The sequence below is a fragment of the Vulpes vulpes genome, chromosome 8, assembly GCF_048418805.1.
Source record: "Vulpes vulpes isolate BD-2025 chromosome 8, VulVul3, whole genome shotgun sequence".
NCBI classification, from domain to species: Eukaryota; Metazoa; Chordata; class Mammalia; order Carnivora; family Canidae; genus Vulpes; species Vulpes vulpes.
In genome coordinates, this window is record NC_132787.1 from 4,628,409 (window position 1) to 4,685,696 (window position 57,288).

A 57,288-nucleotide genomic window follows, 5' to 3' on the forward strand; every position below is an offset into this window, starting at 1 on the left:
GGAGGCCATGGTAACCTGGAGTTTCAACACAATGGTGGAGGTGGAAGGAATTTTAAGTCCGTGCAAGTGGCATCACTTCTCCTTAAATAATCTTGAATAGTCTGTTTTGATAGGAGGCGGGAGGCCTTACGCAAGTTTGTACACTGAGAAGAAAGAATATGAATTAGAGACAACTAGTGAAGCAAGGCTTGGGATTGAAAAGGGTAATGAGAGGGGCAGCCCTGGTGGCTCAGCAGTTTAGTGCCTGCCTTCAGCCCAGGGTGTGATCCTGGAGACCCCGGATCGAGTCCCACGTCAGGCTCCCTGCATGGAGCCTGCTTCTCCCTCTGCATCTCTGCCTCTCTCTATCTCTCTCTGTCTCTCATGGATAAATAAATAAAATCTTTAATAATAAAAAAAATGAAAAGGGTAATGAGGAAGGCAAAAACCACAATGGAGCTATCTGAAGGCTCTGCTCTGGGCACAGGCTAGATAGGAAATCAGTTTACGTCAAGGGCAGACAGACTGGAAAACCGAAGAAATAAAAAGACTTGAAGTTCTTTTGACTCCCAAGTTCTGGGGTAGAAATGAGAATGTAAGAACATTTCCAAAAGGAATGATGTAAAGGACGGGGGGGGGCAGAGGAAGGGGGGAAAAAAGGCAGATGTTACACTTTTTGAAAGTGCACAGGGGAGCTGGGAGAATGATGCCTCTATCATTCAGGGAAGTGAGAAAGCAGAGGCAATGGAGTTCTTGGTTAACACACCAAGAGAGGCTGGGAATAAAAGGGCTGGTGATATAGGAAAGCTGGGTTTTTTAAATCACAGAAGAGGGCTTTTGGGTGAAAGGTTTAGGAGTAGAAGGACAATGGTAAGAGCAGTACGCACATGAAAGCAGGAGAGATGACAAACATCCAAGGGGACTGTTATTTGGGGCGATTACCAAGAATAAGAATGAAGTCAACTAGCAAGGCTCAAAGCTCAAAATGGCATAGTGGCAAGAACAGCACTCTTCATAGTTGAGTTTTACCTTGAATGCACTGTTTTCAAATCCTCTTCACAACTTTGCAGAAAGACCCGCAGGTAGATTTCCTGTGCGCTGGCACAGTGGGAAATCAGCCCTGTGCTAATACTATGCCCACTGCGCTTGAGGAGTTGGATTGCATTACTATAGGCTGGTTGCCCAACAACCCTTCCCTCTGGGATCTCTGCCTCCCCCACTTTGGGCGTTTTTGGTGGGGTTGTTAAACAAGGGCCTCTGCCTTCCCTATCTGAGAGGTGCACGCGTGCGTGGCCAAGAACTGGCCAGAGTAACCCTTTACCTGGACACAGTAATTGGTCTAGGAATGGTCACTGACCAATGAAAAGTTCTGGTCTTTACAGAGTCTTTTCAGGGGATTTGTACAGATGCTGGGACAGTCTTCCATCTGAGATCATGAGATAACACTGCTACTCCTAAAACTGCATACGTCCCCTTCATGGGCGCTAAGAGTTCAAAATATAGAAATCCAGTCTGGTAGTCAAGCAGTAGAAAACTGGTAGTCAAGGGCCCATCTCTGCAATTCATCCCCTATTTAAGTAAACAAAAATACCAAGACACAGACATGGCAAAATATTTAATCTCTGTAGGTGTGCCTCATCCTCCCATTCCTGTTGTGACTCAACAGCCTCCCCAAAACGGCAGTACCAGAGAAAATAGGGGGCACTTTTTCTCAGCAGGATTCGAAAACCATTAAGGCCCTAGTTCTCTTGACTTGGAAATGATTGTAGGTGAGATCATTCCACAGCACGCCTCAGGCCTCTCTGCTCCAGGAGAAAAACCCCCAGTTCTATGGGACTCCTGAGGTCTTCTGTTCTTCTGCGGCCTGGCGCTGAGAGCTGCGCCGCTGGAAATAGCGGTAGGCTCGGGCACTGCAGAGGTAGCCCCCATACACAGTGAGGAGCATCATGGAGGTAGAGAAGGTCTTGTAGCCAATGTCAGCTAGTTGCTTGGCAGTTGGCATGTTGTCCCCTACAAAGACAGACTGGATTTAGACCCAAGGATAAGGCCTCATCTGCCCAGCCCACTTCTCTGTTTAAGGCCATATCACATCTTCTGCATCCTTAGTCTGTCTGTACTCTGAACAGCCCCTACACACATGCAGATTCTGTTCAGGAACTCTGAAGATTCAGAAAGACAGGTGCCTGGGTGGTTCAGTCGATTAAGCATCTGCCTTCGGCTCAGGTCATGATCGGAGGGTCTTGGGATCGAGCTCCACATTGAGCCCCAAATCAGGCTCCCTGCAGGGAGCCTACTTCTCCCTCTCCCTCTCCCTTCGCCATTCCTCATGCTTGTGCTCTCTGGCTCTCTCCCTCTGTCAAATAAATAAAATCTTAAAAAAAAAAAAAAAAGATTCAGGATGATACATAAGCTCTGCATACGAGATACAGAAATAGGTGCATTTCAATGATGTTACAGGTAAAACGTGGCCTTCTATATTTGTGGAGACAAATGACTGGTATGAACCACCCAGAAATGTTCTTAACCGATCTATTACTGTAAGCACATATCAGTTTTTCTGGCTAGTAGGGAATTAATGGGGTAGCCAGGGATTAAACATTAGCAATGAATTATTCTCTCTAGGAGGATCAAACGGGAACCTTCTACACAATAACCAATTTGTTTTCCCATAAAAACAATCCTATTCTTGATGGTGAAGTTCCCATGTTAGCCCTCAAGCATCCATATAAGCCAAATACACCTGAAATAATGCCAACAGTATATTTATTTCAATTATACTTAACTGTCTACAGCATTAATTCTAAGTTCCAAACGTAATACCAAGAACCTAACCCAAGGGTTAAATAGAAACTTACTGAGTCCCCAGCAAATTGTTAATTCACATTTGCATAAGATAAATTATTGCTAATTTAACTGTTCCCTGGATATTCTGAACTAGGGAACAAGATAAAATTTAGCACAGGACACTTTCATCCTCAACAAAACATTCTTCCATTTGGGACTAGGAACATGTTCTCAGGCTCCTCACTGTTGAGGGAACTGACATTCAAAGACTGAAACAGAATAGGTTTCTTAAAAGTCTTGAACTTGAAAGAAAAGCTCAGGGTTAGCTGGTTTCAGGGGGTCTAGAATAGGGTGAGACACATAAGCACTTCTCCGAGTGCATCCTATGGACTAACCACTGCTATTGAGCCAGTCCTGGAGGGTGGAGCCCAAGCTGAGCTGAGCCCCAGCTTCCTTGAATCAAAATTCCAAGTGACTACATTAAATAAGGTCAAAGGAGAAAGAAAACCAAATGGCACAGGTTCAGATAAGAGACAGTTGTGGAAAAAAAAAAAAAAAAAAAGAGACAGTCGTGTTCAGGTTATCTGAGGTTTGAAAGGACCCCAAGCTGTGAGATGTGAAGAACACACACACTCACACAGGGCAGGACACTAAGGTAAGCAAGCTTCCAGCAAAGAGACCTGCAACCTTCAACATCTTCCTCATTTACTCCTTCTCCACCTGTCCCCCATTACCCTGGCTCGATGTTAATCAGCTACAGGACTTCTTCAAGGGGCTGGAGGAAGAAGGCTGGAGGCATTCACCAGCTTATAAAAGGATGGTATACTTTGCTTAGACAAGTGACAGATGACCTACTAACAGATGTGATTTTGCTGTCTAGAACTCCACTTCATCTCTTGTCTAATCCAAACCAACATTTCTATTTTCTTTTTTTTTTTTTTTAAGATTTTATTTACTTATTCATGAGAGACAGAGAGACAAAGGCAGACGAAGAAGCAGGCTCCATACTGGGAGCCCGATGTGGGACTCGATCCCAGGACTCCAGGATCACGAACTGAGCAGAAGGCAAATGCTCAACTGCTGGGCAGCCTCGGTGGCTCAGCGGTTTAAGCGCCACCTTCAGTCCAGGGCGTGATCCTGCAGACCCGGGATCAAGTCCCACATCAGGCTCCCTGCAAGGAGCCTGCTTCTCTCTCTCTCTGCCTGTGTCTCTGCCTCTCTCTTCTCTCTGTCTCTCATGAATAAATAAATAAAATCTTAAAAAAAAAAAAATGCTCAACTGCTGAGCCACCTACGCGTCTCCAAGATTTCTATTTTCACACTAACCAAAACTCTCCACAGACCCTGAGCTAACGCAGGGCAGTAGAAAAGGAGAGGACAGATGTAGCAGTTATTTTGGAAGTAGAACAAAGATTTATTAATGGAATGGATTTGGGCAAAGCTGGAAATATCTCCAAGGCAGCCAATCCGTTAACTCTGTGGATTGGGATACTGTTAATAGGACTAAGAAAAGAAATGAAACAGACGTGTTTCACTGTGTGTATGAGAGTGGTAGTGGCAGTGAGTGGCAGTCAAGAAGATCATGAACTGGGTTCTGGACCAGAAATTAAAATTAAGATGCTCAACCCAACACTCATGTGATGAGGTCTACCAGGCAGATATATATAGATATATATAAATATATATATACATACATACACACAAATCTGGACAGATCTTGGGAGAGGCTAACCTACTGATACAGAGGTAACAAGTGACACCAAAGCAGAGGATAAGACCGGAGACAAGGATCCCTAGGTGGCTCAGTGGTTGAGTGTCTGCCTTTGGCTCAGGGCGTGATCCCGGGGTCCTGGGATCAGTCCCACATTAGGATCCCTGCAGGGAACCTGCTTCTCCCTCTGACTATATCTCTGCCTCTCTGTGTGCGTCTCTCATGAATAAATAAACAAATTTTAGGGGGGAAAAAAAAAGGCCAGAGAGAGAAGCCAAGGGAATGCTAGTTTGAAGGATAATAATGAGTGAACGAATGCAGATGGGAAACTCCAGAAACATGTTGGGTGGCTTTTTCATTCAACTACATCTCTTCCCGGGATCCCTGGGTGGCGCAGCGGTTTGGCGCCTGCCTTTGGCCCGGGGCGCGATCCTGGAGACCCGGGATCGAATCCCACGTCGGGCTCCCGGTGCATGGAGCCTGCTTCTCCCTCTGCCTATGTCTCTGCTTCTCTCTCTCTCACTGTGTGCCTATCATAAATAAACAAAATTAAAAAAAAAAATCAACTACATCTCTTCCCCTTCCTGATTGACAATAACTGCTGTATCAAGTCACTGCCACTGATGGAGGCGTGCTGTATCCTTCCCACCTGTTGAGCCAGAATGAAAACTGGAAACCATTACTGCAAGTTAAGGTGCCATGAAGGCTGGTCAGATGGGATAAGTGGATGGGAAAAGATGACTAGAGGACATGTAAACAATCCTACAGAAGTCAATTTAGTGCACTGAACTGGAACAGGCATTAAATAACGGCACAGATTCTTTTTTTTTTTTTAAAGTAGGCGCCACGCCCAAGATAGGGCTCGATCTCAGCACCCTGAGATTGAGTCGCATGCTCTACCTACTGATCCGGCCAGATGCCCCAATAAAGCACAGATTCAAAGCCAGGGCTCCAGCAGGTCCACAAACCCAGCCCCTCCAATGCAGAGGCATTTTTCAGAGACAAAAAACAGATTATTCGATTATACCCCCTTCACCTCAAAGGTAAGAATTCTTGTGATTTTTCTGGTTAACAGAATAGAAGTGATAGGGCAGTAGCTTGAGAAGGCAAGACCAAGGGCATTCTAGTTATGTTCTGCTTATTGATAAGGAAGATGTGAATATGCTTTAGAGAGAAAGAAGCTGGTCGCCAAACACAAGATAAAAGAAAAGGTGGGCAGGATGGAACAAGATCCAGGATGGCCCAGGAAAAGGTGAACTTAGACCCGGGTAGAAAGATTCACCTTAGAAATGACACTTGAGGTGAGCAGAACATTCTCACCTGAGAGACATCCATTTTCTCAAAACAAAATAAAACAAAAAACAAACAAAAAAAGCTCAATGCTGGGTTTGTTATGGGGTGATGGAGTTAGACTCAAGGTTTCGAAAAACGGAAAAAGACGTAAGTACCAGTATAGAAAATCCCACAGAAGTGCAAGCTGTGAGGTTCTGGCTCTTCTCTTTTTCTGCCCTCCCCCCGCCCCCCCCCCCCACCCCACCCCATGGGAGCATCTCAAGGCTCCGGGTTCTCCTCTGGAAAATCATTTCCTCAAATGTGTTTCATCCACCTCAGCTTAGACACGATGGATCTGGGATCCCAGGGTGGCGCAGCGGTTTGGCACCTGCCTTTGGCCCAGGGCGCGATCCTGGAGACCCGGGATCGAATCCCAGGTCGGGCTCCTGGTGCATGGAGCCTGCTTCTCCCTCTGCCTGTGTCTCTGCCTCTCTCTCTCTCTCTGTGTGTGTGACTATCATAAATAAATAAAAATTAAAAAAAAAAAAAAAGACACGATGGATCTGTCCACCTTTTACTAGTGCTATGAAAGCCACAGAGAACAAGGCTTCAGTCTCTGAGCAGCCTACGGTCTGGGGAGGGGGGGGGGGAGCCAGAGATCCCACATTCGGTTACACAAGGTAGGAGACGGGCGGTGACCAGAAGAGAAGGAGCGAGGCGAGAGCTCGGAGGGAAGGGGGGTGGGGGCCCAAGAAGTTGGCAGCCCCCTGGGGAGGGGGCGTGGCTGTGTCCTTCAGAAGGGCGGGCAGGAGGGGGGCGGGGACAGCGTCTCAGGGGCTGAAAGCAGCAAAGGACTGAGGCCGTTTCGTCCGTAAGCACCAAGGACCCGGGAGAGCCACCGGCCAAGGCGCCGCTGACTGTAAGGCAAGGAGCGGTCGAAGCGTGGAGGACCACGGCGGGCCCGGAGCCTACGGCCGCAAGCGGGGCCGAGAGAGCGGCTGGCGGGCCGCGGCGCAGCACGCGCGGGGGCCTCAGGGCACCGAAGGCCGCCGCACGGGAGGATGGATAAGCAAAGGCCGGGCCCAGACGGGGCGCCTCCGCGGACTTGGAGGCCCCTGCACGGCCCTCGGCGACCGCCCGGCCGCCGCCGCCGCCTGCGCCATTTCCTAGCGCAGCCCGACGCAGCATGCCGGACCACGTACACGGGGGCGCCCGCTCCCGGGGCGCAACTGGTGCGGAAAGCCCCCCTTTCTGCCTCCCACCCGTCCCGCTTACCCTCTAGACTCGGCTCCCGACCCGGAGAAAGGGCACCACACGCCCGTAGCAACACAAATACGCCCACTGAGGAGACCGCCCGCGCACGCCGCAGCTCGGCCGGCTGCCGCCTTTGCGCTTCCGGGCCAGTCACCCTTACTACGCATGCTCAGACCGGTCTTCCTCTCGGGGAGGCCTGTTGAATTCTGGGGCTTGTAGTCCATCTCCGTCGGCAGAGAGGCCGTGGTGACTGCAGCTCCGGAGCCGGATACACGGTCACACTAGGGAAAGACGGGCCTTCTCGCCGGCTCGGAGGCAGCCAATCAGCAGCCTCGGCGCGGTGACGCCTCCGGGAGCTGGGTAGATTCTCGGGGGATCCGCTCCTGGAGGGGGCCCGCGCGCCCCCTGGAGCCCGGAGCGGCCCTTCAGCGCGTGGCTGGCTGGGGCGGCCGAGCGCGCGTGGGAATCCGAGGCCGGCCACGCGGCGGGTTGGTTTCCGCCGCACAGCGGGGGGCGGGGCCGGGGGCGGGGGGCGACTGTCTAAGGGCTGTGGCCCGGTGCGACCTCCGCGCTTGCGGGAGTCGTGCGAAAGCCCCAAGACGCGCCGGGAAGGGGACAGCCCTTGGGGTAGAGGGACCGCGTGGGCCCCCCTGCCAGCGGCCAGCAGCAGCTGCGGTTTCCAGGAGGGAGCTCCTCCTTGGGTGTTTGTTTCCTTCATTTTCCCCCCGTGACATGCCTGGAAACACATGCAGTGATTCACCACAGCACAGGCACTGCCCCAACTCCGCTCTGGAAAAAACGCGATTTATTGAGTAGACAGGTAGTAGGCTTGAATGGAAGGCTCCAGGTTGTTAACCGCGGAGTGAACAAAAGTAGGCAGAGGTGTCGGATTATCTTACCAAGGTCACAGCTGCAGCCGAAGTTGAGAAGAGCTGCCTCCCTCCTCCCTGCCCCGACCTTGACCTCCTGCCCCCCCCCCCCCCCCCCCCCGGAGTCAGGCAGTGCCCCAGCCTGCGCCCAGCCAAAGCTGGGGTGGCTGTGCCCGGCTCCTGCAGCCGGGTCCAGGCAGCTCTGCCCTTCGCTGGTGAAACAGTGAATCCTCCAGGTCTTGGGCTGAGAGGAGCGGGCCTCCCGGACTTGGCAGGGAGTAGGAGAGGATTAACATGACGCTGCCAGAGCCTCAGTGTGCCAGGTGCTGCCACATAGGAAGCTGAGAGCCCCTGCTGAACGTGGCTGGAACCTGGCAGGCCCGCAGGGCCTATTTGTAGCTAGGGGCCCGGACTGCTGACCTGTGACATTCCCTGCCTGCCAACCCATCCTGGAACAAGGCCAGTTCAGAACACATTCCCTTCTCCCCTTTCCTGCTCTTCCCTCCCCACAGCGGGTAAGGTGGGCTTTAATTTTTTTCTCCTTGAGTCTCCCAGCTCCTGAGGTGCTGATGTAGTCAGTATCTCGTGAGAAAGCCTTCCAGTGACAAAGAAGAGCTGGCCTTGTAATGTCAGGGGCCATCAACATGCACCTGCTCCCCCTTCCCTGCTCACAGTCCCCCATCAGCCTCTGGGCCACTCTCTGGCCCCCTGGCCTCCTGCTGCAGGTGCTGGTTAGCTGCCCTGGCTGCTCTGGGGGCAGCTGAGAAATAGGCACAGGGCTTGAGGGAGGAAATGGGTGAAGCCCAGGATGTCCTTGGGCAGACAGAAGCAGGAGGGACCCAGCTGACACCTCCCCCAACCAGAGCTTCAGAGAAGAGTGGCAGGACACACACAAAGGTCATAGGGAGCCGAGTGATCCGAGCCTGCTCTGAAATGGTGTAGCTGTCAGCAGATTAGGGGCCTGATCTCCAAAGAGGGTGCTGGCCAGCTGGGCGAGGGAAGGCCTAGAAAGGTCAGGCATGGTGGGGAGGAGCTGGCAAGAACTAGGAAGTCCCTGGGGAGAATGACAAGTCCTAGGGCCAGAGATGCCAGCATGGCAGCAACTCTGGTGCCAGGGCAGCCTGGGGGGGGGGGGCAGGTTCTGGGGGGGAGAGGAACAACCAGAGGTTTCTGAGGACGCAGATGTTGCTAGGAGAAGCTAGGAGGGGGTTGAGAGCTTTGTATTTTGTTAACAAACACTGAGATCCATTGATGCGGTGTGGGGCCTGGCAGAGGTCAGAGCAGAGGGGTCCCTGAGGCCTGTGTCAGCCCAGAAGCCCAGACCCCTCCCTTGGCAGCCCTTGCCTCATTCCTCTTGTGGCTGAGGTACTTCTTTAGCCATTTAACTGAGCTTGGGGATGGGACTCCTGGTCTGTGTGAGGCAGCAGTGGGTAGCTCTTGCCTCCCGACACCTCCACCCTCCCCGCCGCACACACACCCAGAGCACACGGCACTGGGGCTTGACACTACCCATCCCAGAAGACAAAGAGAAAGGCCCACTTCTGGAGAGGGACAAGGCAACTCCATTTCTGGTGAGATGTGGTGGCAAGAGACTAGAGGCTGCTTGATGGTTTGGTATCCCCCAGTAGGTAGTTGCACCCCACAGCCTCCTGTCCTCCATGAGAAGAAGCAGTTCCATTTAGGGTCCCAGAGATTTTGGGGGCCAGGTACCCCAGCCTTGCTGGAGTAGAGAAGCTGCCTGGCCTGGGCCCCAGGCCCACTCACAAATGTTCTGGATGATTCTGCAAGCAATGGATGAATTCACCCACAGGCTGGCTCTCGTAGCATATCTTGTACACAGCCATGAACAGAGGAAACCTAGAAAGGGGAAGGAAAGACCCAGCTCAGCCTTCCAGTATACCCCGACACCCTCACCCCCACCAACTCCCCAGCCACCTCCTAACCCTCCACTCCCCTACTTTCCCACATTTGAGCCCAGGCAGGTGCTGGCTCTGAATTTCTAATTGCTGAGAATCTGAACTTCCTAGTCCTGGGTTCAGGGTCAGGTTGTTTTTTAATTGCCCTCCTCCCTGTTCTATTAAACTTGCCTGCATGATTCCCCGGCATGATCTTTTTGTTCTAGATGGGCAAGTCACTTAACCACTCTAAAGCCTCAGTAAAAAAATAAAAATAAAAAATAAATAAAATTTAAAAAAAATAAATAAAAATAAATAAATAAAGCCTCAGTATCGGGATGCCTGGGTGGCTCAGCAGTTGAGCGTCTGCCTTTGGCTCAGGGCATGGTCCCGGAGTCCCGGGATCGAGTCCTACATCGGGCTCCCTGCATGGAGCCTGCTTCTCCCTCTGCCTGTGTCTCTGCCTCTCTCTCTCTCTCTCTCTCTCTCTCTCTCTGTCTCTCATTAGTGAATGAATAAAATCTTTAAAAAAAAATAAAGCCTCAGTATCATCAACTGTAAATTGGGACCAATATAACAAAGCAATAAAGTGATTATGTATTAATGTAAAGGGCTCAATAAATGCGTTTCCTTCCTCCCATCCCCTTGCACAGCTTCCTTTACCTGGAGGCTCTCCCCTGACCAGCCATGAGCTGATCTTCTGAGCCTGCTTCATACTCTCTTATTCTTGGATCCTCTCCAGACCAACAGAGCTCTGCTCTGACCGCCGCCCCCCCACCCGTCTTTGTGCTCCCTGAAAAGGAGCACCTTGACACAGAGACTGTCCTCCTCACACCTCAGCACCCAGGACAGGATTCAGGGCACAGGGGGGTTGGCCTCCGGATAGCGGCTGAGAATGGAGTTGATGGAGAGAGAGGTGGGACAGTCAGTTGAGTTTATTTCAGCTGCCCCAGAGCTCCAGTCCCCAAAGCAGAGGACAGGAGGAAAAGGACCAAAAGTGAGGCTACGTGGAGGGGTCCAAGCGATGTGGTATGAAGAACACTGAGCCGGAGGTGGTTCAAAGGCTATGAACTAGCTGGGGGACAGGGACAGACCAGACTCTCCAAGCTGTAGTCTCCGTAAACATAAGGTGTGCCCCCCCCAACCCCCAGGTCGAGGAGGATGAGAGGCTGAGGCAGCGAGCGCTGCCCCGGGGGGCCGGGGCGGACACCTACTTGTCCACCACCCCCTTGTGCTTGAGGACGTTGTGCAGCTCCCGGGCTGTCAGGGGCCCCTGCAGCTTCTGGCCATTCAGCATCTCTTTCTCCAGCTGCTCAATGGACTGTGAAGAAAATAGGACGGGTAGACGGCAATGCGAGAGGAGGGTTGACGTGGGAGGTGGAGTCTGGGGTTCAGATGGGGGTGAGGCCGTAGGAGGGTGGAAGGGCTGGGAATGCTCACAAGTCTTATGTTTGTGCTCAAGAGATGCCTCGAGCCACGTTCTTCTACCTTGAACCCATAGGGCCCGCCCTCCTTGCTCCAGTCTCCCAGGGTCCCACCTTTCCTGTGCGGGCGAAGGCCTCGGCCACCTTTCGGTTCCGCCCTCCGTAGCAGGTAGTGATGAGGTCGGCAACACCGCAGCTCTCCAGGAAGGTGTCACAGGACACAGGGCCGCTGCAGAAGAGCTTGGCAAAGGCGATCATCTCCATGAGCCCCAGTCGGATCACTGCTGCCTTGGTGTTGTCGCCAAAGCCCAGGCCGTCACAGAAGCCAGCGCCCACGGCCACTATATTCTTTGGAGAGTGGAGGTCACGGGTGAGGAAGGATCCCCTCCTGCAGGCCCCTCGGCACCTGCCTCCTGCTCCTTCCTTCAGCCGTGACACACCACTGGGTAAGTGAAGTACAGTGGGGGAGCTCCTCAGCTATTTCCACCTATTGATTTTCCCATTTGCTGTACCCCACTCGGCCTGTGCTCCCTGGTTCCCCAACCCTGCCCCATACTCCATCCTGAAAACCAGTCTTCTGCCCCCCGGGCCCTCCCAGCCATGCCTATGCCATTCCATATCCCTGATGTCCTTGGCTCTATCCAAGATCCAGAGTTCTAGCCATCAGTCTGCCTGGCTGCCCTGGATGTCTTATCTCCCATTAGCCTGGGTGCCTCCCCAGGACATCTCTTCCCCCGGACCGCCCCCTGGAGGCAGGGATAGGGATGTCCCACAAGGAGCTGTAGGAAGAAAGGAAGGAGGAGGCCCAATGTCTGAGAGTAACTGGCAGGGTGGAATGACCCTGACCTTACTGCGGCAATTCTTCGTCCCAGTGTGTGGGACTTGGTGGGGAAGGGGCCCAAGAGTGAGAGCCCGGAGCACACCCCATGGCTGCCTCTGCGCCCCTCTCACCTTTAAGGCCCCACAGATCTCCACCGTATCCACCTCTTTTACAACTGTGATGCGGAAATTGGGCGTCTGCATCAGCATTTTCAGAAGCTGTCCTTGGGTCTGGTCCTTGCAGCCTAAAGTGGGAAGGGGGCAAGGCTTTAAGAGGAGATTCTTGACTCTTCCCACACCTGCCCTGAGCAGGACCTGTACCCCTTTCCCTGGGTTAGGGGGTCCCAGTCCTCCCTCACCTCTGATGCTTGGGTCTCCTTCCTTTGCCTGATTAATGGGGAGAAGAGGGCGAACTGGGGCAGAGGGGAGAGTGGAGGGGGTGTAACAAGGTGCGCCGCGTGTGTAGGTGATGATAGGGCTCTCACCGATGGTTGTCTCACAGAACTTGCCATCAGCCACCTCGTTGGCAATGTTCGCCCCCATCAGCACACTCATGGGGATGCCAAGGTGCTCCCCAATCACTTCAGAGATGAGCTTCAGCCCCTTAGGGCCCTCGTCTATCCCCTGGGCACAGGATGGAGCTCAGGCCAGATGCCCTCTATGCCCAACTGAGGGCTTCCCCCCCAGAAGTCCTGCCCCTTCCAAATTCACCATTCATCAGGGTCCCTCCCCAGAGGCCCTGCCCCATTCCAACCCATCCAGAGCTTGCTGTGAGGAGGGTAGATTGCAAGTGAAAACGAATCCCTTAAAAGATTCGCCTTCCATGTACCTTCAATCGATCTACCTCTCCAAGGCCATGTATCCCCTCCATATCCCTAAACAACCCCCCACCAAGTACCAAGTACCCCAAACCAACTTCCATCCCAGCCACTGCCCCAAACCGGCTTCCCTTTCACATTCCTCAAACTAGCCCACTTCTCACACCCCTCGGCATCCCTTGTGTGCCTCCCAGATTCCTCAAGATGTTGGCCTCCAAACCAATCGCTTAACTACTCCTCCACCCGCCGCCCTCCCCAGTGGCCCCAGCACCTATTCTCAGCCTCCCTTAAGCAACTCCTCCTCTCTCTCTAAAAGACCCTTGGCCTACTTCTGCCGGTTTCTGTTCTCTCTTCCCCGAACCTGCACCCCACCCCCAGCAGTTAGCTGCACCCTCCCCATCCACATGGAGATATTTCTGGCACCTTAATAAGAGATACACCAATGGCATTTGCCTTCAGGTGGCCCTTGAGCTGACCACAAATCTTGCTGATGAACTGATGGGGCACCACAAAGATCAGGATGTCAGCGTCCGCGGCAGCCTGGACCACGTCTGGGACAGCCACCTGTGGGGGTGACCAGTGCTCATGGGCCTCACAGCCTTCTCCCAGCCCCCGTGGGAGCCTGTGCAGGAGATCTAGGAGCTCAGGAGTGAGGCTGGTGGGGGAGAAGGAAGGGCAGCTGGGAGACTGAATCTGGGAGGGCTGGACTCGGAATGAAACACCATATTCCCTCCTGTCGCCATCGTGCCCTCTTGCTCCAGCCGCCCGGGGCTCTTGAGGACTCCTGGGAGCCTCCTCTCAGTGCTCGCCTAGCCCTTGGCTGTGGGACAGCGAGGGAGGCCACAGGACGCCTGGGCTTGGCAGGAGGAAGAGGCCAGGTACGATTTCATCACCACCAGCGGCTTCCCAGGGCTCCCAGGCTGGGAAGGAGAGCCCTTCCTGCTGTCGTCCCTGCTCGTCCCCTCCAGGCTGGGAGCAAGCCACACGGTTTTGACCAGGGACCTTAAGTCCAAGGAGTAGCCTCCAAGTCAGTGAATAAGTAACAGGATTACAACCTGAGGCAGGTGCTTCCCAGACCCCCAGTCTTTGGTTGCCATGGAAACTAACTTCCTTGCCCTCTCCCCCTCTTTTCTGCCTGGGAGCCCCTCAGTGTATGGGGGTCCTGGGAGTTCAAGTTCTCCTCAGTCCCAGAAAGTGCCAGGAGAGCAGTCTGGGGGGTGTGCAGAGGGGGGCCCTGTGCCTAGAGCTGCCCTCCCAGGATGCTTCCCAAGTCCAAGTAGCAGCTGAAATAGCCCCCTCTCAGGAGGAAGCACCCTCCACTTCCCTCTCCCTTCCTTGCGGGGTTTTGGGGCTCACCACGTTGGGGGGCAGCTTGTGCCCTGGCAGGTATTTGACATTCTCGTGCTGCGTGTTGATGATCTCTGTCAGCTTTCTCCCCCCGACATCCTCCTCAAACACCCACATGGTCACCCGTGGGTCAAAGTGTGACAGCTGGGCTGCATTGCCGCCCACAATCTTGGCAATAGCTGAGCCCCTGGTGGGAGGGGGAGGACAGAAAGTGGAAGAGTCAGGGCGTGAGGGAGGAATGGTGGTGGGGAGGAGGCACAGGGTGGCATTAAGGGATGGCCCAGCAGCCCACCAGATTTACTTGCCATCGTCCTTGTGACCCCCCCACCTGTCCACCCTACACTTTGCAGCTGGAGAAGGGGCCCAGCCTTCTGATCTGCCCACCCACACCCCCCAACCCAAAGCAGCTTTTCAGGCAGGGAGCACTGGGGAGGCTCCATTCCTGTGGCAAACAGGTGCAGCTGCCCAGGTGGGCAAGGACGCGAGAGGTCTGGGCACCATCTGCCCTGCGGGGGTAGGCACAGAAGACAGCAGGGGTGGAACAGAAACTGGACGGCGTTTCCTACCCACCAAGCCTCTCTCCCTAGCCCCGTGTTCTCAGGGAAACCTCCCCTTGCCCCCACGCTCCTTGACTGAGCCACTTACCAGTTGCCGGAGCCTATAATGCAGACTCGCTTGCCAGCCATGGTGCCACTTTTCTAACTGATTCAGCTCAGTGCTCCGCGCCCCAGCTCCTCTGCCGACTAGGAGCATATAACTCCGCCGCACGTGGGTGCAGCCAAGTCCCGCCCTCCAGGGGCGGGTGGGGAGGCGGGTGCCCTGGGACACAGGGACTCTGGCAAAGCCAGGGAAAGGGGAGAAAAGGGTAGAGACAGGTGGGGAACAGGAATGGGCCAGGGGCCAGGCCCCTCTTCCGTTTAGGTTTGCCAGCTGATGGTGCTAGTGAGCTTCTTCCCCTGGCCCTAGCCCTCCCTCCCTGTAGTGGTCTCATTTTGAGATCTGCCAAGAAATAGCTCAGATGAGGGGCAAATGACTGGCCCCACTGGCCCCCCCCTCCCTTATTCCCTGCTGTCCCCCAGCACCAGAATAGATTGTTTTCAGTCCTATTAGCAGATACAGGAGTGCTTTCTTTTCCAAGGTAGGAATCACCCCACATAGCCTCCTAGGACCCCAAAGTCTACTCTGCAGGTTTGTCCTCTAGCAGTGACAAAGACTACATGTCACTGGCCCTACACTAGCTCTACTGCCAGGCTGTGTGTGAGGTGGGTAGGTGTGTGCTCACCTTTAAAGATAAGACCACATAGGAAGGACGCCTGGGTGGCTCAGTGGTGCAGCGTCAGCCTTTGGCCCAGGGCGTGATCCCAGAGTCCTGGGGTTGCCCCTGTGGGGAGCCTGCCACTCTCTCGGTCTCTCATGAATAAATAATAAAATCTTAAAAAAAAAAAAAAAAAAAAGACCACATAAGAGGTAAAGGGACTGCTTTGGGGGTATCCTAGCCCAAGAGTAAGAAGAGACTCCAGGAGCCCAGAGAGACAAGGTCATCTCAGGGACTCACCCTTGGGCCTCTCTCCTCACCTCCAAGGATCCTCACCTGATTGTCTTCTACGAAGAGAAGGTGGGAAAGGTCAGAATTAAAAGCTCTAATGCCAGTGGCTTACATTGCTCTTGCAGACTCCGAGCTTAAGGAAGAAAAGGACAGGAGAGGAAAGACAGTGACTAAAGGATTCCCTGTCCTTGAGGGGCTTTGAGCCTCCCTCAATCCTTTCTCGGGTTTCCCAGCTACCACACTAGGGGCTTCCTCAGGGTGGTGACTAGTATGCAAGCCCGAAAGGGAAAGGGAGGCAGGACCTGGGGCAGCTGTAACTTCTGCTGAGCTTTGTGGTCTCAGATCCTGTAACTGAGAGTAAGTGAGGGGTGTGATTTGGGACAGAGACTGGAAAGAACACATCGAGCAGCCCCGGACTCCATCTCACCCACAGCCATCTGTTTGACAAAGAAGAGCAGCAGCTCTGGTTTCTAGGCTGATCTGGAGTGGGGCAAATGCCCCTAACGCTGCAGCTGTCTGTGCACCTTGGCCTAGAGGGCAGACACCACTGTCTGCTCACGTGCTGACCTCCTGGCTTGGCAGACTGCTGAGTGGGTGTTTCCAGCCCTCCGGGCCACTGCCTGCAGGCAACAGCCGCGAGCACTAGGCCAGGGGGGAGTCTGTGTGCAACCGCTGAGCGAGGCTAAGTGGGTCTGAGGGCAGGACTACTGTGGAGAAGAGGTTTTTCTAAGTTCCAGGGACTGGCCCGGAGGAGCCCATCGTATCCCCTCAGGGCCGAGGAGTTCCCACACGGGAACATCCGTGAAGATGGTAGCTGATGGTGTCCCTGAGTGAAACCGCACCTGCTACAAAGCCGGCCTCCCACGGATCGCTCATCATCGCACTGGCACGGAGACAAAAGGCACCAGTGCCAAGTGCCAGCTGGGAACACTGATTATGGGTGATGGAAGAGAAAGAATGCTTCTGTCCCCGGTGCACGTGGTGGGAACCCCAGAGAATGGAGGTTTATGCATAAAATAACCCCCTTGTGTTTGCCTAAATTCTCCCATCTCCCGTTTGGCCCTCAAAATCATTGTCAGTAGTATGGAGACAAAGAATTTGTGCATTTATATAGGAATAGAGTGTGCAGATTCAGAACGGGCTCGTCACAGGAAGTTCTCTCTACCACTAGAGCTCTTTTCCCAAGAGCGAACTGTAGATTATTTGCTTGAAATTAATAATGGTTCATCAGCCATTCATTACACATGTAATTAGCCTGGGTGAAAACAGATGCCATTTCAATGTCCTTGACATCAATTTTTTCCACTCCAAGTTATCACCCCACACGTTCTTGTTCTCCCATCCTAAGTCAGATAAACCCCCAAGTTCCAAATTGGGAACAAGCTGAAACCTTGGCGGGTCTGCCCGCATGCAGGCAGCACTTGGGCGTTCCCATTCACGAAGACAAAGGATAATTTTTTTTCACAACTTGGGAATGTGGCCCCACTCATCCTACATTCTAAACCCCCTTCTTGGGTAGAACTAAGCTAGGTAGTGGTGCCAAGGAGGCAAGTAGGAGCCACCCGGCGAGAGGCAAGCATATTATGACGGCGACTGCAGAATGTCCCGCTTGTGCTAAGGGGAGCTCAATCCTGAGCAGTCTTCCCAGCCCTGCCCAGGGGCCCCAGGCTGTACTTGGAGGACAGCACAGCCCTCCCATGCTGCTCGGAAGAACTGAAATCTCACTCAGGGCCCTGAGAGTGGAACCTTAAGGGAACGGCAGGCAGAGGCACACAGAGGTCTTCAGCTAGGACCTGGCTGCATAGGGGCCCAGGAGGACCTGCCCCCAAGGTGGCTCAGGATTGGCAAGCCTACGGCGCCTGCGCACGACACGGGGAGAAGATAAGACGCAGTGGCCCGGCCTTGGTAGTACCTCCCTAACTAGAGCCCGGGGCGGGACTCTCAGATCCACGGAGGAAGCCCAATGATCCCAACCAGTACCCAGCCTGCTCAGACCAGCCTGCTCAGACCAGCGGGCTGACAGAGCAAGCTCTGGAGAACCTGAGGTCCACAGCGCAGAAACCTCGTTTTCCACCGTATCCCCAGTGCCTAGTACCGCAGCTGGCGCACAGCAGGTGCTCAGTCAATATTTGTTAAATAAAATGAACAAACACCACGAGTGTGGCTAATGGTATCGGAGAAAGAGCTCGGGGAAAAGCTCTCCCTCAGTAGGTAGGGGGACCCATCCTTCAGAAGATTCTTTTATTAAAACTGGGTGACATCGATAAGGGGACAGTACAAAAAAAATTTTGGTCCATGAAAAAAACATAATAATTCAGTTAATAAAAAGTTATCTTCAACAGGGACACTATGTAGGAGTGCTGAACTTCCTTCTCCTGGTTCCAGCCCCAAGGACAGAGGTTGTCCAGTGTCTGTGGGGAGAACCTCTTAAGGGAGGGATGGGACAACGGTCAGAAGGGGAAGATGGAGAGAAAATTCTGTCCCCGGTGTGGAACAGGCAGGGTTATGGGGCTGGAGGATGAGCTCGCAGGAGCCTGAGGAGGGGGTGGGGAAGCAGGGGCTTTGTCAGTTCTGTGGGTTTAGAGCCCAGGCTGAACGGAGTCCCCCTCTGTGCCCAGCTGTCTCCCACCCTGCTATGTTGAATCTGCGAGCCTGGGGTATGCTAACTTGGGGTGATACAACCTGGAAGAAGAATCTGAGGCTCTCCTGGAAAGATGCAAAACCATCTCAGTTCCAAGGGGCCAAGATCACAAGGTCCTGCTGCTACCTGAGGGGTCTGAAGCTTTGAGGGCAGGGGCTGGGGAGTCACAATCCTGTGAGGCAGGGAGAGGGAAGAGTCACAAACCCAACTCAGAGCTATTCGCCAGCCCTAGGCGCTTTCACTCCTCAGTGCCCTAGAAGTCACCAGTGGGTGTCAACTGGGCAGACAAGGGATAGGAAGACAGGGATGGCCCAGGGCTTTTACCCGTTTGATTTCAGGCCTGTTTCTCCATGAAGGGGTGGGGGTGGGGAGGCAGGGTGGAGTGAATGAATGAGTCACACCTCCAAGCAACAGCAGGAAGGAATAGTCTCTGCTGGCAATGACAATACCCCAGGTTAGATCCCTGGGGCTCTGACAGGGAAAGGCAAGATTCCCCCACCCAAATGCCCTGCGTTAGGACAGATAGCAGGGGAGCCTAAAAAGAGCAGCTACAGGGAGTGTGCTGGGAGGGAGCAACAGTTAAAGAACAAACTCCAATACTGATGTGGACCCCCTACGAGGGAGTAAGAGAAGCACTGAGACAGCAGGCCAATCCAGAGGGCTGCGGACTGACCTGGGGCTCAGTGGGACCCAAGAATCGGGGTTCCTTTAGTGCTAGAGGGCAAGAAGTAAAGGGAGAGTGTGCTCCAAACCTGTGGAGGGAAGGAAGGAAATTGGATTCTGTTATCCAGAGAGCCAAGATCAACTAGCTTATAGAGTGCCCCCAGGCCTGAGTCTCAGAGAAGGGGCTAAAGCTCCCAACTCCTGGGTCTCTGAAGGGCAGGATCAGTGTAGCCGGTCCCCTTGAAGACCACCTGGCCTTAGGCCCAATCCATTCAATGCACTGATTACCACTACAGGTTCTCTCTCTAACGCTACCTAGAGGTCCTATGTAGACCAGGGGAGGGTAGAGGCACATGGGAACTTTGTGGGGCAAAGGGAAGCTGGGGGACAGGAAGGGATGGGGTGGGAGAAGAGGGTGACAGGTGTCTTATGAGACAGAAATGTGAGACCCTCTTCTTTCTGATGTTGTCCTTGAACCAACAGCATCCCCTGGAAGGCCCCAAGCAAGGCCAAGGCAGGTGCTATGAGGCAGGTAGCACAGGGCCCAAATAAGAATCGATGGAGCCAGCTCAGCACTGTGGGAGAGGCCCTATGTATTTCGGATTCCCAGGGCTTGCTCTAATTCTTGTCGTCTCTGCTGCACCTAGAGAGAAAACAGTGGAGGGAGCAGAAGATGAGACAAGCCAGAAGCTGGCACCTCATACTACTGACATCCATCAGGGGTTCAGACCCCTGCCTTTTTGTCTATTTCCCACACCCAGGCACCTACCTTAGAGTAGAAGTATCGGCACACGGCCTCCTGAGCCCAAGGCTGGAAGTAAAACTCAGCTCGGCGTTCTTCCTCTGGGTTACCCACCACATCGGTCATGGTCTGGGGGACAGGGAAGGGGGGAGAAAAAGGAGAAGGACTTGTTTCTCTCCTTCATACCTGTTATGGATGAATTGTATCCCCCCAAAAGACGACAAAATCCTAACCCCCCAGTACCTGTGAATGTGACCTTATTTGGAAATAGGGTCTCTGCAGATGATCAAGTTAAGATGAGGTCATTAGGGTGGGCCTAATCCAACATGACTGGTGTCCTTATAAAAAGGGGGAACTTGGACACAGAGACAGACATGCACAGAGGGAAGATGATGTGAAGACACCTGGAGAACACCATCTGCAAACCAAGGAATGCCTGAGGCTATCGCAAGCTGGGAGAGGGGCCTGGAAACACATTCTCCCTCCCAACACCCTGACTTCAGACTTCCAGCCTCCAGATAAAAATAAATTTCTCTTGTTTAAGGCACTCAGTTCGTGGTACTTTACTACGGCAGCCCTCGCAAACTACTAACACAACGACCAAAGTCACCCCCTGCTATTAACGAGTCATTGCTCTCTTCTGGGATCCTTTCTGGCACCCCTTGTCCTGTGTTCCTCTGCTCAGCCTCCGTAATTACAGTCACCACAGGACAGGAGAAAACTGAGGGCACGTTTCACTCTTTCGGTACTCACTCCCACCTCCTTGCCTGAGCTTATGGTGCTCTCCTCTCTGAGGAATACCGCAAATCCGAAATTTGCCATGGAGCGTTCCCCGGCTATTCCAGCCTCACCCATCTCCGTCTTTGAATTATGTCTTTGGTAGTGGTGAGTTCCGATAATGTCTTACACGCTTTACAACTTTTTAAATGTATCAGTCGGTTCCCTTCCCTCTAAAAGAAAATAACCTGGTCTGAAACAATCCTTTATTTTTTGCTAGTAACCTCCTTGCTATCAAAACCTTCCATTCGTGCAAGTCCTCAGAATGCCTATTTACTAGAAGGGATGCTGCCCAATTCATGAATCATTGAATAAAACCAATTATATAATTAATAAATACATACATACATACATAAATAAATATAAATAAATAAATAAATAAATAAATAAATAAATAAATAAATCCTATGAGCCTAGTTTCTCCAAAGAGAACGCAAGCTGCTTTAAAAGCAGAGATCCAGTTTTCCACTCTGCATCCCCTCCGATATGGTACACACCACTGACACCTCAGAGTACGTACTAGATGAACACTCGATGGTTCCACCTCCATTTCCCTACTTGGTTGTAAAACGGACCCGAGAACATGCTAAAGAAAATCTGGTCCTTCACCTCCCCTCTGGCTCTTCTACCAGATGCTACAGAAATAATGCAGATGTGTGCCTCACTGACCTAAGTCCCTTCGCACCTTTCCTGGGTTCTTTACCTTGAGGTCCCGGCACTGGGACTGAAGCCAATCATTGATGAAACCCTGAGGGTCTCGGGCAAAGCTCAGCATGAACTCCCGCTGGGTCTTCAGCTGATTGATAGTTTCTATTGTCTCATGGATCTGAAAGGAAATGAAGGAAGCTTAATAACATTTCAAACTAGGAAATGCGACATTAAATGGCAGACGGGGGCAGCCCGGGTGGCTCAGCGGTTTAGCGCCACCTTTAGCTCAGGGTATGATCCTGGAGTCCTCGGATCGAGTCCCACGTTGGGCTCCCTGCACAGAGCCTGCTTCTCCCTCTGCCTATGTCTCTGCCTCTCTCTCTCTCTGTGTCTCTCATGAATAAATAAAATCTTTAAAAATAAAATAAATGGCAGATGGTGTCTGCATTTCCATGTGCCGGCCACTCCCAACCTAGGCCCAGAGTGCTGCCCAGAGCCTCAACTGCTCCAGCGCACGGCATTCTTTTTTTTTTTTTAATTTTTATTTATTTATTTATGATAGTCACACACACACACACAGAGAGAGAGAGAGAGAGGTAGAGACACAGGCAGAGGGAGAAGCAGGCTCCATGCACCGGGAGCCCGACGTGGGATTCGATCCCGGGTCTCCAGGATCGCGCCCTGGGCCAAAGGCAGGCGCTAAACCTCTGCGCCACCCTGGGATCCCCAGCGCACGGCATTCTTTCAGCAGCTGTGTGCACTGTCACACGCCCCACGGGAGGGAAGTTTTCTTTCTGATCCCTACAATGTCCACTACAGGTGAAGCCACATGGTGAATACTTAATCCACAGCATAAATAAGTGCAAAAACATTCTGAGGTAGGAGAGGTGGTACAGGCAGCTGTCTCAAAAGCCATGGTCCAGGGAGGTTTGTCCCTGCCCTTCTCTCATCATCCACACTCTTCCTGGCAACTTCCTTCACTGGCACATCTTCCATTACCACTGATGGGTTCACGAGTCCTCAGTCTGCAGACCAGAGTCCACTTTCTAAACTCCAACCACTCTAGCTGCTTGATAATCCAAGGCACATGAAACTCTGAAACAAAATTCACTACCTTTCTCCCAATATTCACTTCTGTTCTCCAGCTGCCAATCTGAATGAACACTACTATGCATCCAAATTAAAACCCTGGGAGTCATGATGCCTTCTCCTCCCTCAAGCCACACTCCACTGACCCCATCTGAAGAGTATCCAAATCTCTGCAGGTCTAAATCTTGACACCTCTGAGATCTGTCCACTTCTTTGCATCCTTATTGTCAGTACCCCAAGTTCAGGCCCTCCAAACCATGTCACAGGCGTTACTGCACTGGACTCCTGAGTGGCCTTCCTGTCTCCAGATCTGCCTCTCTTACAACTTGCTCTCTGCCTTCCTGCCAGCGGTCATTCTAAATGCAAAGAGCATCGCTGCCTCCAGTCTTTGGGACAAAGTATAAATAAACCAGTTTCCCTTCTAAAGCTTCTTTAGAATTAGACTCCTGCTTCCCTATCCAGTTTCCTTCCCCCAAACTTCCCATTCCTAGCACCCTAAGATATATCTAGCACACTAGACAGCTTGCATTTCTTGAACATGCCAGGCTCACTCTCTCATTTTGGGACCTTTACCTACCCTGTTCCCTCTTTCTGAATGTCCTCTGCCTCCCACACCCCTAGGCACTATCCTCTCTCCCCCTTCATTAACTCTCACTTTGTCCTTCAAGATTTAGTTGGGGTATCAACTGATCCAGGAAAGCGTCCCTGTGCTCCTTTGTGTTCCTCAGAATGCTTTCTAGCTTTACCTTCATGGACAATGTCTATCGAGGAAAATAACAGTAGCAGCAGCAGTTACCATTTGTTTTCACTTGCCAAACACTGTGTTGTCTTTATGTACGTTGTCTCATTTAATCCTCATAACAATCTTATTTAAAAAATGATACTGTCGGGCAGCCTGGGTGGCTCAGCGGTTTAGCACCGCCTTCAGCCCAGGGCCTGATCCTAGAGACCCGGGATCAAGTCCCACGTCAGGCTCCCTGCATGGAGCCTGCTTCTCCCTCTCCTGTGCCTGTGCCTCTCTCTCTCCCTCTCTGTGTCTCTCATGAATAAATAAAATCTTAAAAAAAAAAAATGATAGTGTCTATTTCATAGTTCAGAAACAGGCTCAAAGCTATTAAAAGCTATAGCATAATCATAACATCCAGCTCCAACTGGCACCAAGCACAGTGCCTGGCATAGATTAGGTGTTAATACATTCTGAATGAGTGCTAAGAATCAAAAGACAGCCTAGGAGCTGTGGCAGAGGGCTGGTGGCACCCAAGGTATCCAGGACTGGGACCCCCTACCTTGTTGTCTAGAGTAGCAATCTCCTGCTGGCTGGCGGTAGATAGCAGGAAAGAATTCATCTGAGTCTTCAAAGTATCATCCACTTCCACATCGATGTCATAACAAGCAGTCTTTTTCTGATCATTTGGGTCAACACTGGGGAGGAAACCAAAGGGGACTAGTAAAGGGCTTGTCCCTTAAGACCAATTTACACAAGGTCCAGAAGAAGGCCTGAGAATGAGGGTAAAGGGTTGAGAGCAAAAACACATAAGAGAACTTTTGCACGTAACTGAAATTTCCCATACCATCCTTGTGATGGTAGCTACATGGTGTCATGTTTGACAGTCTCAAACTATACTTTAAGAGTGTATGACCTATTGTATATAAACCCCAATAAAGCTGTTGTTTTTTTTAAAAAAAATCAATGGTAAAAATTCAAATGGTACAAAAGATATTCAGTGAAAAGGAAGTTTCGGGATCCCTGGGTGGCACAGCGGTTTGGCGCCTGCCTTTGACCCAGGGTGCGATCCTGGAGACCCGGGATCGAATCCCACGTCGGGCTCCCGGTGCATGGAGCCTGCTTCTCCCTCTGCCTGTGTCTCTGCCTCTCTCTCTCTCTGTGTGACTATCATAAATAAATAAAATTTAAAAAAAAAAAAAAGGGAAGTTTCTCCCACCCCAAAAGCAACTACTACTGTAGTATCTTATATATCTTTCTCCCTATTAAACAAAATTGACCCTGAAAATAAATTCAAATAAAACACACACCACACAAAAGAGAGTAAAAAAGTGACTTAACTTTAGCACAAGAATACAAGAGAGATCAGCTTCTAATGATCCAACATTTAAATTGTAGGAGTTACTACTGGCTGAGTGACAGTTCAGGATATAAAGAAGGGAAAGCCTTTATCAGAATTAACATGGCGTAAGGGAAAGGCGGCAAAGAGACTACAGCCAAGCCACCTGCTGCTCTGAGGAGGAGGAAAGGCATTCCCTCACTCCATATCTCGTGGGATGGAGTGTCCCAACTAAATCTGGAAGGACATCTTCTTAACAAAAAAGTGGGAAAGGTAATGGAATTGTTGAGTCTCAGGTTAGAATGTTTTACCAACCACAGAGGAGATGGTAGCCCATCCACAATGAGCTGGTAAATGTCTAGCAACCGATTCTCCAAAAGAGGAGGGAAAAAAAGCCAATTTGCAGCATTTGTGGATTTCTGCGGTTTAGATATTCCCAACATGGTTGATTACAAGCTGCCAAAGTTGTTTTACTGATCAAGGAGCTGGGATGAAATGTGCAGTAACACATCCTGACACAAGTATCCCCTGCTTCTTTCTTTATTTATTTTTCCCCCCGCTTCTTTAAAAAAAATTTTTTTTTTTTATTTTTTTATTTATGATAGTCATACAGAGAGAGAGAGAGACAGAGACAGAGACACAGGCAGAGGAAGAAGCAGGCTCCATGCACCGGGAGCCCGATGTGGGATTCGATCCCGGGTCTCCAGGATCGCGCCCTGGGCCAAAGGCAGGCGCCAAACCGCTGCGCCACCCAGGGACCCCCCCCCCCCCCCCCCCGCTTCTTTAAAGTTCACATTATGCTGCTTTGCTTTTCCGAAAGACTTACATTAGTTTTTCCAAGGATTTTCAGGTTTATGAGAACCGGCAAGAAGCAACACTAGCATTCAGGATTTGTGCTGTAGCAGTATCACAGAGGCAGTGCACACCCCAAACAGCAAGTGGTGCCCCCAAGCTTCCTCCCTGGGAGATCTACAGTCAGCATCTCAGCAGCAAGCCACCACAGCTTTGATTTGTGTCTGTGAGCATGTGGACTTTATTTCTATCTTGTGCAAAAGAGGTCATTTTGGGCGTCTGAGACATTAACAAATTTTTCCATTTAAATTAATGGTAATCACTTTGCCTTTTTTTTTTTTTTAAGTTTTTATTTATTTATTTGAGAGAGCATGCGCGAGAGAGCACAGAGGGAGAGGGAGAAACTGACTCCTCGCTGAGCAGAGTGTGATGTGGGGCTCGACCCCAGGACCCTGAGATCATGACCTAAGCCTAAGGCAGACACTTAACTGAGAAACTCAGGCATTCCTGTTTTCTTGCTTTATGCCATTTCAGCTTAGAAAAGCTTTCATAGGAACGCTCTACTTTTGGATAGCAGGGGAAATGGGCTAATATTTCCACTATACAAACACAACAGACATAAGAAACCTCAAAACCTGGGACGCCTGGCTGGCTCAGTGGTTGAGCGTCTGTCTTTGGCTCAGGGCGTGATCACGGAGTCCCGGGATTGAGTTCCACATCAGGCTCCCTGCATGGAGCCTGCTTCTCTCTCTGCCTGTGTCTCTGCCTCTCTCTGTGTGTCTCTCATGAATAAATAAAATCTTAAAAAAAAAGAAAAAGAAAAAAAGAAACCTCAAAAATATAAATACCAGTAAGATCCAATAAGACAATCAAGAAGTAATGAGTTTTTTGGGTATAGGTTACCCTCTTTTTAACTAAACTATAGATTTGAATAATTTAAATAATCGCTATTTGACAGCCTGCTTCCTGGAAATTTGACAACTGGATTGTCAAAGTTGGTACCAGCCCACTCTATCACACTGCTGCCTCTCCTATACATGCTCACCTGATGACATGATTAATGATGATGGGCTCTGGTGGCATAAGCAAGGCATGGAGCCGCTGAGGGATCTCTGAAAACTTCATACGTTGAGACTCAAAGATCTGTGTGAAAGAGGAAAGGTAGCTAAGAAGTTGGCATTATGAGCACAATTAGAGCTCCACTGGACTCTGGCAAAAGAATGGGCCCTTTTCTTACCTGCTGGAGGTACTTGTCACAGATGACAAACTCCCGCTCGTGAGGGTCCTGGAGCTTATGTGTCTTAATATATTGCCACAGTGCTTGGATGATCACTGGACGGGTCTGGGTGTGGATGCCCAGGAGCCGAGCCAGACGAGGGTCTAATTTAAACTGGGGAGGCTGCAGAGAACCAAAGAGTAGAGGGATGAAGCTAGGGAGCTAGGTCTATATGTATTTTGGGGTGCTTTAGCGTGGCCATGCATTCAAGCCATTCAACAAGCATTAATGTAGTGTTTTCTCTAGGGCCAGAAAACACTAGAAGAAACTCAGAGATGATTAAGACCCTTTCCTTCTTTTTGGGGAGTTTATCATATGGTGACAAACTACCCACAACTAGACATAAACCTTTAAATTATCAGGCAGGCTGCTGATGGGAGATGGCTGTGAAAGCAGCAGGGTCCCCAGACATCACCACAGAATACCTGGTAGTCTAGCATCAGGAGGACAGTACACCGTACATTCACATCTCCTGGCCGTTTCACCTGGAAGCCATCCGTCTCCTGGGTAGTGGCGGTCCTGTGCCACTACAGAGAGGAAGATGTCAGGGGGTGCTCTCCCAGAGGAAGAGCTGGGGTGGGAGGGAAGAGCGTCTGTAATGACTGAATATTCAACTTTGATTACTGAGGCTATTGGAAAAGAGCAATAGCATGAGACATTTCTAAACATCACATAAAGCTCTGGGATTACTGTCTGTACATAAACAGATTTAACCTTTGATTCTGTTTAGAATCACATTTAAATTAGCCTAAATGGATAACACATATGTGCAGAGTAAAATAATGTGGCTATTGTTTCTTGAATACTTACTATGTTCAAGAGGATTCTAAGACATTTTGCTGGGATCATCTTATCTAATTCCCACAACATCCACATTAAGACACAATTAAACCTATTTTATAGGTGAGCAAGCTAATGCTTAGAAGAGTGGAGTAACTTGCCAAAGGTCAAACAACTACTAAGTGGTGGCACTAAGTGGTGGCGCTGTGACTTGTGAGCTCTGGTGTGTCTGATTCTAAGCCCCAGTTCTTAGCCACTATACTCTACTGCTATAAAATCAAATTAAATATATTTATAAATTTCTATTGATTCTATGACTTACTTCCCTTATTAGATGGTAAAGACCTTCCCATGTCTCTTAGTAGTTGAGGTTAAGGGATTGCGGCTACACTGGCAAAGAAAGGAGCAGGTTAAGTTCACTCAGAGAGCTGGACTGTCTCATTCTGTTTTGACTGTACCCCAAAGAACACTGTGTAACCAGGCTTTACAACAAAGGATTTCTGATGATGTGGGATGTGAATCTACACAGAACAGGAACCAAAAGGAAGTCCCAGATCTATCTATAGAGGTAACTTTGTAAGGACCAGAAAGAAACCTATTAGTTAACCCCACCCCCACCCCCATTGCAGCACCTGCTATCAGGAAAAAGTATGAGGAGGGTGTGGGTAACTACATCTCACCATTATTATTTTTTTTTTTTTAATTTTTATTTATTTATGATAGTCACAGAGAGAGAGAGAGGCAGAGACGTAGGCAGAGGGAGAAGCAGGCTCCATGCACCGGGAGCCCGATGTGGGATTCGATCCCGGGTCTCCAGGATTGCGCCCTGGGCCAAAGGCAGGCGCCAAACCGCTGCGCCACCCAGGGATCCCCCATCTCACCATTATTAATAAGTAAGATGCAGAGATGACCTGGAATGTATAAGAGGCCTCCATCAGAATTTCCCTTAGGGCAGCAACCAGGAAAATAACATTAAAAAGGTGGGGCAAGTCAGACTGCAAGAGCTCTTGGGTTCAAACGGTAGCAGAACTAGACAGCCAGTGCCACCCGGAGGTCAACGTGCAAACTGCAACAGTAGTACTGTATCCAGGGGGAACCCTTTATACCTCCCCCTCTCCCTAAGCATTAAAGTTTGGCTCCCAAGTCCACCAACCTCCAGTCATGGAGTCAAAGCCTACAGGACGGAACTACTCACTTCTACCAGATGGTTGTCTGGCCCATACAGGTCTTTGTCCAGTTCGATCACCAAGGACTTAAAAAAGGAAGAGAATTTCCTCTTTTGTTTGGTGGCATCATATTTGGACAAGGCTGACTAGAGGAGAGAGAGGAAAGGTCACATTAGAAAAGACCAGAAGGAATTTCTAAAGATAAAGTCTCATTAAAAAGGAACCCACAATAACAATGGGGGGAAAAAAACCCTCAAAAATGTCTGCAGAATCTCTCTCAGGAGATGATAAGATAGCTGCCTGTGGGTATTAAACCAATCAAGGTAGCCACAGAACCCTGAAGAAGCAGCCAATAACACGTACAGGGTCACTGACTTACCCATCTCATTTCCCTTAGGGAAATGAGGCAAGTTAAGCCAAACTGCTGCCTGTAACAAAGCGAGTCTGAACAGAGAAAAATCTGACTCTAGAGGGGAAATGAATCACAGGCAATAAGCAGCCAGAACAAAAACAGCTTTATTTGGATGGAATGACACCACCAGCAGATGGACTGGACCTATATAGAGAAGGAAGCTCTGACACAGAGCCCCAGTTCTCCTGCAAAAATGCATCCAAATTAGCTTGCTTATGAAAAGCTAAAAATAGAGAATGTAAGGGAATGAAAGGTGAACTTCTGGGGTAGGAAGTTTTGGAGGCTGCCACCTGTCAGCTGATGTTCCCCATGAAGCAAAGAAAACTATCCCACTGCCACTGTGAGAAGTCTCCAATGAAAGTTGCGAAGGTGGAAGATACTACAGTGGGAATCGAGGACCTCCAGGACTCAGAGAGAAAAGTAGGTCTTCAAGTGCTAAGTGCAAACTCACTTGATTTTAAAGAAACAAAAACCAAAAACTGAATAACCTGCAGATGCTAAGTCCAATGGCCAGCACCATCAGGAGGAAGGTAAACAACAAATCAAGTCCTGGAACAATAAGGTTCTCGATATGATACCACAGCGAGGGCCAGGCTGTGGGAGCGAGACACAAAGAACCATTGTCTTTTAGTGCAGGGAACACAGTGATCCTCTCCCTGCTGTTCTCAACAGGAGCTGTGAGCACCAGTCAGGATTCCTGCCAACAAGACAACACCGCTTACTCCCAGCAGCTCCCACCCGGCAACCACAGTGGGCTTTGAACTCACATCCTCCAGGAGCCGTCCTTCTACCCGAAGCTCCCAGGAAGCCACCGTCCCTTCTCCATCCTCGGCATCTGACTTAGCCGGGTTGAAAGTGTTAGAAATGAAAATTCGCAGCTTCCGTTTTTGCTGAGGAAGGCAGAAACAGGATTGATGATGGGGCTTCAGTGGTTTGATACTGAAGACAAGAATCTCCCCCAAACCCGCAAATTACTCCTAACAGACTGGCTTACTATCTATCCAGTCCCTGGGGTGGGTGGACAGAGATTCCATCTAGAAGAATACTGGCCCGAGTGCAAGTACATATACTAGGATGCCAAACAGACAAGAGTCATGCAAGATGCCGGGTTCCCAAGGTGCCAGAACAGTTATGGCCACAACAGGGACAGGGCAGATTTCTGGTGCAAGAGACAGCAAGGGCCCCTCCCCGCTGGCTGTTGGATTCTAATGTAATTCTCAGTTCCTAGGTTCGTAGGCGGAAGGGAGACGTAATTTAAATGCCAAGGAGAGCTGTGCTGTGCCTTTGATTTCTCATCCTAAGCCTACTGAAGGTTCCCGAGTCCTCTCCTTTGGCTCTCTGCCTAGCACTCTCCTGCATTACCTTAATGGGACGTTTCAAGGCCTCCTGGATATCTAGCCGTTTCCTCATGATAGTCTGGTCCAGCTTCCTTTCAAAAGCCAAGAGATCCATATAGGCCTGGGATTCTGGTACCAGTTCACGAATCTTAGGAACAAAAAGAAAAGGTATCACTGGGGTCTAGAGCTGACCGCTCCTATTTTCAAACTCAGCACCTCCTCAGGAAGACCCTGGACTCACCCTCTGAGGTAGAATTTTGTCAGCCATCTTCTTTTTCTTTGCACTGTGTGGAATAAATACTGTTATCAGGTTGGGATGGAACTAGCCAGAACATGAAGACAGACTGGTCAGCACCTCCATTTATAGGAAAATGAAGGGACTGCAAAGCGCCTCTCAAATCCAAGGCACTCTGCCCACGCCCACCCCCACCCCCTACCCATGCATTCTGAAGCATTCTGAAGAATGAGCACCCATCTGCTGACGCAGCATCACCACCTCTGGGTTCAGGTTCTCCCATCACCTGTGTCCTCATGGGCTGGCTTCCCCCCTCCTTCCCTCCCTCCCTCCCTCCCTCGCCCCAGGGTCAGCTTACTTGTGGTTTCGATTTTGGACCGCCTGCTGCTGGACCTGCTGTATCTGCTGAGGTGCAGGTCTCTTGCGGGACTGGTCCATCCCTGACTGGGCCAGGCCAGGTCGGACTGAAGGGTTCCCCCCATAGCCAGGGGGTCCCATGGAAGGTCCCTGAGGTGTCATCCGGCTGCCTGGCAGCATGCCTGGTCTCTACGGAGAGGAGAGGACCCAGAGATGTCATGGCTTCCCCACTAACCCCACCGACAAGTGGGAGGTGCCGGAGTCCGCTGAATGAACAAGGCTGGGGGCGGCGGGGGGGGGGGGGGCGCAGGGGGGGGACGCCCCTCGCCCCTCTGTCTCTGAAACCCGGACAACTGGAGCTTCCTGTCCTCGCAAGGCTAAGCGAGAGCCCGGCGACACCCAAACGCTCCCCAGCCTCTCTGGCATCCGACACTCGGGGTCCTCCCCGAGTCCCACTTCTGCTCGGGTGGTCCGCACCGGAGCTGCCCGGCGCTCCGCCCCCTCCAGTTCTCTCCTGCCCCCGCTCGCCCCGCTTCCTCCGCGCGGCGTCCGCACCCCGACTCCCCAGCGGGAACAATGCTCCCGGGGCCAGGCGGGGATGCTAACCGCCTCCCCTCACCCCGACTCCGGGCCCGAAGCCCTCCCGCCGGAGGCCCTCCCACTTCTCCGCCACCCCAGTCACTCCCAGGCCCCCGCTCGGCCCCGCCCCCGGCCCGCGCGCCCCTCCTCCTGCCCCGCTCACCGGATAGGCCGCTCCGGGCATCGGGGAGCGGTACAGCCCTTGACCCGGCGCCGGGCCCATCCGCACGGGAGGCCCCGGAGTCCCGCCCGGACCCAGGGCAGCGGCCGCGCCCGCCCCTCCGGAGGCTCCGGCGCCGCCGCTCGGAGCCACAGACTGGAAGCCCGCCCGGGCCGCCATCTTCCCCGGAGCCGCTGCTGCAGCTGCACAAAGAACCGGAACCGGAACTCCCCCCGCCCCCCGCGCGCCCCCCGCGCGCCCGCCCGTCCGCCCGGCCGGCCGGCCGGCGCGGGAGGCTCGGGGCAGCGAGACTGCGGGCTAGAGGGGGGGTGACCAGCGGAAAAGGCGTGCTGACCACTCCCTCCCGTCTTCGCGGTCCGGGAGCGGAGGCCATCGAGAAGAACCGCGGGATAGAGAGGCCGCGTGAGCGGGCGCCCCCAGGCCGACGGGAGGACGCCGAGGCCCCGGGCGGGGGCCCGCGCCTCAGCCCCAGCGCGCTGAGGACCGGGTCGGGATGCGGGACCTGCGCGTGCAGGCTCAGGAGATCTGACTTTCCAAAGCGCTTTGTCTTTCCGTTTCCTTCCTACTGCTGTAAGCCTGGGGAGCCGAAGAGGAGAATGCACCGTTTATCCCATTTTACAAACCGGAAAGCCGGCCTTAGGGAGTGGGTTGGCAAAGACCAACCAGCAAGTTGGCAGGAACGCCAGAGCTCAGAACCCAGGGCTCATTCTGCAGACACAATGCCTCCGTAGCTACCTCACCCCAGAATCTGAGCCCAACTCTCTCCCTGACCTTAAAAACCCTAACCTGCTTCCAGATTTTAGTTTGGATTTTGACCCTGCCCCCTCCCCGAAGAATCCTTTGTGCCAGGACTTCTCTTTAGGACTTCTCTTGCCTTTGACCTCTCTCCCCCTTTCCCTGCCCAGTAGTGGAAACCATTTCCTGCTGCGATGGTCAGTCGGCCCCATCCCAGGAGGACCAGGGAGGGTCTCCTTGCTTGAGCCTCCTGACTCCTCCAGGATTGTTTGGCCCCAAGCTAAGCTCAGCTGGAGGCACTTCGTGGGAGACCTAAATACTCTCGAAGAGAAGAACGACACCGAAGAGATGGTTGAAACCCAGTTTATTAGACCAGAGGCATGCGTCACCCAAGCCCTGCCTGCTGTTCCCCATCCGGTGCACACCCATTGGCCTTGCTCCTGCTTCCCTTTGGAGAGGTCTGATCTCCAAGGAATTTCTAGGAACCAAGAGTTCCCGAAAATCCCATAGCTTCACTCTCCAGCACCAGGCCAATGTACAGGTGACCTGCCAAAGTCCTGTTCTGGGGTTGGAAACCAAGAGACAGCTGGGTAGAGAAGGCCTGGGAAGGGGTAGGCCTCTGGCCTAGGAGGAGTGCCTGGGGGAGGCGGCACGACGGGCCCTCTACCTCACTTGTTTCTCATTAAGATAGGAAGGAAGGGACAGAACAGCAGAGCTTTCAACTACTCTAAGCCTGTATTTTTCCCACCATTACCAAACCATACCTCACCAGAAAATACAAGTGGTGGGCTTGGGTATTAGGTGAGGAAAGGAGGCTGGGCACCCAGAAGAAAGGAAAGGTCACTGACTGAGGACCTCAACTTCTGCTAGTCTGCATGCCGCTGTTCCAGCTACAAGAGTCACCAATCCACAGTTCCCCTTGTGTCTGATACCCTTGGCTTAGTGTGCAGAGCAGATCTCCACTCCCTAGGTGGGGGGCTCTGTCTGTAACTACCCCTTCTCGGGGGAAGCCACAGTCAGCCAGGCAAAGGGCATTGGGATGGTGGGACAGGGGAGGGAATGTTAAGGCTACAGGGAGGGCGTAGGGTGCCCGGGATTGGGGGGAGAGGGTGAGGCCAGAAAGAGGCAGAGCTTGTGATTCACAGCTTCCTTTATGTCGCCACCGAGACAGTGCGAAGGTTACAATGCGCGTGTCGTCTCCTTGTGCTTCTCAGAGGGATGTGTGTACACAGTACAGACACCAGGGGAGAAAGTCCAACTCTTTATACAGGCGAAGGCATTCAGAGACCAGGGAGGGAGTAGAAACACAGAAAGGGGAACTTTGGGTGGGAAGATGGTTCTTAGAGACAAGAGGGGATGGGGGTAGAGACAGACAGAGTTAGGGGAAAGTATATACAGAGATATAGCAATATAGAGTCTGTATCATATAGAAATAGAAAATGCAGATGAGGTTGTTGAGAGAAGCAAATGAAGTTGGGGAAGAGGACTTGGGAGAGTTCCATAAGAAAATTTATGGATGTGGCCCTCTGCAGGGGCCCTGGGGAGAGGGACCAGTGAGGTTAGGCACCAGTGCCCCTCTCCCTGAGCTGGAAGCCAACCAGCTGGATCTTTCATGGGATGGTAAAGGAGTGCTACCTCTTGGGATTTCTCTCCAGCAGTTCTGGGGTGGGGGTAAACTTACAGATATCAGGATGTGGCCTACAGCACCAGGGCCACATCTCCTCCCCATCATCCACTTCTTCAGGTAATCCCCCATCCCCAACTCCCTAGAGACTTCACATGTAAGGGGGTGGGGATGGGGACTAGAGTCTTAGTTCCTGCCTGGAGACTTGGGGTTGGGGGGGTCACTGGGCTGAGAGGGTCTCTTAAGGCTGGGGAAGCCCCCCCCACTAGCCCTCCCCTTCAAGGTACATTCTCTGGTTTGGGGCCAAATTCCAGACCCCAAGGATCCCCTCCACCCCCCACTGGGAGGGGCTTTGGTGACTGGTGGCAGCAGAATGTAGGTGGACACTCAGATGACAGACAGCCAGACAGACAGAATTCAGGCTGGGAGCTGGGGGAGGCAGCATGGAACAGAGAGGGGCAGCCTGAGGTCACCTGCCCCATTCTCTCTTTTTAGTTTAGTTTAGTTTTTTTAAGATTAGTTTCGGTAAAAATAAAAAGAATGGGGTAGAGGCAGGGAGAGGGCTCTATGGTCAAGATTCCTTCCTCTGCAGACCAGAGGAAAAGACTGCCCAGGAGTGGGAGACTACCTTGGGAGGGGGGAGTGAGTCCCCAGGGCAGATGTGGGGGGTCGCAGCTGAGGGCCCCCTTACTCTCCTAGCCCTCCCCACCTAGGCCTTTGGTACAGTGGCCTGCGGGGCTCAGCAGGTAAAGTCCTCAAAAGTGCCTCGGGCCGGATGGTGAGGTAGGATGTTGGCAGCATACGTCATCCCGGCAGGGTGGCCCCGGAGGCTCTCACACGGGTTCTAGGGGAACGGCACAGGACAGGGACTGGTTATCAGAAGGGCCACAGGTGGTGCTGGGGCGTGGGAGAGGCAGAGGAGAGAAGGTGGCAAGGGAGGGGCGTGGGGCTGGGGGTAGGGGCAGGACTGGAGGGCACCCCTGTCTCGCTCCCTCACATGTCTTTTGACGTCATCCAGGCTAAGGGCCACACCCTTGTCCGCGCTGCTCCTTTTGGCCTCCTTCTGGCACTTTCCTCTTCGGCACAGCTTGTGTTTAATAACCTGGGACAGAGGTGGGGCGGCGAGAGGTTAGACCGGCAGGACCCAGGACCGCCCCGCCCCGCCGCCCCTCCGGTGGCCCCGCCCCAGCGCCCCGCCCCCGCTTACCTCATAGGCGTAGTCGAAGAGCTCCAGTACTGTGAGGATGCTGGCCCCAATAAACAGCCCCATCTGGCCCCCAATGTCACCTGCAGGAGTGGGGAGGGCACGGGGAGGTCAGGGGTGTCGGGACCCCGTGGAAGCAGCAGAGCTCCCTGGGACAGGGGCAGGCAAGTCGCATTTGCAAAAAGATGGACCGCCTTTGTATAAAAGGAGCACAGAGCAATTCTGGTGGGGTTCTCATTTTCTTCTCTATGTTTTTCTGCATTTTTTTCTACTTTTCTAAAGCGAACAGGTATTATTCAGAAAATATCAAATACCCCAACATTCATTCTCTGGGTGAATTTTCAGAGGCTTATGAGATAGTCCCCCATTCATACCCACGGGCCTGTCTCTTCCACTTTGCCCTAAGAGAAGGTTCACCCCCTCCTCCCACCAAGACAACAGAGTTTGGGGAAAGGCCCCGGGAGAGGGGGGAAATGGCAGGGGACAAAGGAACTTGTGGGACCGAGGCGGGCAGCCTGCTTTGGGCGGTAGGATGTCACACCATGCCCATGGCATGGGAAGGGGACAGTGCCATGAGCAGCTCACCCAGGAGCCCTGCAATTTCATAGGCCTTCTTCTGCTCAATAGTCTCATAGTTGAGGACTTCAAAGAAAATGTCCAGCACCAGGATGTTCTCCCTGCAAAGGGGTTGGGGGAGGAGACCTAGGTTCAAGTCACATCTCTGTCCCTCACTGACTAGGTGACCTTGGCAACTTACCCTTTCTGAATCTATCTCCATACCCATAAAATGAGATGTTGATGGGGGTACCCTCATTGTAGAACTGTCGTGAGGATTAAATGTGATGGCAAAAATGAAAAGATGCTCTGCACACTGGCAAGCATGGGGTTGTTCCCAGTTACAGCAGTGAGGATGAAGATACAGAATGATGCAAGGAGGAAAGAGAGGTGCTTCCATTGCTTGTTCCAGCTTGATCTGCCCCCCATGCCCATCCCAGACTCTTTGGTTGCCTTCCCCTTTTCATCTCAATCTCTTCCTGTCTACCGGCCCCTCAAAGCCCACTCACACCCTTTACAGTCCCAGCCCAAGGGCCCTGCCCTGCACAGCCAGAGCCCTTACCCTATGTACTGCTCAGACTTGTTGAACTTCTTGGCCAGGTACTTGGCTGACGCTTTGCTGGGGATCTTGACCATGGACAGCTCCTTGCCATAGCGGGTCAGGTTGCAGGGCATTTCACACACACAGTACTCCTGGTCCTTCTCCACCAGGAAGTCTGTGCCCGACCAGGCGAGAGGCACCAGTTGAGTGGTGCCCTTCGGCCAGCTCCTTCCCAACACGAACATCCTGGCCCTGTCCGAAGGAAACCTAGGCCCCTTTCTCTTTTTCTGACCTGTTCTTCACCTGAGCCCTGTGTCTGCCCTGTGCTGATCCTCACCCAGCCTCCCCATGGGTATTTCTTAGTCCTATATCTCATTGGGGCCCTCAAGGGTCAACCAGCTGAGGTGCTGATGAGAGAGGGTGAGGGCACAGGGGCCTCTAGAGATATTATTCCCAGCCTTGCTTTAGTCAGACACAAGAGATTCCAAGCGAAGCCTGATCCAGGAGTTGTTGGAAGCTTCTGGGAGCTTGGCCTAAAACCCCTATGCATGTGGCTCCTTCCTTCCCCCAGACTGCCCCAAGACAGGGGTGCTCACCCAGAGCAGGATCCGCACACTCCTTGTACTGTTCTGGAGTGCAGTATGGGGCATCCCCTAACAGAGGAGAAAAGACAGTGGTGCAGGATGGAGATTAAAGGGGTCTTGTGATGATGATGGTGGTGGTGGTACCAAGCGCCTAGAAACTGGAAGATGGGAGTGGGTGGGAAGGCAGGGCTAGCCAGCCCCCAGTATGTCCTAAAGGTGACCACACACCACCCACCCCACAGTCCATCCCTCCTGGACCCCTTCCCACACATTTTTATGGGTACAGGTGGGAATTGAGGTTAGAGGGACAAGAGCCATATGAGTATGGAATGGGGCTAGAACTGGGGTGCAGAAAAGCCATTTAATCTTGCTTCCATGTTGGCAGAAGGTTGATGGGGAGCTGGTGAGGGGCAATGCAGGCTGAGGGGCTCCAAGACTGTGTTTGGAGCTTTGGGGCCTGACCTGGCATATGCACCATGCGGCAGTTACAGTTCTCCACCAGGTAGCGTGTCTCACAGTCGATGCGGCAGGCAGTAATGCTGTAGGAGTCGAAGAAATCCGAGTCCATGGTAACAGCTTTGCAGGTGCCCCAGGGCGGGGGCAGGTAGATGAGCTGCTGGGAGAGCCGGGGAGCTGGGGGGTGTGGGGACTTCTCCCCCAGTCACCTTGATGGACTTCTCTGACAAGACGCAGAACTCAGGAGCCTTGCTCCCTGTCCCTCCACAGACTCTGAGGGTCTCAGAGTTTGCAGAGCACTCCTGTTCATTCAGGCTTCTCACTAGTCAGATCAGCCCCCAGGCCCTAGCTCACCTGTCCCTCCTGTATTGATTACCCACCACTCCGTCTCGACCCCTCAATACACACGCCCTGGGACCACCCTCCCGTGGCCCTCTCACCCGCTGCTCCTGGCAGGACACAAAGGTCTGGAACCCTGGGGCCACACCAAAGCCCAGCTGGTCGATGAAGGGAGGTTCATCCTGACTGTGGATCTGCACTTTGATGCCCGCTTCGAAGGACGTCTCATCTATGGGAATGAGGAGCAGGGGGTGTATTGGGAGGGCTTCTGACTCCCTAACCTCATTCAGAGCTGGGGCCATGCTGTCTTTCCTAGGGGTGAGCACAGTGCACACTGGGACTGGGGGAGGGGTTAGTCTCTGGGGGTTACTAGCCCATTCCCAGCCTCCTTTCGGGTTCACTAGCTCCACGCTGCCCTGATGAACACCACATCCTACATGCTTTTCTTACCGGGCTCTGGGTATGCATCTTGCGGTTTCAAATTCTTTCCCAGACACTCTCTATTACTCCCCCTCCCTGTCTCCCTTCTTCCTATCTCTCTCAGCCCCAAGGTCCCTCGGGACCAGACTGACGGCAGGCAGCCCAAGAAGAGAGGGAGTTATTTATAGAGTGAGTGGCGGCCACTGATGGAAAGCGACGGCTGGTTACCTTGGAGAGTAACTGAGCCAGGAAGGGGGAGCCAGGGAACTGTGAGGGTGGCAGTCAGGTAGAGTCGGAGATGGAGATGGCAAGATGCTGGGAGGAAGGGAGGAGGGCCAAGTCCTGCCTCGGGCCCCACAATGGATCTCAGGAGTCCCCTGGTGGAGGCTGATGGCTAGGGCCATGGGAAGGGGCCCCTGAGAGAAGTGACATACCAGTCTCTCCCCATACAGGCAGGTACTCATCCTGCTGGATGTCCAGCATGATCTCCAGCCCATTGCCAGTCCCACCCTTCATGGTCTTCAGCCGTGGACGCCCATCTCGGCCCGAGTTGAATGTATAGCACTTTCCATATCGTGTGAAGACCTGGCGAGGGCAGAGTGGAGAGCCTGAGAGTCCTGCCAGCACCCCCTACCTACCAAGGGCTGTCCCCAGACCCCTCAGCTGCTGTAATCTCAACACACTTCTGGAACGATCCCTTCTGTGCAGCACTTTCTCCATTTGTCCTCCTTCCCACCCATTCTCTGCCTTCCTTTGCCCTGATGTGCGCCCTAGAATGCTGATCCCTGTGGGGTGCACTGCCCTGTGCTCCTTTGCCACTTGGACAGGCTTCGGGGTGGGTGTGGCCAATGGGAGCTTATCCGAGAGGGATCAGAGAGCAGAAGGAGGGGAGATCAGGGTTTTCATCCTTCCCCACCCCTCAGGGCTCTGAGAATGCTCTGGCAGTAGTTTAGACCCGTTGAGACTGCAGATCCCACCAGGAGGGCTCCCTGCAAAGTCCTGCCACTTCCCTGTGCCCCTATAGCCTTTATGTGACAATTTTCCCACTATCACGAAGTGCCTCAGGCCCCTTCAGGCAGTTTCCTTTACTCTGCCCACAGCTCTATAAACAGTCCCTTTGTTCAAGTCTTTTCAATTAAACTATCTGAATGGCAGTCCTGGGAGGACCCTGACAAATAAACCTCCATCACCAGGATCCCGTCACTGCCATACTCCTGGTCCCTCCTAAGGACCCTCTCCTCAGGCCCAAGTTCCTAGGGCTTCTGAGATATATCTTCTCTTCTGGATTTTGCCCCAGGCATCTGAAATCCTGCTCTCCCCAAGGTTAATCCCCCCCCCCAGCCATTAGCCCTTTGTGTCCATCACTGTCCCATCATCACCAGAACCTGAAAACTGACCCAGTTGCCATCCCAAGGACCATGCTCATCCAAGCACCAGTACCTCCTCCCCCAGGATTTGGTACTGAGAATCCAGGGCATGGCATGCTTGGCAACACTTGTGCAGAACTGAGGGGGCCTCAGGGGAGCTCTCAGCCTTGGGGGCAGTCTTCCTACTCCATGCCTCAGAGCAGCCCTTATCAAGACCCTGATGACATAGCCACAAAGAGAAGAGTGAAGCAATTCTTTGTGGCCCTCTTCCCACAGTTTCTCTGAATGTTTCCAGGTTCCCACAAAAATGAGGTGAGTGTGCTTTTCCTACTGCTTGATGGCAACAAAATCCACAAAGTGAGTTAGAAGGTTAAGTACACACATATGCCAGAGAAAGAGAGAGACAGTGTCAGGCCAGACCAGAGAAGTCAGGGGTTACTAGGAAATAGAGTCCTAAATGTTCCCTTTCCCCCTTCCTAGAAGATCCTCTTCCCCATCCAGAAAAGAAAGGGCAAAGTCCACAGATGAAGTTGAGAGAGAACTCCAAGGACTCGTCGTCCCCCAGCCCACTAAGAGGTGTTGTGGCATTCGGTCACAGGCTCGCAACACACACCCATGCCTACCCCTCCGTCTGGGAAAGTGGGGGGCTGAGAGCACTGGCCTCGCTTGGGCTGAGCTGTGCAGGGGACCTGTGGGCCACTGCTGCCACCTGGTGGTTCTGTGTGAGAAGTGTCTGCTCTACCTTTTGGTCTAGAGGAAGCCAGGTTGACTCCTATCTCATGTTCCTTTATTTCCTGACCTCCCTGAGGCCCAGTGGCCATAAACCTCCTGATCTCTGTCTGCAGCCAGTCCATGATGCACTTATATGACGACACCGACCTGCTCCTGTGCCAGGGAGGAGGTAGAGGACTGAGGGGATAGATGTGTGGGAAGGGAAGGCCTGGCATCTGGCATCGGGACGGGGCACAAGAGGAGTCAGGCCAGACAGAAGGGGAAGCTGAACTGGGTAGGGGATGGGGTGCTACTTGGTCTCTCAGCAAGGAAGGCCCTAGACTCCAGAATGGGAGGGCAAGCAGGAGGCTGACCCTGCCACTGAGGACTTTCCCAGGGAAGAGGATTCCTGATTACTTAGACCTGGGGGAGGGAGAAGATTTAGGAGGATTGTTATTCTCCCTCAGACAGACAGACAGACAGACAGACACACACACACACACACACACACACACACACACCCTGTAGAAGCACTGAAAGACCAAGTGAGGATGCACTGAAGTCCCGGCTTTGGTCACTGCTGAGAATGCTGTGGTGGGGTGGAGTCAGGGACTGTCCTCACCCCTCCACCTGCATTCCACACCCTTCTCCTGCATCTCCAGAGACCAGGTGACACCTGCTCTGGCTCCAGCCCAGGGGTCACAGTCAAAAATTTTTTTTTTAATTTTTTTTCTTTTTTTTTTCACAGTCAAAATTTTTAAGGCCAGGTCTAGGTACCCACCAGCAGAGCAAAGTATGACCTCAGAGACACAGTAAGGTTCTAGGCACTGCTGGATCACAGGGAGGTCTGGGGAAGGGCTGGAGATGCTAGAGAATATTCAGGGAGACCCTGGTGGCCTCCAGGCAGCAACTAATTACCAATCAGCACAGATGTATTTCCAGATTCTAACATGAAGAGCGGTACCAGTACAGACCTGAAAACAGCAGCCCAGGCCCAGCCCCAGGGCAAGCTGGGCCTCCCTGAGTCCTGTCAGGAAGGGTGGGTGGCTCAGGTGAGGTGAAGGAGAGGCAGGATGGCCACCAGCCCCAGTCCCAGGAGGTGATGTTCAGGGTAAGCTGTGGTGGACACCCTTAGGGTGCTGTGCCAGGCATGGGCCCCCACTCACCACCGAGAAGTTGTGAGGGCCACAGGGCCCCCCGCAGTAGGAGCAATCGAGCAGCATGTCCTCCAGCCGGTGGCAGGAGCGATTGTAGAAGCGATGCAGGTTAAAGGGCTCCCCAGAGAAGGCCTCCGGCCCCGGTGGGGCAAGAGGCACCCCAGGGTCATCACTTTCATCCAGCCCCAGCATGGGGGCCAGGTAGAGCAAGTCAGGGTAGCTGAGCTGGGACAGGCGCACAGCATTCGTGTTGCAGAGGGTGACTGCCGGGAAGGCCAGCTCCGTGGTGGCCACCTCATCTAGCAGAGTCACGTGCGGGTAGCTGAGGTAATAGGCGACGCGGTCCCCCACCTGGCACAGGAAGGCGCCCAATGCCAAGACAAAGGCCACTGCCCACAGGGCCTGCCTCGGCCCCGGACCTCCCTCCACGAAGATGTGGCTGGCGCCATGCAGGGTACAGCTGTTGGCAAAGGCCACCAGATCCATGGGCGAATCCTCCTCTCTAGCCTCCTTCCTCACTGCCTCCTGTTCCTTCTCTTCTTCCTCCTCTTCTGATTCTGAGTTGTCCCGCTGCCGCCGCTGGTGGGAACCCCAAACATCTCCCAAGGGCCCTGGGGCCTCCTCCCCAGAGGAGAATGACACAGAGCAGAAGATCTGGATGGGCATCTTCTTCAGGGCCTTCCACTGGGGGATTGGCAGGAGAAACGAGAGGCAGATGTGCTCTCAGGCAGGGACCAGCAGGGCCAGCCACCCAGCGCCTCCGCAGGTGTCCGAGGCTCCGTTCTTCCTCCGTCCGCCCGCCTGCCCCAGCCTCGGTGGCGGTGTGGCTGCTCGGCGGCGGTGTGGCTGCTCGGCGGCGGTGTGGCTGCTCGGCGGCCGGCCGTGTGGCTGCTCGGCGGCGGTGTGGCTGAGCCTGGGCGGGGCGGGGAGGAGAGGAGGACCTGCCTGCCCTGCCTGGGAGGGCGGGCGTCTGGGCTGATGAATAATGGATGGCAGCGGGAAAGGGAGCCAGATGGAGAGGAGGCGGGCCACAGCCCCTTTCCGGCCACCAGCTCCAGCAGGACAGAGAGGGTTGAAGACAGTGGAAGCCCTGGAAAAGCCTCCGGGCTCCAGGTGAGACTCCTTTGCTCCCACAGCTCACGGCAACAGCCCCTGCCCCTCCCCCATGACGCTTAAGCTGCCCGTCACCCTCTCATCTGCTCCTCAGCATCTCCCTCCACCTTCCTACCCCAGTTCTGGGTCCTCGCCCCCATTCTCACTGGTGCAGCCATTCCCCTGAGACATAAGAGTCTCTGCACTCTCTCAGCTCTCTCTCTCTCAGAACTCTCATTCCTCCTTGACTGCCCCTGAGTCATAATCTCCCCAATTATTCCAATGATCATGCCCCCACCTTCTCCCAATACACTCCTAAGACCCCAGTTCCCTTCCTGTCACTGCCCCAACCCCAATTTACCCGGTGACTTCCTGAACCCTTAATTCCCCTGCAATCATTGCCTTGACCTCCAGTTTCCCTCCAGCCAGTCCCCAACCCCATTTATCCTCCCCTCCCTCCCCTGACCCGGGCAGAGCTTCAAGTCAGCACCACCCCTACATGCCCCCCCCACGCTGAGCTGTACTTAGGTCACTTTCTCCTCCTCCACCTTTCCCTTCTGTGGCTTGGGGGGCAGCCCAGGTTCCATTAGCAGAGGTCTCTCACTGACCACAGACTCATTTATGGCCAGTTCCCGGCACCAGGAGGGGGGGCAGGGAGGGACCCAGTCTCTTGCAGCTGAAAAGCTTCCAGGCAGATCACCACTCCCCCTCCTAGCTTGCCCACCCCTCAGTGGTCCAGGAGAGGAGTTCGAGGAATTCTGTCCAGGAGGCAGAAGAAATGAGATCAGGGCAATCTCCCAGGTCAGGTGGAGAGCCTAGGGAATCAACCTGGGGTGCCCCCCAAACCCTCAGCCCCAGCACCTTAGTCTCTGAGGCTCCCCTTGCTCCCAGTTTACCATTCTCTGACCCCAGGCCCCTGGCCCCACTGTGTGCTCTGATTACTCAGGGCCACTGATTGAAGAACTTGAGCCATCAGTCAAGTCTCCAGGGCCTAGAAGGTGACCTGAGGGGAGGAGTGGAAGGGAGGGAGGGAGGGAGGGAGGGGAAGCAGGTTAACCCTTCCTCTGCAGGACCAGAAACAAAGCAGTGGGGGTCCGATGAGTCTACTTGGGCCTTGCCATTCCTTAACCATCCACAGCCCCAGACCCCCTCCCTATTCTCTTCCCCCTCCCTCCCTCCCTCCCTGCTCCAACACCTCTCCCCTTCTCCATTTGCATGCAGAGACCCTGGAGGGTGTTAGGGATAGCGGGCAAGATGCCAAGTTCAGTGGCACTGACTGATGTGGGACCTCTGGCCTCAACTTTGCTGCCAGGGACACAGAGGCCCCAAGGGAAGAGCAGCCGTTGAGATCTGGCCCCTCTCCATCCTTTCACCATTGCCCTCAGACTGGCCTCATCTCTTTTGCCTAAACATCAGCCTTCCACCTGACCCCCTAACTCCCCGCCTCCCCACAGTTTCTCCTCACCTTCTATAATTCTGACCATTCTCCTGCACAGAGACCTTCTTCAGTCACCAGTGCCTCTTGGTAAAATCACCTCCATCTCAGGAAAAGTTATATGAGGCCTTGGCAATTTCCCTTCCAGCCCTCCTTCCCCACCCTCCACAGCAGTCCAGCACCCAGCCAGCGTGCCCTTCTCCTATTCTGTAGATCCCCTAGGCTCATTCACAGCTCTGTGCCTTCCTCGGATTCCATCCGGAGAATTTCTCCTCATTTTTCAAGACCTTACTCACATGTCACCTCCTCCAAGAAGCCTTCCTTCCCTGACTGCACAGGGCATAGTTAGTACCCACCCAGCAAACAGAACAAAGGGTCCCATCCTGCTCAAGTCCCTTCAGGCTTGAGTAGTAACCAAGAACTCTTTGACGACAGAGACTGTGAGAATGAAAGAGCAAGACTCAGGGACCATGTGAAGGAAAACAGAACTGAGAAAGACCAGGAAGACCCAGGGCAACAGCAGAGGCCACTGCAGAGATGAGGAGAGAGAGAACCCCCCACCACACACCTTCAGCTGTTGTCCTCAGGCTTCTTCTGTATGAACTCAGGGGTTCCTTTTCTGTTTCTGGTCCTGTGTGCATTTGCTCCCCCCCCCCCCCCCCCCCCCCCCATCAGACCTCAGCTCTCAGAGGGCTTTGCACATCCTCAGGATGTTTCAGAGGTAAATTAAGTTCTAGGCCTGGGTGGGAGGTGGGGAAGCTGCAGCTGCCCATGCGTTCCACACCCACTAGAGGGCATTATGCTCCTCCTTCAGACTTCCTGGAAGGGGAAGGAGATTAGACTTCCAGAGGGAAGAGGCTAAGGGAGGGGATGCTTCTATCCTGGGGCTTCACCAGAGAGGGGGGACATGCACACCCAGAAGCTTTAGAGGACAGCAAATCCGGGTATGGCGGGACAATTCTTCCCCCACACCAACATAAAGACCCACACTGCACACCTACACAGCACTACACACAGCTCCCTTGTGGGGCAACAAACACACACACACACACACACACACACACACACACACACACACACCCCAACCGCATTTCCTCCCTCCTCTAACATTCCCTCCCACCTCATCTTGTTCCAATAGACAAATCCGAATATTTCACAGTAATGGCACGTAAGGAAAGTATCAAGCAGCACACACAGAGGCCCCAGGAGAAGTGGCCAAGTAGACATGCGCGCAGAACAACAAACCAATTCTGTACGCTCTGTCCAAGGATGCAACCCTTCCCCGTGTCAATCCCTACCCAGTATCACTCTTAAACTGTGTGTGGCAACTCAGTGGTTTCTGACTTTCTCTGCATCTCTTTCTAAAACCCCCTCACAAAAATAAATAAGTAAGTAAGTAAGTAAGTAAATAAATAGAAATACCCCCCCACCCCCCTGCCAACACTTGTAGAATGTTTCATGCTTCTCAGTAGATATCCTTATACAATCTAGTGAAAGAGTTTGAGTAACTTTACCCTCATTTGACAGATGAGGAAACCGAGGCACGGTGACCTGTTCAAGTTTCATGGAGAGCAAGTGGTGGGCATGAGACTAGAATTAGACCATCCCCCTCTAAATCCCTTCCTCCTTCATTCTTTCATTTATTCATCAAATAGTCACTGAGTGTTTATGGGCTGAGGACACATGAAGAATATATGATGAACCAGGTCCTGCCCATGTGGAGCTTACTGTCTAACTGGGGGAGACAGATACCATTTTCTAAAAATTGCAAAAGTAAATACTTACTTGCGAATCATGATCAGGGCTATGAAAACATAATTTGGGAGTGAGTGACAGGAGGTTCTGACACAGCCCGGGGAATCAAAGTAGGTTTCTCTGGGGAAATGATGTTTGAACTGTGATCTGAAGAATAAAGAGTAATTAGGTCTGTATGAGGTGGGGCAGGGGAAGAGTATTCCAGAGAGCAGAGTTATGCAAAGGCCCTGAAGACCTTGGGTGGGGTGGGGGGAGAGCTCGGAGGAGGAGGATATAACTGGACATCCAGAGCAGGGTAAGAACAGGCTGAAGAAACAGGCAGGACCCAGACCCCTCAGGATCTTGCAGGCCACAGCGAAGATTTTTTTAAAAAGATTTTTTAAATGAGAGACACAGAGAGAAAGGCAGAGACGGAGGCAGAGGGAGAAGCAGACTCCATGCAGGGAGCCTGATGTGGGACTCAATCCTGGACCCCGGGATCACACCCTGAGCTGAAGGCAGACGCTCAACTGCTGAGCCATCCAGGTGTCCCCACAGCAAAGATTCTTGTCCAAGGACAATGGGAGGCACACCGTGGGAGGACTTCAAGTGATCAGAGCAGTATTTTGAAAAATTTGGATTTGTCTACTGGAACAGCCAGAGGGGGTGCTGGAAGACCTGCCAGGAAACCATCACAAGGTCAGGTGAGACAAGGAGTGAGTAGTGGACTGGCTTGCAGCAGGGTGATAGGGTGGAGATGTTTAGGAGGCATCAGTAGCAGATCCTATTAAGGGAGATGAGGGAGATGGAGTGTCAGGGATGCTTCCTAGTTTGCATAAGTGGCTGAATGGTGGGGTGGTTTACTGGGCCAGGAACACAAGGAAAGGACTAGTTTGGGAGATAAGATGATGAATTTGGCTTTGCACATACTGGGTTTTTTGAGCCTCAGGACATCCAAGTGGAGATGTGAACAGGGAGATTGGCCATTAGCACAGAGGCTGAAGACAGCCAGGCTGAAGCACACATCTGGCACCTGCCAAGGTCTAGATGCTGACATGAGTGAAGAAGAGATGGCCCAAGAATAGAATAGGAAGTCAAAAGAAAGAGAAAGAGAGCAAGCCTAGATTGATCAATATCCACCAAAGCCAAACAGAGTCCCAACCTGTGACTTAACCACAGCTCCCAGTTACATGAGTACATAGGACAACCAAAAAACATGAACAAGAATGTTCATGGTGGCTTTACTTCCAATAGCCAAAAAACTAGTAACAACCCAAATGTCTAGCAAGAGTAGACTGGATAAATACATTTTGGCATATTTACATAATGAGTACTAGACAGCATTGACAAAGTGCTACCACCACACAAAACAAAACAATCTCACAGACAATATCATGAGGCAAAAGAAGACAGACACAAAAGTGTGGGTACTGTCTGGAGAATACATATAGTCTAGGAACTTCAAGAACAGGTGGAACGTATCTGCACCACCAGAAGTCAGAATAGTGGTTAACTCTTGTGTGGTAGCATTGACTAGGAAGGGGCCCAAAGGAACTTTCTGGGGTATTAGAAATGTTTTACACTTTTTTTTCCTCTTTTTTTTTTTAAGAGACAGAGTATGTGCAGTGAGAGGGGTTAAGGGTAGGGGTAGAGGGAGAGGGAAAGAGAATTTCAAGGAGACTCCCCACTGCACGTGGAACCATCTCATGACCCTGAGATCATGACCTGAGCCGAAATCAAGAGTTGGACGCTTAACCCATTGAGCCACCCAGGCGCCCCAGGAAAGTTTAAAAAAGGGAAGGTGGTCAACCATTTTGAATGTTATTGAGAGATTAAGCATAAAAAAAATGTTTGCAGGTTCTGGCCACGTGGAGGTCGCTGGTGGCCTCAGCTCTTAGTTTTGGTGGAGTGCTGGGAGTGGACAGAAGGCAGCCTGAAGTGGATTGGAGCATGAGTTTGAGATGAGAAGATGGGGAATATATACATTACTTTTCCGAATTTTATCTGAGAAAGGAAGCAGAGAGAGTGTGGGAGCTGGAGCTCAAGCCACGGAGTTGAGAGACCTTTGGTTTTTGGTTTTTATCTTAACCTCAACCCTGATACATAGTAAGTGCTCGATAAATGTTACCTGTCATTGTAGCTACATATTTCAAGATGGGAGAATCTTCAGCATGTTTCATGTGTCAACAGGTAGATTCCCCTGGAGAGGGAGAGACTGACCATAGCTGAGGGAGAGGCAAATCTTTAGGGTGAAATTCCTATACTGGAAGAAGGAGATCGGTCGGAAAGAATAGGTTGAGGGGATCCCTGGGTGGCTCAGTGGTTTAGCGCCTGCCTTTGGCCCAGGGCATGATCTTGGAGTCCTGGGATCGAGTCCCGTGTCGGGCTCCCGGCATGGAGCCTGCTTCTCTTTCTGCCTGTGTCTCTGCCTCTCTCTGTCTCTCTGTTTATCATGAATAAATAAATTAAAAAATCTTTAAAAAAAAAGGAATAGGTTGAGATTTCAGCCTAGATAAGAGGGATGTTCCCCAATGGGAAGGGGGAGATCTTGGCCAAGGCTTCTTCTTCTTCTTACTTTTTTTTTTTTTTGCCGAGGCTTCTTTAAAAAAAAAAAAGATTTTATTTATTTGAGAGAGAGACAGAGAGTATAAGAGAGAGAGCATGAGAGAGAGAGCAGGAGCAGAGGAAGGGGGAGAGGGAGAAGCAGACTCCCCACTGAGCTGGGAGCCTGAAGCCATGCGGGGCTCAATGCGGGCTCAATCCCAGGATGCCAGGATCACGACCTGAGCCAAAGGCAGATGCTTAACCCATTAAGCCACCCAGATGTCCCTTTTTTCTTTTTTTCTTCAGATGTCCCTTCTATCTTCTTGGTGAAGCAGGAAGCAAAGTCATCTGCCGAGGGTGCAAGGGGGGCTAGGAAGGGTGACTGAGATGAGCAGAGAAGCTTGAAGGAGTCATTGGGATGAGCAAGGTGACCCGGAAAACACAGCAGGGTTGCTTGGTGGCACTGCATGCCCATTTCAGGATGTTGATCATGAGCACAAGGTGATTTCAAGCTGGCTTGTTGTGTGACCTCCTCTGGCAGAGCTTGGCTGCCCTGGAGCCACCTGAGGAAAGCCAGTGGCGGGTCTACCTTGCAAAGCTGGGATTTGGCCAAATGGCACAATGGAAAGGCAGAGGAGTCAAAAGACTTGGTGTCGCCAGCCTAAGTCTGGGGTTCCTTCTCTTTTGCACCTTTTCTTTTCCTTCCTGCCTCCTGCTTCTTGAGAGAGCATGGCAAGTGGGGAGCCAGACACCCTGCTCCCCTTGCTCCACAAGGCCCACTCCTACAGTCACACACAAAGAACCTGGACTTAGGAGATCTGAAGTCAAGGTCCCAGTCTGGCATGCACCGGCTGTGTGACCTCAGCCAAGTCACCTAACATCGCTGAGCCTCAGTTTCCTCATCTCTCAAGTGAAGATATTAATATCTGCCTGCCTCCCAGAATTATGAGGATCAGGAGCTAAAATAAAGGGAATTTGTAAACTGCAAAGCTCGACTGGAAGAGATGATTAATTTTGCTGGTATGTGCTCTGCATGCGACCAAAGGTTTGTCTGCACACGAGCTCCCTCCCACAATTGCACTAAGAGAGCTGCGAGTGCCCCCAGGCACATCCACACGCGTCCACTTCACGCCATAATCTACGTCCCCCATTCCGAGACACCCCCACCGAGGTGCACCTGTGTGCTTGCACACTTGGAGTGAGTGTGGCACGGGCACAGGAAGGCTGAGTTGGCTGCTGTCCATGGTAAGGCCACTGCAGCGGTCTCACCCCCGGGATGTCCCCAGCCTGGCTAGATGATGTGACGCATCAATTAGAGACACACAGCACTAAGCCATACAGCCCAGCCTCCCAGGGCCCCGGGGACTGCAGCCTCGTCAAGGGAGTGCGGATGAGACGGATGAGAAAGGGATGAGAAAGGGTTTCCTTTCCAAGAACTCACAGTAGCCCAGAAATCCGCCACTTGCCCTCCCTCTACCTCGGGAGTAGCCCCGGAGAGCCTGGGGGCCTCAGAGTCTCTGTCCTTGTGGTTTCTTAAGGGAACCTCCCCTCCAGGTGAATACACTTTCGGCTGTTTCCTGCTCATGTTAAAATCTTCCACGAGGAAGGTGTCTGATCCACGTGTCCAGGGAAGTCAGCACCGCGCGTCCGTTCCATGCATGGGCCAGCGTGGGCTCAGCCAAGAGAGTCCCAGAGGCTGAAGGAGGGGCTGCCTCTTGGCAAAGTAATTTAGCCATCTACTTAGAGCCTCCTTTCCTCACAGGAAATTGTGCCTAGAAGCTGAGAAATGGAGCCAGATGAAACTATGCCTAAAATAGAACCGAGGGGTCCCGGTGCCCAGCCTCATCCTCCGCCAGAACTAGGTACCACTTCTCAGTCTTGCTCTCTGCTTTCCACGTTTGCCTCCCAGAATCCCCACACAAGCATGACTGGAAGGTTCTCAGCCAGAGGGTAGAAGTTGCCGGAGCCGCCACCTCAGACCGACTCATCTCCCCTCCCCCCAGCACTGCAAGTGCCTTCCACAAAGTTGAAGCATGCTCAGAAGCCACCTCCACCCACAGCAGAAACGTGGGCCTCTCTGCAGGCCTCACCCCTGCTTCTTGGATGCACACCAGGTGCAGCAGTGACCATGCCGTTGAGCTTTGGGCAGGCCGGCAGGCCGGGGCAGGAGAGAGGCCCCTGGCTTGGAAGCACTCCTCCTCCCCACCCTTGCACTTCCCACTCTGCCCCCAGAGGCACTTAGTTACTTACATCAATTCCCTATTACTTTAGCCAGCAGCCGGGAGATCAATTAACTTAGAGTAGCCTCTTAGCTAACTGCAGTCTGGGAGAGGGGTGGAGCCCAGAACGGCAGGGGAGGAAGGAAGGAGAGGGAGAGGAGGTGAGAGAGGAAGCTACGTGATCCAAAGGAGGTTTGTGTGTGTATATGCATCTGAGAGAGAGACAGAAAGGGAGAGAGGGGGAGACCCGAACCAGGGTCCCCGTATTCTTGCGACCAGCTCCACTCCAGCCTCCTCCCTTCAACCTCTAGCACTTTGAAGGGAGGGAGGGAGAGAAAGGAAGGGTAAGGCTGGAAGGAATGCCCTCCTCCAAAGTTAACCTCTCCACTCCGGCCTCTCTCCTGTCCCGCTGCAACGTCTGCAGGTTCCCCTTGCCGCTGCCGGCCCCCCACGAACACACACACAGAGACGCGTAGGGTCCGCCGCTGGGTGGGTGGGTGGGGTGGGGGGTGGTGGTGCTCAGGACCTCCTTCCCTCTGTTGCAGTCTGGGCAGCCTTTCCGTGCAGAAGCCCCTCCACTCCCTGCTAGCTGGAGGCAACACACCGGGGGTAGTGAGGCTGGGCTCTCCCCAGGGACTCCTGGTCTGAGCTGCTCGGGGTGGGAGGGGGGCGAGGGGCAGAGCTAAGGCGGGGATAAGGAAGCTGTCTCTGGCACCTGCCAGGCCCGGTTCAGCTGGCTGTAAGATGGCCTCTCCCTCCCCTCTCCAGGTCTCAGGATCACCCACCTACACCCACTTCTATCACCTTCTAACCCCTCTAGGAGCTCCAGAAGAGTCCTGCCCCCTCCAGACCTTCAGGGGATTTCTGTCCCACCCCTCCTCCTCAGTCCATCTCTCTGGGGGAATTCCTGTCTCTACTCCAGGGACCTGGGCAGGGGGTGGGGGGGTGGAGACACTCCTGTAGGCCACCTCAAGGATTCGTGTCCCCCAATCCCTTGTCCCCCAATTCCACCCCCCAAGAGAGAGAATACCATCTCCACTGCATGCCCACCCCCAAGATTTCCATTTTCTGCCCTCCCCTTCCTTCTCTTCCAGGGCCCAGAAATGAATTCCCTTCTCTCTCTGCCCCAGGCAGAGGCTCTGGGTCTCAGCTGGAGGAGGGGGATGGCATAGGGCTGACTGGGCAGCCATCTGCCAGCCCCCTCCCCTTGGCGCTGCTCAGCATTCCAGCCACATAGGAGCTCCCACTGCCAGGGACAGATAAGGTGCAGCTGGAGGCTGGCACCAGCTGCGGCTGTGCTCACTCCCTCCGGCCCCCACCCAGACAACGGCGGACAGCTGCGCCCCTGTCCCCCTCCAGGAACCCCTGCCCTGCCTTGGCCTGACTGGCCTTGAGGTGGGGTGGGAGAGCAGAGCCTCAGACCCCGTTGCCCCGGCAACCAAACATCCCACCTCAAAGGAAAAGCAGCGTTGGCCAGGGAAGAGGGGTCCTTGACAGTGGGTCTTTGGTAGCTTCCTCTTTTGGTAGCTCAGGAGAGAACCACTACGGTCCACCCTCGGCCTCTTCAGTCCCAAAGTAGTTTCTCCCAGATTAACCCAGGTTCCCCATATTTATCCTCACTCTCCCAAGCTGACTCAGCTACAGCTGGGGGGTGGGGGTGGGTAGACCCAGTCAAACACTGTGACCACCAGTCCATCTGCTGCAGTTAAGCAGGATTCTGAAGACATCTGAGGGGAACACTTGTCACTGCAGATCCCTGCTAGAGGGACCAGGGTCTCTGAGGGACCAGAGTATGCCCTTATGCCTCCTGAACTGTCCTCTATGAGCAGGGTTCTCACTGTCAGATGAGCTTGGCCCCTGGAAACCTGCAGAGGAGTTCACATGTACCTGTGCACACTGTATTTTGCAAAATCTCTGAACCAGGGCTTGGACTCTAGGTTTCTGTTTCAAGGCAGCAGATGCCAAGATGGTCTCTCCTAAGCTCTGACCCAAGAGGCAAATGTTTTCTTCAGTGCCACAACTGTCCAGGGGCTAGATACATACCTCTCGACCTAGCAGAGAATGGCAAGGATGGAGAGGAGAGGTTAACTATTAGACCAAAGTAGGTGGAGCTTCGGGCAAGGAGTGTCTACGCCCCTAAGTACCAGGGACCCGGAGGAGAGCACTGCAGCCCCTCTCTTCCCCTCGGGAGATGTCAGACATGGACTCACAGCCAAGCTCCCATCTGTGTGGGGACATCCCTATGGGCAAAAGTGGGAGAGCTCCGGACACAGAAACAGTGAGCAAGGAGGTCAGTGAGACAGGGTAGAAGGAGGCGCGGAGAGGTTTGGGTGCAGCCAGACTCAGAGTCAAGTCTTTGACATGGGCTCAGAAACATCAAAAACCTGGTCTTCCCCGGCAACCCAGAACCAAGAAGAGCCAGGGCTGGGACTGCAGGCTATCAGCTCTCATATCTCCTCCCACCCCAACCCCAAGCAAGAACAAGAATTCCAATTGCTCCAGAACTTTGTGAACCAGTCATATCACCATCTGACACTTAGAATTGTCCCCTCAGATAACATGGACCAATCACATTTCAGTATCTCCATTTTCATGAACCTTAACATGTCTTAGCAATCACCACTTGGAATCCTTCCGGACATGAGGGACAAACGGAGCCTCAACTGAACACTTTTTATGGACTAACTGTATCCCCATGTTATGCCTTCTTAGCCCTTCATTCAATACTACAAACCATCCAAGCTACTGGGTTTTCTCTTTTGCTGGTCCCTTTTGCTATATATTGGGTATGCTGCAAAGGAGGACGGCTCTCTGCCTTTCACCCTCACCTAACTTCTACTCATGGGTACATAATTGGTGAGCCTGGGAACCCTTTGGTCTCAGGTTCTGGAGAATCCAGGACTTCCCTGTTTTGAGAAAGGAGAAGAAGGAAGTGGTTAAGGCATCACCCTATGCTCCCCATCAGCTTGGCTCAGCAAGGAGTATGGGCATGTAACCTTTGTCTGGCAGGATTGACAAAGGCCCATAAAACTGGTCTGCAGAACAGGGCTTAAAGAGGTGGGAATTCTTCTGTAACCTCAGCAGGAAAAAACAAGGATGACCATGGCTCCAATATTTCTACACAAACAAGTGCAGTTCATGCTCCCATAATGCTAGGAGGATGCAAGCAAGTAGGAGAGAAACGGGAAAGGGAGAAAAGGGAGTCTCTGAGAGCAGAGCATTAGAGGCAGGCATGGATAGGAAGGGGATCCTAGAGAGACTGGGTTTTCAAAGAGCAATGACCAGAATTGGAAGTGGACATCACGACTCCAGGGTTGGCAGTAGTAATAAAAAGAGCATACTACGTTGGAACTTTACAAAGATATGAGTTCTAATCCCGAACCTGTCACTAACCCGCGACTCATCCTATTGTTCTGTCTCAGTTTGCGCATTTGCAAAATAGAGATAATATGGCTGTTTATCCAGGGGATTGCACTGAGAGCCTACAAAGCATTCTGAAGAGTTACAAGCATCCTTCTCTCATCTGGTGTCATTTTTCACCTATGGCTTCAGGTCCTTTGGTCCCGTTCCAGCCTCTGTCTAGTTGTAACCTCTCAGGAACCTGTATGACTTGCCCAGGATCACCTGGCACATGAGATGCAAGTCACTTCTAACCCTCCCTGGGATGCTCGCTTTGAGGCAACCCCATCTGCGGGGAGTGCTGTGTGGGACTGTGGGGCATCTCCATTTTCAGAAGCAAAGAGATGAGGAAAAAAAAAAAGAAGCAAAGGAAGCCTCCAGTTCAGCCATGACTTTGTACCCCAAATAACCTCTCCTTCCTCAGACACTGGCTCTTGCTGACAAGGGGAGGAACCCAATCAGAGAGTATGCGTGTGTGTGTGTGTGTGTGTGTGTGTGTGTGTGTGTGGAGGGGGTGTGTGGCACAGAGAGAATTACCTGTCTAGCTATTTAAGAGAAAGCTTCCCTCACTTCCTATGTTTCATGGTGCTTCTCAAACTTAATTCAAATCACCTGTCAAAATGCAAATTCTGATTCAGTAGGTCTGGAAAGTGGGGTGGCTAAGTCCTGCAGTTCTTTCAATCTTCCAGGTGATGGTCCTCAGACCTCATTTCTAGTAACAAGGCTGCGGCTTACCCACCACCACGTCCAGGTCTGACACCTGTAGCCCAAAAGGTAATCTTGATGGGGTTGGGGTCATGCCAGACTCTGTGTGGGTATGTCCGCCGGTGTGTGCTGTGCACTGTGGGTTCTCTTTCCTGTCGCCGTGGACACAAGGCTGATGCTCAGGCCCTCCCACAGAGCAAATGAGCCCCTGTACTGAACTAAGATCTCTCCTGACAGAAGCAAACCCCAGGGACACTCAGCTTCCTCTCCCGGAGTAGCAGGCTTGACAGAGGCCCCAGGGCTCCTAATCTCCTCTTCCTCTTTCTCTTCCTCCTCCTCCTCCTCCAGAGGCCTGACTCGGACCCCACACCAGGGGACTCACTCACCACCTTGAAGTCTTCAGCACTGCAGACCTCCCCACGGAAGTGGCAGGAGAGCAGCATGTCTCGAATGTCGTGCCCTGCGCGGTCGTAGAACTCCCGCATGTTGAAGGGCTTGGGCTTGAAGCTGCGGAAGTTGGCCTTGTCCTGCAGTATCTCCAGCTGCTTCTCATCTGCCATCTGTGTGTCCGGTATCTCATACCTGGAGCCCAGGGTGAGCAGCGAATGGATCAGCATTTTTCATCCCTGCCTCCATTAGGCCTCCAGACCCCAAACCCAACTGGGGGTGGGGTGGGGGGGGCAGGGGGCAGAGTTAGCCCTGGGGATCAGGCCTGGGCACGGGCACAGGAGAACTAGGTGTGTCCAGAGGACCTGCCCCATGGGGTCTGAGAAGACAATAGGGTCTGCAGTGGCTGCATGGGTAAGGGAGAGGAGGGCAGAGAGATCAAGGCAGGAGCTATCTTTTATATTACAGTCTCTACCCGGTAAAGATGGTCTGCCCCCATCCCTCAAGTAAGGAGAAGAAGATCAAGACACAGGGGCAGGAGGGTGACAAAGGTCACTCTAGAGAGGGTACTGATGTCTCACAGCTCAGGCTGGGACTATGCTGGAATCAGAGATTGGGTGCCCTGCACTGCAGGCTCAGCAGTACTCCAATTCCTTTGCTGTGAGTGGCAGGTCTGGGGAGCCTGGAGGACAGGGTGGTCTGGGCTCTATGGTGGCTTTAGAAAGGCAAGCACCCGGATGGGATGGGAATAACTAGGAGCTGGGATGCATGCAACTCCAGCGAGCCAGGATGGGTGGGAGCCGCCCACCTGTTGTTGAGCAGGGCCAGCAGCTCCCCAGCGTGGTACAGGTCATTCTTGGAGACTTGGCTAAAGCGGAACTCGTTGAGATTGCACAGCGTGACGGCGGGGAAGGTGAGCTGGGAGGCAGCCACCTCATCGAGCTTGGTGACGTGGTGGTAGTGGAAGTAGTACTGCACCCGCTCGGTGCACACACACAGCAGCACAGCCAGTGAGCCCAGGAAGCACAGGGCCCAGAGCGCCCGCTTCAGAGACAGCCGTTCGTAGGAGAAGATGTGGGCCAGGCCGTGCAGCGTGGAGCTGCTGGCGAAGGCCTGGATGCTCACCGGCTGGACGCCTCCCACCTCCTCCTCCTCGGCCTTCAGTTCCATCCTGGCCGAGGGGATCCTGGGGAAGATGGGTAGTCTGTTATTGTCCTGCGGTGACAGTACACATGGGGGCTGGGGGGGGGGGGCTGCAATTGTGTCCCTTGGGAATCCCTATCACCAGAGGTCACCGCCGCCTCTGGGGCAGAAGACTTCCCTCTGTGTGAGCCCAGAGGTGGCTGGCCAAGGGACACCCTCCTAGAGGAGGGTTCCTCCAAATGCAGGGGCTCTGGGGTCAGCTCAGGCCAAGAGAATGCTCTCCCAGGAAAGCTTCCCAGGCCAGGGGAGACCCCAGATGTAGTCATCCGAGAGCGAGAGGAAGTCCCAATATTTCCACAGGCAGGCACAGGAGTTCCCTCCAGATGTGGGGTCAGTCTGGGACAGGAATGTCCGCCCCATCCTGGAGACGAAGACTCCCCCAGATGGACAGACCCCGGGGGGGGGGGGAGGGCAGGAGCTTCTGGCCACGGGTGTCCCCAGGACTGGGCTTTCACCCGGGTAAGCGAGACCGGGGCTAGCCGCCCCCCCACCCCGGGAGGCGGGAGGGGCCCGGCCCGCGTCCTCACCTGCGGGCGGCTCCAGTTCTCCCACCGGCGGCGCGGGCTGTGTGTGCGCACCTTTGGGGTGGGGGGTGGGGGGGGGGGGCGGGGGCGGGGGCAGCCCGGGGCGGGGGGGGACGCTGGGGGGGCGCGGTTCCCTCCGACAGCAGCTGTCCCCGCCCGGACGCAGCCCCCCTCCAGTCCAGCTCCCCGACGCAGCCAGGTCCCCTGCGCGGCCCGGCCCCGGCCCGGCCCCCGCCCCCTCCCCAGCCGCCGAGCCGCCCCGGCCGCGCAGCCGGGGGAGGCGAAGGGGAGGAAAGTCCTGGCTTCGGGGCGCTGGGGAGTCCCGCAGCCCGAGGCGGGGGCGTCGGAGACCCACCTGGGGGGGCTTCGGGCGCCCGGCAGGCGGCGGCGGGTCCTGGGCGCGGGGCCGGACGCGGGCTCAGCGCCGGGCGGCGGAGGGGCTCATGGCCCGGAGCGGGAGCCCGCGGCCCCGGCGCTCAGCCCTGCAGGGAGCGGCCCGCCCGGCCCGGCTCGGCTCGGCTCGCTCGCTGGCTCGCCGGGGCTCGCGGTGCCGGGGCTCGCGGCGCGGCGCTCTCAGCCCCGGGATCTGCAGGGATCCATCGTCCGGCCGGGAGGCGGCGGGGGAGGGGACGGGGTGCGCGTGCGCGCCTACGAGTGTCTGCGAGGGTGTCTCCGGGCCGGGGCGCGCGCGGGGCCCCGGCCGCGGGAGCGGGAGCGGGAGCGGGAGCGGGAGCGGGACCGAGGGCTCCCCGCCGCCTCGCCCCTGCGCGCGGCCGCTCCCCGCGGCTCTGCCTCCCGCCGGTCCGGGAGCCGCGTCCCTGCGCGCGAGGCCCCGCGGCCCGTGAGTGTGCGGCCGTGTGTGCCGTGTGCGCGCGCGCGCCCCCTGCTGCCCCCCGC

General features: G+C 53.4%; 4 protein-coding genes across 8 annotated transcripts; all 4 read right to left on the minus strand.

Annotated features, from left to right (window-relative positions):
* Positions 1 to 1,579: 1,579 nt before the first annotated feature.
* COX14 (cytochrome c oxidase assembly factor COX14) lies at positions 1,580 to 7,145 on the minus strand. Its single transcript, XM_026000306.2, has 2 exons — positions 7,022 to 7,145; positions 1,580 to 1,989 (listed from the first exon to the last, which is right to left on the minus strand). The coding sequence occupies exon 2, from the start codon at positions 1,979 to 1,981 to the stop codon at positions 1,808 to 1,810; it is 174 nt and encodes a 57-aa protein (XP_025856091.1). The 5' UTR covers positions 1,982 to 1,989; positions 7,022 to 7,145; the 3' UTR covers positions 1,580 to 1,807.
* Positions 7,146 to 7,783: 638 nt separating this feature from the next.
* Positions 7,784 to 17,635, minus strand: GPD1 (glycerol-3-phosphate dehydrogenase 1). The gene is made up of 10 exons (XM_026000305.2): positions 15,764 to 17,635; positions 15,455 to 15,603; positions 14,818 to 15,007; positions 14,182 to 14,359; positions 13,249 to 13,389; positions 12,493 to 12,631; positions 12,140 to 12,252; positions 11,303 to 11,536; positions 10,979 to 11,085; positions 7,784 to 9,726 (listed from the first exon to the last, which is right to left on the minus strand). Exons 3-10 carry the CDS (start codon positions 14,856 to 14,858, stop codon positions 9,630 to 9,632), a joined length of 1,050 nt encoding a protein of 349 aa, XP_025856090.1. The 5' UTR covers positions 14,859 to 15,007; positions 15,455 to 15,603; positions 15,764 to 17,635; the 3' UTR covers positions 7,784 to 9,629.
* Positions 17,636 to 17,945: 310 nt separating this feature from the next.
* On the minus strand, positions 17,946 to 31,887 carry SMARCD1 (SWI/SNF related BAF chromatin remodeling complex subunit D1). 4 transcript variants are annotated; one of them, XR_012002867.1, is made up of 14 exons: positions 31,439 to 31,887; positions 30,698 to 30,885; positions 30,346 to 30,388; positions 30,130 to 30,252; positions 29,535 to 29,657; positions 28,385 to 28,501; positions 26,835 to 26,936; positions 26,371 to 26,532; positions 26,179 to 26,276; positions 23,565 to 23,700; positions 21,245 to 21,367; positions 19,792 to 19,893; positions 19,033 to 19,665; positions 17,946 to 18,531 (listed from the first exon to the last, which is right to left on the minus strand). XR_012002867.1 is itself a non-coding variant. In XM_072765330.1 (13 exons), exons 1-13 carry the CDS (start codon positions 31,613 to 31,615, stop codon positions 19,612 to 19,614), a joined length of 1,548 nt encoding a protein of 515 aa, XP_072621431.1. In that variant the 5' UTR covers positions 31,616 to 31,887; the 3' UTR covers positions 17,946 to 19,611. The 4 variants fall into 4 exon arrangements, 2 of the variants coding, with proteins under 2 accessions (XP_072621431.1, XP_072621432.1); XM_072765330.1 differs by having other exon boundaries at positions 17,946 to 19,665; XR_012002868.1 differs by lacking the exons at positions 17,946 to 18,531; positions 19,033 to 19,665 and adding an exon at positions 20,008 to 20,182 and having other exon boundaries at positions 19,802 to 19,893.
* A 651-nt stretch (positions 31,888 to 32,538) lies between these two features.
* ASIC1 (acid sensing ion channel subunit 1) lies at positions 32,539 to 57,008 on the minus strand. 2 transcript variants are annotated; one of them, XM_072765327.1, is made up of 12 exons: positions 56,747 to 57,008; positions 55,473 to 55,850; positions 54,664 to 54,859; positions 38,349 to 38,499; positions 37,596 to 37,723; positions 37,162 to 37,312; positions 36,712 to 36,768; positions 36,137 to 36,290; positions 35,605 to 35,696; positions 35,023 to 35,102; positions 34,813 to 34,917; positions 32,539 to 34,659 (listed from the first exon to the last, which is right to left on the minus strand). In XM_072765327.1, exons 2-12 carry the CDS (start codon positions 55,832 to 55,834, stop codon positions 34,555 to 34,557), a joined length of 1,581 nt encoding a protein of 526 aa, XP_072621428.1. In that variant the 5' UTR covers positions 55,835 to 55,850; positions 56,747 to 57,008; the 3' UTR covers positions 32,539 to 34,554. The 2 variants fall into 2 exon arrangements, with proteins under 2 accessions (XP_072621428.1, XP_025856086.1); XM_026000301.2 differs by lacking the exons at positions 54,664 to 54,859; positions 55,473 to 55,850; positions 56,747 to 57,008 and adding an exon at positions 41,159 to 42,487.
* Positions 57,009 to 57,288: the final 280 nt, after the last annotated feature.

Excerpts from the sequence above, each read along its gene's own strand:
- COX14 (XM_026000306.2), bottom strand. The coding sequence starts at position 1,981 with ATGCCAACTGCCAAGCAACTAGCTGACATTGGCTACAAGACCTTCTCT.
- GPD1 (XM_026000305.2), bottom strand. The coding sequence starts at position 14,858 with ATGGCTGGCAAGCGAGTCTGCATTATAGGCTCCGGCAACTG. Across the intron at positions 14,360-14,817 it reads ATTATAGGCTCCGGCAACTG|GGGCTCAGCTATTGCCAAGA; the intron begins GTAAGTGGCTCA and ends CCCTCCCACCAG. Across the intron at positions 11,537-12,139 it reads AGATCTGTGGGGCCTTAAAG|AATATAGTGGCCGTGGGCGC; the intron begins GTGAGAGGGGCG and ends CACTCTCCAAAG.
- SMARCD1 (XM_072765330.1), bottom strand. The coding sequence starts at position 31,615 with ATGGCGGCCCGGGCGGGCTTCCAGTCTGTGGCTCCGAGCGGCGGCGCC. Across the intron at positions 30,886-31,438 it reads TGCCCGGAGCGGCCTATCCG|AGACCAGGCATGCTGCCAGG; the intron begins GTGAGCGGGGCA and ends TCCTCTCCGTAG. Across the intron at positions 28,502-29,534 it reads AAGGACGGCTCCTGGAGGAT|TCAGCCTTGTCCAAATATGA; the intron begins GTGAGTTCAAAG and ends TCTCTCCTCTAG.
- ASIC1 (XM_026000301.2), bottom strand. The coding sequence starts at position 41,815 with ATGCCCATCCAGATCTTCTGCTCTGTGTCATTCTCCTCTGGGGAGGAG. Across the intron at positions 38,500-41,158 it reads GCCCTCACAACTTCTCGGTG|GTCTTCACACGATATGGAAA; the intron begins GTGAGTGGGGGC and ends TGCCCTCGCCAG. Across the intron at positions 37,313-37,595 it reads TGTCCTGCCAGGAGCAGCGG|CTCATCTACCTGCCCCCGCC; the intron begins GTGAGAGGGCCA and ends CTCTCCCAGCAG.